Source organism: Mytilus californianus, unplaced genomic scaffold (assembly GCF_021869535.1).
Source record: "Mytilus californianus isolate M0D057914Y unplaced genomic scaffold, xbMytCali1.0.p SCAF_6, whole genome shotgun sequence".
Lineage (NCBI taxonomy): Eukaryota > Metazoa > Mollusca > Bivalvia > Mytilida > Mytilidae > Mytilus > Mytilus californianus.
In genome coordinates this window covers 40,218,683-40,290,771 of record NW_026262712.1, presented here as the reverse complement: position 1 = coordinate 40,290,771, position 72,089 = coordinate 40,218,683, and the positions used below count along the sequence as shown (strand labels likewise).

Below are 72,089 nucleotides of genomic sequence, written 5' to 3'. Positions count from 1 at the left end.
GCTAAGATAGCATGTTGTTATATCATTTGAATGTCACGATATGCTTACCATACAATATGCTCATTTAAAACTACACAACGTACAGTTGAAAGTATGTGATGTTGAGCTATGATAGCACGATGTTATATCATAATAATATCACGATAGGCTTGCCATACAATATGCTCATTCAAAACTACACGACGTACAGTTGAAAGTACGTGTTGTTGAGCTAAGATAGCACGATGTTATATCATTATGACGTCACGAGAGGCTTATCATACAATGTGTTGACTTGAAACTACACGATGTAAATAGTAAAAAGTAGTTTGGTCTTGACTTGAAACAGTAAAATGTTAAGTTATAAAAACAGAACGTAAAGTCAAAATAAAACAATGATAGGATGACATATACTTGTGCAGAATTGAAGATTTTTGGTGTTGACTTCGAATATAGTACAAATATTAGATCGTTTTATGTTAAATTGAAAGACCATTATGATGCGTAAAACATTACAGAATTATGTGAATTAAAACTGCAATTCTATGGAAAAGAATGAGGGACAAATTTCCAGGATTTTTTCTTCTTCATTTGCAAGTTCGGAGGCAAAATGATATACAAAGAAAGTTTTCCATAAATTCATAAAGCAAAAGAATTACCCATCGCTATATATTACTCTTGAATATAGTTTTGCCGTATATTTTACATGTTTTGTTCGGATTTTTTTTTATGATTAAAAACCAGACTATTTTTTATGAACAATATTTAAGAAAATATTTATCTATGTTGTGTGTTAACATATTCAACATAATATTGTGCTCATAAGACTTATGACTGTGAGGGTCAAATTTTACTCATATAAAATCACATCTATGTAAGAGTTAGCGGAGAATTTGTATTTACCACTCCCGTTTTCCACGAAATAAAACATAAGAATCTGGAGTCTTAATCTTAAAAAACAAAGATCAACTGATATGACAAATAATACGATTAGCGTAGGACTGAGAGGGTCAGAGCTATATCAGAATGTGAGCCCCCCCTCCCGGTCTTGTTAGAGGTATCTAAAAATTTTAATTTTCTTTTCCATGAAATAAAACAAAAGGATCTGGACTTAATCAAAAGCGATGCGATTACGATTTCCATAGAATGTCAGAGACAGTTTGTCGACTAGTTCGTTGAAAATTCGGCTAGGCAAGTAAAGTATGTCTTGTAACAAAGCAGGGTTTATTCATATTCATATCACACTTACATGTTCTCGTCCTGATATGCATGTAATATTTGCCACTGTACGTAAAACGCACCCCTTTTTCCCGAAATAAAACCAAAAAATCTGGACTTAATCAAAACCGATGCTATTTGGATTTCCATAGATTGTCAGAGTCGGTTTGTCAACTAGTTTGTTAAAAATTCGGCTAAGCAAGCAAAATATGTCTTGTACAGAGCCAAGGTTTATTCATATTCATATTACACTTACATATTCTCGTCCTTATATGCATGTAATATTTGCCACTGTACACTTAATACAAATTCATCAATTCTTTTTTTATGAAAAGGAGTCTATTTTAAGCACGTTCATCGATTTGACACCCTGTAGTTCCTGTTTTTTTAGGAGTTCCTCGAAAATTATAACACATTCCTTCTTTATTTGCAAAATCGCCAAGTGACGGGTGCCACATATGAAACAGGATCTGCTAACCCTTCTGGAGCAACTGAGATCACCCCTTTTTTGAGGGTTTCGTGTTGCTCAGTTTTTGGTTTTCTATATGTTGCGCTTAATATACTGTTGTTTGACTTTTGATTTTTTTTCTCTCGTTTATTTCGGCTCATGAGTTTTTGTCATGCCATTGTCAGTTTGGTTAAGATTTTTACTATCCCTTTTGTATCTTTCGGCTTCTTTTATCCATTTTTGTGTATTTTTTTTTTCGATTCTCCCCTCCCCATGAACAGTATAATAGATAGCTAAATGAAAACAGAAACCCTTTTCAACAATAGGAGATCTACAAGTAACTCGACGTGACCGAAATTGTAAATTTCTTCCTCATTAGACATATTGCCCTTAGGGTAGATCGGGTGTCTTTCGCCAACTTAGGGAGCTACCATTTGATTTTTATTGGGGGCTAGAATGAAATTTGAAAAAAAAGGCAGGACAGGAGTTATGAGTAAAAAAAAGGCAGGATGAGCAACTTGGCAAAAAAAAAGGCAGGATGACAATTTATGTAAAAAATACAGGACCGAATAGAGTGAAAAATAAAAAGGCAGGACAGAGATTACAACTAAAAAAAAAAAGGTAGGACAAAATTTTTCGTCCTAGCACCCCCCCCCCCCCCCTAAAAATCCCATGGTAGCTCCCTTAGATTCTCGTATAGCTCAACACAATCGGTCTAGATCTAAAAAAATATACACATTTTGAGAGAGGAATGTTATTCATATGTAGTACTTTTCATCTTGATGAAGAAAATTATGAGATTTATCTGATTAAAACGACTATTTGTTTTTGAAAACACATATAGATAGAGAGAAGCTGCAAAGAACCAAGAAAATCACTATATATATGGACAAGAAAATAAGTGACGGAAATCATTAATTGGCTTCTTATTATAAGTTATAGGGGTCATTGTCCATTAATGACTTTACCAATTTAAAAAAAAATAAAATATTCTCCGAGTTGATATATACATAAACCCGGGCACTATCTTACTTCGTGCTGAAAAAATGGTTGGCACTTCTGTAAATGATGTTTTTTTTTTTGAAAGTTGACGATTTAGACTGGAGGCTCTATGTCAAATTTCATTAGGTTTCATATAGACTTCATTTATGAGCGAAAAGTATACAACAGAATCTATCATACTTTATGTTTGGGTTGGCCCCATGCAGTAGGATTCTTCCACCTATCAATTCTTTTTGTTTTATTTCGTGGAAAAGAAAATTCAAATTTTCAGATACCTCTAACAAGACCGGGGGGTGGGGGCTCACATTCTGATATAGCTCTGACCATCTCAGTCCTACGCTAATCGTATTATTTGTCATATCAGTTGATCTTTGTTTTTTAAGATTAAGACTCCAGATTCTTATGTTTTATTTCGTGGAAAACGGGAGTGGTAAATACAAATTCTCCGCTAACTCTTACATAGATGTGATTTTATATGAGTAAAATTTGACCCTCACAGTCATAAGTCTTATGAGCACAATATTATGTTGAATATGTTAACACACAACATAGATAAATATTTTCTTAAATATTGTTCATAAAAAATAGTCTGGTTTTTAATCATAAAAAAAAATCCGAACAAAACATGTAAAATATACGGCAAAACTATATTCAAGAGTAATATATAGCGATGGGTAATTCTTTTGCTTTATGAATTTATGGAAAACTTTCTTTGTATATCTTTTTGCCTCCGAACTTGCAAATGAAGAAGAAAAAATCCTGGAAATTTGTCCCTCATTCTTTTCCATAGAATTGCAGTTTTAATTCACATAATTCTGTAATGTTTTACGCATCATAATGGTCTTTCAATTTAACATAAAACGATCTAATATTTGTACTATATTCGAAGTCAACACCAAAAATCTTCAATTCTGCACAAGTATATGTCATCCTATCATTGTTTTATTTTGACTTTACGTTCTGTTTTTATAACTTAACATTTAACTGTTTCAAGTCAAGACCAAACTACTTCAAATTTACATCGTGTAGTTTCAAGTCAACACATTGTATGATAAGCCTCTCGTGACGTCATAATGATATAACATCGTGCTATCTTAGCTCAACAACACGTACTTTCAACTGTACGTCGTGTAGTTTTAAATGAGCATATTGTATGGCAAGCCTATCGTGATATTATTATGATATAACATCGTGCTATCATAGCTCAACATCACATACTTTCAACTGTACGTTGTGTAGTTTTAAATGAGCATATTGTATGGTAAGCATATCGTGACATTCAAATGATATAACAACATGCTATCTTAGCTTAACATCACCTAGTTTCAACTGAAAATCATGTAGTTTTAAATGAGCATATCGTGTGGTAAGCCTATCGTGACATTCTAATGATATATCAACGTGCTATCTTAGAATAACACCACGTACTTTCAGCTGTACGTGGCGTAATTTTAGATGAGCAAATTGTATAATAAGCCTATCGTGACATTATAATGCTATAACATCGTGCTATCTTAGCTGAACAACACGTACTTTCAACTGTACGTCGTGTAGTTTTAAATGAGCATATTGTATGGCAAGCCTTTCGTGATATTATTATGATATCAGATATTGCTATCATAGCTCAACATCACGTACTTTCAACTGTACGTCGTGTAGTTTTAAACGAGCATATCGTGTGGTAAGCCTATCGTGACATTCTAATGCTATAACAACGTGTTATCTTAGCTTGACATCACCTAATTTCAACTGAAAATCATGTAGTTTTAAATGAGCATATCGTGTGGTAAGCCTAACATCACGTACTTTCAACTGTACGTTGTGTAGTTTCAAATGAGCAAATTGTATAATAAGCCTATTGTGACATTATAATGATATAACATCGTGCTATCGTAGCTTAACATTACACAATTTCAACTGAACGTCATGTAGTTTCAAGTGAGCATCTTAGCTTAACACGTTGCATCGTGTTGTTTTAAGTCAACAAATTGTATGGTAAACCTTTCGTTTCAATATAGTAGTGTAGCATCGTGTTATCTTAACTTAACATCATGTACTATCAACTGTGCATCATGGTGTTTTAAATCAACAGATTGCATGATAGACCAATCGTAATGTCACAATGATATAATATCGTACTATCTCAGCTCAACATTTGTTATTAACAAGTCAGCACCATACATTTTAGATATTCATTTTATTTGTTATCATAACTGTCGATGTGGATGACTGAGCAGTATCAATCTGCAAGCTAACATCATGCAGCGTCAACTTCACATCATGTACTTTAAACCCAACGTTACGTGTGTTTGGCATATCATCACAACATCGTGACTTATCATTATACTATCACGACTAAAGCACTTGTCATTGCAAGTCAACATTGCGCAAATTCAACTTATCATATTGTAATTTAGAGTTAGCATTTTGATGACTCAATTCAACATCACGCTGTCTTAACTTTACATTTTAAGCTTCAGCATAACGTTTTGTAAATCTCTAATATATGACAGCTGAGGCTTTCCATATAATTCTTTTAGTTTATGTTTGATACGAGAAATAGGTTTATTATGGTTATTGTTAAGAGTAAAATGTTCTTTAAAATGTTGAATACGTATTATGTTCATTACTGAATTAAAAAAAAGAGTCCAAATATTTTATCAACTTTTTCCCGTTTTATCCATTTCGAACAGTAAGTACGGAGTGAGTCGTGGATGATATTACGACACTCATTCCAATTGATAATTGACGGGGGGGGGGGGGGGGGGGGGGCGATATTTAGGTCCTTTACTGAGGAATGATTTTAACTCTCGGTCTTGAACGATGTTAAGATCTCCTGTTATAACATGGGAAATGGGTCCATAAATGTATTCGGAATTACTGTAATTACATAAAGTAGGTGTATTTTCACTGATATTAACATCTTTACACAATTGGCTATAATTAAACACAAATTTCATGGTAGATTTCTTTTAAATATAACTAAATAAGAGGGAGCTCAGTATTATCAAAATATCCAGGAATTTGTTCTTTAACAGAATGGTCGTTAAAAATACCTGGCAATATTTACAAAATCAAAACCTTTATTTACATAATTTATTTTAATGAAATGTTTTTTATGATCTTCAGGGCGATCAATTTTGGGAAACAGTTTAGAATAACAATATGCCATTATAATTTGAACGATTTCATACTTAGGACTGCTATATGAAATTGTGTTGCAATCCTCTAAAACTTTATTTAACTTATTAACCTGTAATGAACACAGCTTTGTTAACAGATAATGTCTGCCGTTGTTTTTTGAAATAGAAATTAGGTCCGAAATATTGGTATGATTGGTCCGAAATTTTCTTTGATTGCGATTTTTTCTACGACCATGAGAACGGTTTTTACGAACAGTTTTAGAAACTATATCCAAAATGTTAACAGAATCGGTTCTTGATTTATTACCAATTCCAATGATATTATCATTAAGGCCGAGAGGGTTGACTGTCTGTAATTTTTTAATCCAATTTAATTAAATTATTTTCCGTGATCGTACACACTTTGAATGAAATTCACCAGGCTGCTTATTTACTACTTCTAAGGTTGACCTGCTAAATATTTAATAGGATGATTTTGCTTCTTAAGGTGTTGATAAATGATACTTTTTGAATTTATTGGGTCTTTTAAAACGATACAGATGTTCTTGAGTGCGTTTTGATAAATATCGTCCAGTTTCACCTACGTACTGAATACCGCATCCCGGTTTGTTTCATGTGAGTAAATAAATAATACTGTTTGTTTTTCAAGTTATATCAGTTTCAATATTTAAAATACTTTTAAGAGAGGCTAGTTACAACCAAACTTTAATACTATGTATGTATGCAATACATGATGCATGACATGTATATGCAGTTGGGAATATAGAAGATTTATTTCTGCAGAGGATGATGATTAATTCTGATTAAATGGTACATAATCACTTGACTATACATGTATTATTTATAATAAATAAATAATTTAAAAATTGTATGTTTTCGAATATCATAAATATAGTTGAATATCAAATGGTCGTCCCCTAACAGGTCGAACAACCTATGTTCTTAAACCCTGATGACTACCATTGACGATTGCCAAATAAATGGATTACAAGATGTAACAAAGACATAAGTGGATCCTTATATACTAGTAATTAATTTAATACAAAATGGAAAACAATAAACTAGCGACAAAGATGGTAAATCACAAACATGAGGGGCTAAAATTTGTACACCATATCCGGATTTCGACAACTTTTCACAATATAAATACCCGCTTAACTCGTTGATAGATCTTTTAGCAGGAGTACAACTATATTTATTGTATGGAATGATTGTAACCTATAATCAAAGCAATGAAGTACTGAACATCGGATGACCGCAAGTTCTTGTGTATGGTCTGACAAGCACTTGTCTCAGAAAAAAATATCACATCTCTATACCAGAATGTGAGGTTAATGTACAGATATAATTATTTTCTCAGACAAGTATACGTGTGTATGATAAATTAATGACAGGGAATTCAACCTCACCATAATAACTATTATATTGTAGTGATACAAATCAGTATACTCAGGTTTTATGATTTCTGCGTATTTATCATGTTTATAGATCGGTTAAAAACTCAACACGAAAGTTACGTAATGGAAATCTAGGCGACAGCAATACACTGGAATGCCCTCGCGGTCATCCGCTGTAAAAATCACTGACTGAGACATTAATTGATCTCTTATCAATACAGAAGAGTTGTCAAATTGTCAATCATACCACGTCTTCTTTTTTGTAAATGGAATGATTGTAAGCTGCATGTATATATGTCTTTCTGGCAGCCAGCATATGATCTTGGCTTCATGTACAATGTTCAAATGTCAGTGTCAAGTTTCCGTAGTTCAGTCATTTTCCAAGATACTATAAGCAACATGTCAACTTTACTATGTATACATATCTGTCCGGGAGGGTTAATCTCATTTTCAAGGTTGATTGGTCAATGTCGAGTATTCCTGGTTAAGTTTGTTTCTCAGATATTGTAAGCAATATGTTAACTACTTTCGATAGATTGAATGACTGTAAGATGTACATTTATGTCAAGCAGATATTTTTTTACCCCGATCCCATCTTCATGCATGGTTCTTGGGCCGAAGTTTAGTATGCATGGTCTGGTTAGTTTTCCCCCAATACTATAAGCAATAAGAAAACTAAATTTAGTCTATAGAACGACTGTAAAGTCTGTCCGGGAGGTATCCATTTCGTGGTTCATTGGTCAATCGGTTAAGTTTTCGTGGATAGGTCCACAACTATATTTATTGTATGGAATGATTGTAACCTATAAAATCACTGACAAACACATTATATTTTTGGGTGTACATAAACTAATCATAGACGTGTACGTCTGAGATATCATTTGACCTTGGCCTCATTTACATGGGTCATTTCACATGTTTAGCGCATATGATTATTGTAGTAAAATCTTTCAACTTGTAACATAAAAACAACCACGACCAGTTAAGCAGGTAGAAGTTGTCAGCCTGTGCGCACTTGCATGTAGATTTAAAATGTCCATTCATATATATTGTTTACATTCAATCTTTAAAAACAGCTTTATTTACAATTCATTTGTCATAATAAACATTCAAGTGTGTGAATTTTTTTTAACTGTAAGCTATATGTTAACTACATATCTGTCTGGGAGGGTTAATCTGATCATGACCTTATTTTCAAAATTTATTGGTCAATGTCGAGTATTGTCAGTATTCCTGGTTAAGTCTGTTTCTCAGATATTGAAAGCAATATGTTAACTACTTTTGATATATGGAATGACTGTAAGATGTACATTTATGTCTAGCAGGTATTTTGTGACCTCGATCTAATGTTCATGCATTGTTCTTTGGCCAAAGTTAAGTTTCAATGGTTGGGCTAGTGATTTCCTCATACGGTTATCAATAGGTCAACTACTTTTGATATATGGAATGACTGTAAGATGTACATTTATGTCAAGCAGGTATTTTCTGACCTCGGTCTAATGTTCATGCAAGGTTCTTTGGCCAAAGTTATGTTTAAATGGTTGGGCTAGTGATTTCACATTACTATTATCAATAGGTCAACTATTTTTGGTATATGGAATGACTGTAAAATGTACATTTATGTCAAACAGGTATTTTATGACCTCGATCAAATGTTCATGCAAGGTTCTTTGGCCAAAGTTAAGTTTAAATGGTTGGACTAGTGGTTTTTAAATTAAATTATCTATAGGTCAACTACTTTTGATATATGGAATGACTGTAAGATGTACATTTATGTCAAACAGGTATTTTATGACTTCGATCAAATGTTCATGCAAGGTTCTTTGGCCAAAGTTAAGTCTAAATGGTTGGACTAGTGGTTTCTAAATTAAATTATCTATAGGTCAACTATTTTTGATATATGGAATGACTGTAAGATGTACATTATGTCTAGCAGGTATTTTCCGACCACGATCTAATGTTTATGCATAGTTCTTTGGCCAAAGTTAAGTTTGAATGGTTGGGGTAATGATTTCCAAATACTATTATCAATAAATCAACTACTTTTGATATATGGAATGACTGTAAGATGTTCATTTATGACCAGAAAGTATTTGCTGACTTCGATCTAAGGTTCATGCATGGTACCTTGGCCAAAGATAAGTTTTAATGGTTGGGCTTGTGGTTTCTCAATACTATAAGCAATTGGTCAACTATATAGTTAGGTAGCTATCATTTGATTTTGTACATTTATGTCTAGCAGGTATTTTCTGACCTCGATCTAATGTTCATGCATGGTTCTTTTGCCAAAGTTAAGTGTCAATGGTTGGGCTAGTGATTTCCCAATACTATTATCAATAGGTCAACTACTTTTGATATATGGAATGACTGTAAGATGTACATTTATGTCAAGCAGGTATTTTATGACCTCGATCAAATGTTTATGTCAAGCAGGTATTTTATGACCTCGATCAAATGTTCATGCAAGGTTCTTTGGCCAAATTTAAGTTTAAATGGTTGGACTAGCGGTTTCCAAATTAAATTATCTATAGGTCAACTATTTTTGATATATGGAATGACTATACGATGTACATTTATGTCAAGCAGGTATTTTATGACCTCGATCAAATGTTCATGCATGGTTCTTTGGCCAAAGTTAAGTTTGAATGGTTGGGGTAATGATTTCCAAATACTATTATCAATAAATCAACTGCTTTTGATATATGGAATGACTGTACATTTATGTCAAGCAGGTATTTTCTGACTTCGAACTCATGTTCATGCATGGTTCTTTAACCAAAGTATAGTTTGAAAATTGGGCTAGTGATTTCCCAATACTATTATCAATAGGTCAACTACTTGTGATATATGGAATGACTATAAGATGTACAGTTATGTCAAGCGGGTATTGTCTGACCTCGATCTAATGTTCATGCATTGTACCTTGGTTAAAGATAAGTTAGAATGGTTGGGCTAGTGGTTTCCCAATACTATAAGCAGTTGGTCAACTTTATAGTTAGAGAGCTACCATTTGATTTGTAGAGGGCTAGCTAGGAGGACAAATTTTGTCCTGCTTTATTTTTAGTTGTTATCTCTGTTCTGCCTTTTTATTTTTTACTGTATTCGGTCCTGCCATTTTTTACTTGTTTATCCTGACTTTTTTTACACAAATTGTCATCGTGACTTTTTTTAACAAGTTGCCCATCCTGCTTTTTTTTTATTACTCAAACTCCTGTTCTGCATATTTTTTTCCAAAATTCATTCTTCAATTTTATTGTATGGAATGATTTTCGGATGGATATGTCCGTCTGTAACATTGCTTTTGACCTTGACCTCATTTACATTGGGTCAATGTTAATGTTTAGTGTATGTGATTATTTTAGGTAAACATTTATCTTTCAACTTCCAACATAAAAACAACCATGGTCAGTTAACTAGGTAAAAATTGTCAGCCTGTGCGCTCTTGTTTTACACTTCATACATGCAGATTTAAAATTCCTGTCATATATATTGTTAACATTAAATCTTTCCATACAGCTTTATTTACAATTCATGTGTAACAATAAACATTCAAGTGTGTGAAAAGTTTTTTTTACTGTAGGCAATATTTTTACTACATATCTGTCTGGGAGGGTTAATATAACCTTGACCTCATTTTCAAGGTTTAATGCTCAATGTCGAGTATTTCTGGTTAAGTCTGTTTCGCAGTTATTGTAAGCAATATGTTGGCTACTTATGGTATATGGAATGACTGTAAGATGTACATTTATGTCAAGCAGGTATTTTCTGACCTCGATCTAAGATCATCTAATGTTCATGCATGGTTCTTAGCCAAAGTTAAGTTTGAATGGTTGGGCTAGTGAATTCCCGATACTATTATCAATAGGTCAACTACTTTTGATATATGGAATGACTATAAGATGTACATTTATGTCTAGCAGGTATTTTCTGACATCGTTCTAATGTCCATTCATGGTTCTTTGGCCAAAGTTAAGTTTAAATGGTTGGGCTAGTGGTTTCCAAATTACATTATCTATAGGTCAACTATTTTTGATATATGGAATGACTGTAAGAAGAACATTATGTCTAGCAGGTATTTTCTGACCACGATCTAATGCTTATGCATAGTTCTTTGGCCAAAGTTAAGTTTGAATGGTTGGGGTAATGATTTCCAAATACTATTATCAATAAATCAACTACTTTTGATATATGGAATGACTGTACATTTATGTCAAGCAGGTATTTTCTGACTTCGAACTCATGTTCATGCATGGTTCTTTAACCAAAGTATAGTTTGAAAATTGGGCTAGTGATTTCCCAATACTATTATCAAAAGGTCAACTACTTGTGATATATGGAATGACTATAAGATGTACAGTTATGTCAAGCGGGTATTGTCAGACCTCGATCTAATGTTCATGCATGGTACCTTGGCCAAAGATAAGTTTGAATGGTTGGGCTAGTGGTTTCCCAATTAAATTATATATATAGGTCAACCACTTTTCATATATGGAATGACTGTAAGGTGTACATTTATGTCAAGCAGGTATTTTCTAGCCTCGATCTAATGTTCATGCATGGTTCTTTGGCCAAAGTTAAGTTTGAATGTTTGGGCTAATGATTTCCCAATACTATTTTCAATAGGTAAACTGCTTTTGATATTTGGAACGACTGTAAGATGTACATTTATGTCAAGCAGGTATTTTCTGACCTCGATCAAATGTTCATGCAAGGTTCTTTGGCCAAAGTTAAGTTTAAATGGTTGGGCTAGTGGTTTCCCAATACTATTAAATATAGGTCGACCACTTTTCATCTATGGAATGACTGTAAGGTGTACATTTATGTCAAGCAGGTATTTTCTGACCTCGATCTAATGTCCATGCATGGTTCTTTGGCCAAAGTTAAGTTTAAATGGTTGGACTAGTGGTTTCTCAATTAAATTATCTATAGGTCAACTACTTTTGATATATGGAATTACTGTAAGATGTACATTTATGTCTAGCAGGTATTTTCTGACCTCGTTCCAATGTTCATGCATGTTTCTTTGGCCAAAGTTAAGTTTGAATGGTTGGGCTAGTAATTTTCCCAATACTATTATCAATAGGTCAACTACTTTTGATATTTGGAACGACTGTAAATAAAGGCAACAGTAGTAGTATACCGCTGTTCGAAATTCATAAATCGATAGAGAAAAAACAAATTCGGGCCACAAACCAAAACCGAGGGAAACGTATCAAATATAAGAAAACTACGACACAACAGAAACACAACATTAAAATGTAACACACACAGAAACGAACTATAATATAACAATGGCCATTTTCCTGACTTGGTACAGTGCATTTCAAGAAAAAAATGACGGGTTGAACCTGGTTTTGTGGCATGCCAAACCTCCCGCTTTAATGGCAATGTTAATTATAACATTAAAATGACAACATTACATGACAGGACTACAATACAAATAAATGGGAGAAAATATAGGACAGAGAAACAAACGAATAATAGCCAACAAAAGGTACCAGGTTAAAAATTCAATATGCCAGACACGCGCCACGTCCACACAAGAATTACCAGCGACGCTCAGATGAAAAAAGTTTGAAAGCCAAAACAAGTAGAAAGCTGAAGACCACCGAGGACCAAAAGTTCCAAAAAGTTGTGACCAATACGGCCAAGGTGTAATGTTCATAAATGGTCTCTTAATTGGCAAAATATAAGTTTGAATGGTTGGGCTAGTGCTTTACCAATACTATAAGCAATTGGTAAACTACATAGTTAGGGAGCTACCATTTGATTTTTAGGGGGGCTAGCTAGGATGACAAATTTGGTCCTGCTTTTTTAGTTGTTATCTCTGTTCTGCCTTTTTATTTTTTACTCTATTCGGTCCTGCCTTTTTTACTTGTTTATCCTTACTTTTTTTACACAAATTGTCATCTTGACTTTTTTTTTACCAAGTTGCTCATCCTGCTTTTTTTTAACTCAAACTCCTGTTCTGCCTTTTATTTTTCAAAATTCATCCTTCAATTTTATTGTATGGAATGATTGTCGGATGTACATGTCCGTTTGTAACATTGCTTTTGACCTTGACCTCATTTACATTGAGTCATTGCTAATGTTTAGTGTATATGATTATTATTATTATAGTAAAACCTTTATCTTTCAACTTGTAACATAAAATCAGCCATGGTCAGTTAAGCAGGTAAAAGTTGTCAGCCTGTGCGCTCATGTTTTACACTTCAAACATGTAGATTTAAAATTTCCTTTCATATATACATATTGTTAACATTAAATCTTTCCATACAGTTTTATTTACAATTCATGTGTAACAATAAACATTCAAGTGTCTGAAAAGTTTTTTTCTTCTTTTTTACTGTAAGTAATATTTTTACTACATATCTGTCTGGAAGGGTTAATCTAACCTTGACATCATTTTTAAGGTTTATTGGCCAATGTCGAGTATTTTGCATGGTTGGGCTAGTGCTTTACCAATACAATAAGCAATTGGTCAACTATATAGTTAGGTAGCTATCATTTGATTTTGTAGGGAGGTTAGCTAGGATGACATATTTTGTCCTGCTTTTTTTTAGTTGTAATCTCTGTTCTGCCTTTTTTTACTCTATTCGGTCCTGCCTTTTTTTAATTGTTTATCCTGACTTTTTTACCCAAATTGTCATCCTGACTTCAATCTTATTAGAATTAAATCTCTCACTCGCTCATTTTTTTATGCTTGGTCGCTGCGTGCCACGCAGCTACCAAGCATAAAAAAAATGAGCGAGTGAGAGATTTAAGAGGGTGGTAAAGGGGGGGGGTGCTTGCACGGAAAAAACGTGAAATAAGACATAATTTCACGTTGAACGTGAAATAATTTCTGTCATGAACGTTGCACGAAAAATAAAGACTTTGATGTGATCCTTTTGTGACTGAGTCACTGTCTTCTTGTATATATAAACTCTCTGTTTTACTTGATATTCCCGATTGAGTATACACATTTATAATATAAATGGTTTACGGCTTTTTAAAAAAGTATATAACGATCTTCTTAACTTTTAAAATGCAAATTTCCCGCAGACACGAAAGTGTATTCTTGATCTATTTCATTGTCTTTATTAACAAGAATAAACACGTTGTCATGTTACCCATGCCACCAGCTACCACGACTCGTGGTTAAAAGTATCAGAAATAGGAAGTTTGAACTGACAGATGATGGAAAGTGCAAACACGTTAAAGCTCATCACTGTTCAGATGTCGATCCTATTTAAAGTCATTCTTTTCATTTTACCAAAAAATTCAAAGAATCGGCAATGAGGAAGCATGTATCTAGGAGATCCGAAAAGTGTTCACAAGTTAAAAACATATCACTGAGATTTGAACTTAATATGAAGTCATTATGTAAAGTTGTTTCTTAGAAAAATGTAACGGAAATATTTGTTGGATTGACGAACAGAAGCACAAGTTGATTGTAATATATCCCTAATCCTACAGCTTTCCCTAGTAATTCATACCATGCAGGTCTCATTAGTCCTTTTATTTTTTTTTAATGTTTTCTAACATTACAATCATGAACTAGAGACATATATGGCAATACAGCAATCCATCAACATATTCATACCAGATTACTATAGTAGCATATGGTACAACGATTTTGAACTTATCGCAAACTGAATCAAATCGAAAGAATACGACAAAAATAAATATGTATGGCCCGTTACAAATTTGTTGAGACAATAAAATGTCAGTGTGATGTAGTTACTTAATACTTAATGAGCAATGTGTTAGGCCAAACCAGTACATATATCTTGGAAGCTCCAAAATCGATAAGGAACCACATCAAAGGCCATTCCGCTTTATCAAAAAACAAAATTGAATCCATTTTTTTCTTGACGATCCCTGCCAAGTGTTTGAATTTTATTTGAAAAATACCGAGCACGCAAAATAAGTATTTGAAAATCACGATGCACGTAAAATTAAATAAGCAGAACACGTTGAACGAGGCACCTGTCTTGCACGACTGAACGTCAAATAAAAAAGTTAAAACACGTTGAACGTGAAATAAAAAACGGCGATCACGTTGCACGAAAATACCCCTTTACCACCCTCATTTAATTTTAATTAGATTGATAGAACCTCGATAGAACCCCCTGATCTCCCTCCCCCAACTCAATCACTGGCTGCAGTTGTATATGATATTTTATAAATGATTTTACATGAGCGATATATATGTTTATATTTCTAAAGCGAAGTAAGTCATGAAGGATAACAAAGATCAACAAAGGTTAGATTTTTACATTTCCGGAAATTTTTACACATTGCTCGTTTCAGTTTTATTTTTAGAAAATTAACTTCCGGTAATAATAGTTTAGTGCACTATTGTTTTTCAGAATAGAAATTTTGCAAAACAATTAACTCAAGGAGACCTTTATATAAAACAAATAAGTATTATTCTTACGAATGAGTCGGGGATTGTATTCAAGTGCATGCATGGGAATCTTCTATAGCAGAAAAGGATTTCGGTAATTCATTTGAATGGTGAAGGAGGCAGAGTCTGCATGAAGCAATTTGCTGATTTTGGCTAGTACAAATAATTATGACGTCTGGCAAGGCTTGTCACTAGGAAGGCGTCCCAGAAAAAAATTAAAATAGCCTTGCCAGACGTCATAAATATCTGGACTAGATTTTGGCATACATTGATCTGATACTGCAGATCGAGTGCAGACACAAAATCCCCCAAAAGAACTTGGTATCAAAATTAAGAGTGTGAATAATTTCATCTTCTATCCAGATGATGTTGGTTTATAAAGTTGGTCTGTTTCTAGAAAGAAAAAAAAATTCTTGTCATCACAAAAGAGTCATTTTCTTATCCCAGTAATAGATTACCTAAGCCGTATTTGGCACAACTTTTTGGAATTTGGGTCCTCCATGCTCTTCAACTTTGTACTTGTTTGGCTTTATAACTATTTTGATCTGAGCGTCACTGATGAGTCTTACATGTATGTAGACGAAACGCGCGTCTGGCGTATTAAATTATAATCCTGGTACCTTTGATAAGGCCAAATAAAAATATATGTGTGGTTCCAGTTACCTGACCGTCCTTAGTCTAAACCCCCGACCCTAGAACCTTTTTTTTCATTTCTAAAAAATAAATTTTCAAAACGATCAAATTTTGAGGTTTGTGAATTTATATAATTAAATTAATAGATTTCTGTCATCCAGAATGCAACAAAATCAACTAAAACATGACATGACTGTTTATGTAAAAATGGCGAACTTCCAGTAGGGGCGTGTATAATACTACAATCAATTTCGGTAAACACACAATTTTTTTCCGAAATTTGAAAATCCAAAATAAAAATTAAAAAAAAAAAAAAAATTGCCGCCCTAAAAAAGTATGTAACTGGAACCACACATATATTTTCACTTGGCCTAACTATTGTAACATGATTTAAATTGTCTCATTTTATTGCCAGTCAATAATTAAAATGTCCCCTTGAGCCATCGGTATAAATGAACTAATATATTTTCCCCAAATCCAACATTTCACGAACTTTTATTCCCAATTGCATGGGCCCTGGCCGGGATATGGGCCCATTCCCCTAAATACTAGGAAAATCACTGATTTTTTTATAAAAACTGGATTCATTATCTTTCATTGGACAACAATTTCGTTGGTATATACTGCAGGTAAACCACGAAATCAACTGATCAATGAAGAAGAAATTTTAAATTGGCATTTATACAGACTTTGTCGAAACCATGAAAACAAATATCCACAAAAATGCAATTTTAGCTTAATTCACGAAAAAATTGATATTCACGAAAATAAATGAATCTACTGTAAATGATCAATGAAAGAAAATAAAATTGCTACCAATAAACAAACATACACACATGATTTTAATGGTTCCTATCTCCTGGCAGAAAAAAGAGGTAATGCAGATAAAATCGTTTTATTTTTTAACACTATATAACATGTACAATTCATGGAGAATTTTGGGACTTAATCATTGTAAATTGTGCTCAAACAATAGAATGTTCATAATATCTGTTAGGGTCAGCATAAAAATTAAGGGAAGGGATAGCGAGGCAGATAATATAACTATATTTTGTTCAGGCCTTATCAGGATTTTAACCAGAAATGCAAAATGTATATCTTCTATGACTTGTAATAACTCAAGACTAGATGAATCTGATTTATTTATTAAAGCTATTTTCTACATTTTTAATTGCAGATAGACACAAAAGATAGCTACAATGTAAATAATGGCTCAAAAGAACGGAATGGAGATGTTGATGTAAATGTTGACGAAGATACTGAAGATAGAGGACAATGGGGCTCCAAATGGGAGTTTATTCTGTCATGCATTAGACTTTCTGTAGGATTAGGAAATGTATGGCGTTTCCCTTACCTGGCCTATGAAAATGGAGGAGGTATTACTGTTATTCATGTTTATAGCTGTTAAAGCTTATGTTAATTAAATGATAAATAGAACTATACCATTGAATGACACATTAATGCGTGATTTAAATTAACATAGTTAAGTGAAATATATCGGAGCGCTTATTTTACAATACTAGTTGATAATCAATGATCTAGATAGTAAGATATTGCATGGCCACTAGGCTGACTAGCCCAATGTTCATTTTTACGAACAAGTTACCTTAGTTGACTGAAGGTCAATCAGGGTAAATTGTCATTGTCAATTTGAAGAATCTACTCTTACCTAATAATTACAATCATTTTAACAGCTGAAATGTATGGGAAAAATTAATGAATGCAATAATAGTTTATCACTGCATGTATCTCATATACATGTAAGGACAAATTAAAGGAGTTAATATTTTAAAGAATAAATGTACTGACAATAACTGGTATAAAAGGTTTTGTTTGACTAAATCATTTAAGTTGATTGGTTTTTATGGCGTTGTTTTTTTAAAAGACAATCATGTTTTACCCAAATATTTAAAATCTGATTGATCTTTACGGCTTCTTAACTGGGTGTATATTTGTACATTGTATAGTTATGACTCACTGAAAGAAATCTTTGGAAATGATTTGTAAATTGAAATGTAGACAACTTAATGACATGTCTTTCAAGTACATGTGTTACCAATGTGAAAACTGATTGAATTTAAACATGTATTAAAATTATTTCATATGTTATAATGTAAAGATTAATTTTAGTCTGAAATTTAGCATAATATTAAATGATTTGACAAGAAAACAGTAAGAACATGTAGACTAGATACATGTATGTAAATTATGGTTAACACCTTCACACTGCAGGATTTTCATTAAATTTCTAGCTTGTAATAGATACATAGACAGAATCAAGTTATTCTAACCAAAAGTCTGACTTAAAAGTTTTTATTGTTCTGAATTAGTAAATTGCAAATTTACATTGTCTGACATATCTCTTTTTAACCCTTTCACAAAGCCAAAATTTATAGAAGAAAAGATTTACTGTTAGTCTGCAGAGATGGGTCCGATTGTTTTCAATGTAATTGATTAAATTACAATTACTTTGTCATTTGTACGATTAAATTAAATTAATGATTACATCATTTCTGAAAGTGTCTGATTAAGTTAATGATTACATTGGCAAAGTAATCATGATTACATCTGATTACAATGAATTTAAAAAAAAAAATTGAATATGTAAAATGTTAATAGAATTGTTAAATCAAATTGTAAACATAAACAAGTACTAAAATACATACAAAAATTTGCTTATTTTGAACAAAATATTTGTCCAACTTTTAATTTAGTTTGTGCTAATTAGATAAATTTCCACCATGTCCACATGTCTGATTAATCTCTTATCATATATATTGTCCTATAGCTAAACTCAATTGGTAATTGCAATAAAAACAAACCTTAAATGGTTTCCTACCTGTCAATTCAAAGTTGACAAAAATCCTAATATTAACAAAAGATTATAATTCAGGGTTAAAGAAAAGTATACTTAAATATAACAGTTATTATCAAATATATATATGTACATCTTTAAATTGTGAATATATGTACAATATCTTTTACTAAGGCCAGAGACATGTAATTGTATTATATGTCCAATACTGTAACAGTTTATTTTTTACTGAAGTATAATAATCAATTAACATGATTTGTAAAGTAAACCAAACTATTTAAATGTATTAAATATTTATTTAAAAATAAGAATAACTAAAAGGTTCATTTATTGACCATAAACACAGTTTAAAGATTTTTTTCATTGTAATCAGAATGTAATCAAAAAGTAATCAGGATTACAGGGTATTTTGAAAAGTAATTGATTAAATTAAATTACATGTAATCAGATTTTTTACAATGATTACTTGAAAAATTGTAATCAATTACAGCTGATTAACGATTACAATTACAATTACCCCAAGTCTGTTAGTCTGTAAGGAAACTAAACATGTTAAATGATTAAAGTGTCATTAGCTGCCAGATTCATGCTAAAAAAAATAGAGATTTATACTCTAAAATTTTTATTTATTGAGTATTTTTTAAGTTTTTTCTATAGGCAACAATGCATAATGCATGGAATCATTATAAAGTATCAGCATCTCCTGTTTATCATGGTATTGTATGCCATTCACATATTAAATGTCTAATTAACCATCATCACAAGTGGCATCACACCTAAATATTTCTAATGAGAATGTGACACAAATATAAATAGAGACAAGTTCTAGTTTTGGATTTCATATCATAGATAAAACTATATTGTAAATTGTTTTATTGTTTTATAAGTAAAAAGATTTTGGTGGAAGAACTCAATCAGTCAATGAAAAAATCTTCCAACTGCTTTAACTGTTGCAGATGACAATCTTTTCAATATTTGATCTGTGTACAAAGGGTCCACAACATTGGCAGCAGGGTCCACAACTGTGGAAGCAGGGTCCACAACTGTGGCAGCAGGGTCCACAACTGTGGCAGCAAGATGGGTTACTTGCATACAAATTTTCAGTCCAATAAACCAACAAACAATCATATTTCTTAATATTTGAGAATTTTATTCACATTTTTTTTCTTAATTTCTGCTGCCTTCCTGATTGCTTATTTAGTCCTACAGTTCCTGATAGGAAAGCCCATGTACTTCATGGAGTTAGTAATGGGTCAATTCTCTAGTTTAGGACCAACAGGGGTTTGGAAAATGAACCCAAGTGCTAAAGGTAATAGTGTTTTTGTAGTAGTATTTGTTAATTCATATTTCATGGTTTGAAGAAAAAAAATCTTTGGTTTATTATTTGTTTAATTTATAATTAGTGTTTCAATCTTTGAAGTTTGAGATGATGATGGAGAGACATTTTTAAGATATGTGATGTTTGAAAGAAATAAAAATAGGGTTTTAATTCACCTACAAAAAACGTTTCATTGTGGAATTTGGCAATCTAGAATTATTTTTTTTTATTTTGATCTTATTTTGCCTAATGGTATTAAACACTTATATTGTTTTTCCACATCTGATGAGAAAAGTATGCTGGTACATGTAATATTGAAGTATATCTGAAATACATTTACAATTTTCATTTGTAAATGTGAGAAAACTATAGGTGTAGAATTTTATACAAAATAATTTTATGCAGGTTTAAGGTATTGTAAATGATGAATTTTGTACAAAGATTTATTACATAATACAAAATATTTTCAATTTCTTCATGTTATAAAATAATTTATTTCGTATTAAATATAAATAACACAAATGTATTAACTTTGCAGGTATTGGTATATCTATGGCTCTAATATCGTTAGTAGTCACAATCTACTATAACGTGATCATGGCCTACATGTATACACTGAATATAAATCTTATACAAATGTATTAACTTTGCAGGTATTGGTATATCTATGGCTCTAATATCCTTAGTAGTTGCAATCTACTATAATGTGATCATGGCCTATACACTGATCTACTTCTTCTCCTCCATGCAGAAAACTCTACCCTGGACTGTTTGTGAAGATGCAAGTATGTTCTAGACTAGGGATTTGGAACAGTTTCAAGGTGGACATTATAAAAATGAGGAAACAGTTATTATTCAAAATTTTGCTCAATTTTCCATATACTGTGGATTCATTATTATTTGTTGGATACCAATTTTCGTCGGTTTTGTGGGTATAGGTGAACCACGAATATAAATGTACAACGAATTACACATTTTCTAATGGCTTTGTAAGCAGAGGTTTGCAAAATCACGAAATCAAATATCAACAAAAATGCAAGTTTTCCTCAATCCACCCTAATTGATATCCAAGAAAATAAATGAATTCACAGATTGAAATGAATTGTGGTATGATGATTGCCAATGAGACATAAAAGCTTTTTTCTCATTATGGGAATTTTCGAGAAGTAACTTAACTTGACTAAAATTCAGTTAGTTTCAAGTATATGCACTCGAGTCTCATAAAACATAATGGCCCTTTTCTGAACATTTGACTAAAATGAATGCCTGAAGCTGACCTAAAGCTGCCATTTTGAGCATTTATACAAAACACTGCTTACTAGGGACATACTAATCAATTCATTTTGATTATTGATGGTATGAAAAATATTACAACATGTGAATTTGCAATATTGTGTAACTGTATATAGCAGGCATGTTTTGCGCTAAAATGTCAAAACCTTATTTAGTTATTTTTTCTAAGATATATTTAAAAAAACTGTTCAGATCCCATTGCCAGAACCATATATGTTCTAAACTGCCATGATAAGTCCACCATAAATTTTGACAGGGATTGTTAAACCACTTGGCTCAAAGAGTTTCAGCCAAGTACTCATATAAAAATAAGTAGATGAAGTATGATTGCCAATGAGACAACTATCCACCATATAAATAAGTATAATGTGGATATATGCAATTAAAGGTCACCCGACAGTCTAAAAAATGAGAAAAAAATACTTTATAGTCGACTATGAAATCACCATGAAACATTTTATAAAACAATTAAATGAGAACTAAAACCGGGTTTATAGATATCAATTCATATACATTGGTGTCTTCTTCTAAATAAAAGTTATTCATGTAATATTTGCCACTGGATGTTTAATTATTATCACAATTGTCTTTTAATATATAGCCATTCTTGTAACAAGACCTAGATGTAGTTAACCTTCCAATGTTTGTATTGTAGGAATGGTTACCGTTAGGATGTGTGGAGCAGTCGACACAGAGATTAGACTATTGCTCTATGAACATTACACAATTATTGACTGATAACAAAGCGTGTAGATGTTTTTTGAACGGTACAGATTCTATATTGTCTGACCAGGGATTTAACGGTACTAATGTCACATACCAAGGAGATGTCCCAGTACCTGTAGCACAGCTGTATTTTGAGTAGGTAATAGTATTCAAGGTCATAAATTTTATGGAAGGATGTTTGTTAAGTTTATAAATTTTACAGTAGTATATATAAAATCTGCTTTTTAAAAATGAAATCAGGTTAAAAAATTGACACGTCTTTTGGCCTGAAACTTTATTTTTGTAAAGAAAGATATAATTATATACTTTGGATTCTTTAATTTTCGTGGGTACCAATGGCTATAGTCCATTTGCCAATTACCGATTTGATTCTGTTATTACACACTTTTCAAACAAATTACTTCCCTTTGTCAATTGTCGACTGGTTCCATACCGAACAAAATTGGCATTTACCAATGCAAAGCATGATGAATTGAAAGTGATGTATCCTCAGTTTAACTAATTTTTCATTAAAAAAAATTTCTGATGTCAAAAGTATTTAGCTGAACAACAAATTAATGTAATCATAAGATTTAAAAATCTTAAAGATTACTCACATTACGCACAGGTAAATTTGCTCTTTCTGCTGGCTCTCCATTGTAAATAAAAATTAATGTCCCTCATAAGGGAGACAACTAAAAAAGGGATCTTTAATTACAGGGTCAATTACGGGAATTGGCAAGTAGCCTATTTACGTGGGTATTTTATTTCATGATTTTACCAATGTCTGTGTTCAAGGCAATAGAACATTTGTACATGTAATCGTTAAGCATTTAATTTCCTGGTTCACCTATTCCAACAAAAATTAATATCTAACAAATAAAAAGGAATCTACAGTAACAGTTGTCTTTTGTACAACTACAACAATCCAAATAGTTTAAATATGAAATGCATGTTATCTGTAAGATTAATACCACCCCTATTCTAAGAACAATTTCTTTTTCAGTAAAACTGTAATGAACAAGGCTGATGATTTCTACCCAGACACAGGAAATCCACAATGGAAGTTAGCACTCTGTCTGCTGTTGTCGTGGATTGTTGTTGTTCTCTGTTTAGTAAGGGGAATTAATTCATCTGGAAAAGTAAGTTTTATGATATATATGTATGCAAGTCAATGTCTAATAATATAGAGCACATTCATTTATATTTTGTGTGTTTAAGACAATATAATTTGATAGAGCACCTTTGAAATGGAAGTGTGTGTGATCTTATTTATATTTGTTTGATTAACCATAGTTTGCCTTTTGCAAATTTATACATCATATGTTTTGAAACGAATATATTTTTAATCGACAGTGATTATATATATACTTAATTTGCTCATTCCTAAGCTAACAAGTTTGTGCAGGATGCCATTAAGTCCATTTTACAAATATTCAATTTGGATGCATTCCGTAATGGGTGATTGTTTTCGATGAACTTAGGTGGCTTTTGATATAACTTAGCATTTTAATATATGAATTTATTTGTAGGTTTTCAACCCATAAATCTTTTTTTTTTTTTTGCTGGACTGGAACTTTTACTTTTTATCTTTTCAGGTTGTATATTTCACAGCCACATTCCCATATGTTATCTTGTTGATTTTGTTGATCCGAGGAGCTACACTAGATGGTGCTATTGATGGAGTAAAATATTTTTTGATACCTGAATGGTCCAAACTAGCAGATCTAAAGGTATATATATGAGTCATGATTGTAAGATATACTTACAGAAATAGTGGTCATTGTCATCATAGACAATTGTACTGAATTTTGTTTTAAATTCAATTCCCTGTGTTTGTCAATTAATTATATTGTTTTTTTTTATACCATGGGTACCTAAAGTTTGAGAAGTCTTTGATTTGTAACTCTTTCAAGTTGGTACCTAACACTACAGGGAGATAACTCTAAAAATCAGCTGAGTGTTTTAATAATGTTGTATTATGTTAAGGAAATATTAGGTTCTCAATGATGAGAATTAGTGTTTGTCTAACTGCTATATATCCAATGAAATTTTTAAATCAAGGTGTTTGGTACCACCTTAAGATTAATTTGTAAATATTTTTAAATTAAAATTCACTTCTATATGCTGGGGGCAATTTGTATTTCAGCTTGTGAGTTTCAATGATACCTTATGAGGGGAAACTAAGGAGGTTGATATTCCTGACTGCAGACTATTTACTATGAGATATATTGTTAAAAGTTCCTTTACCCATGTCTGTCTAGTACCACAATATATTTTAGGACCTTCCATTGCTTTTATAGCCCTGAAAAAATTATAAAGGAAAAAGTTTTACTTTAATTTGAAGGACATATTTATTTTATCTTTAAAATTATGTATTACAACATATATATGTAAGGGTAAATTCAGTAAAAAATCTCCCATTGACTGTAATGCTAATCTATGTCTTGAATTAAATTTATACCTGATTTACCTTTAGAAATTAGAAAATTTCATATATCATTCATGAAAGTACAAATGTAGCCCTATCATTTGCAACAATAAAAACATAGGGTCATGCGGCATTTTTGGGCATTCACATGGCCTTGTTTACAAACACTGTAGATTCACACTTAATTCCTTCACTGACCCCCATTACTTTTCAACCCTGCAGTAAAAAAATTTAGTACATTCAGCATTCATTTTTTATTTTTTTTCAACTCTAGTTTTTATCCATCTATCAAAAAATATTTATTACAAACATTATCTACCAATCAGAAGAGCACATGACTTCAGTTTTATACAGAAAGCTCTCCCCCAAATGGGCGGTCCCTGATGACGTATATTTATTTACTGAATTTACCCCTGTAAGACTCAGATCGACGTCCATTCCTCAAATCGATGTCCAAAGCTGACGTCACAATAAAATAAGATTCCAAATCAGCGGCAAATTATATCCCCCTCTAACCGAGGCCCAATGTTTGGCTCCTCTAATAGACGTCCAAATTTAAGCTTCTCTAATTGCTGTCCGTTTTAATGGACCTATGGAAAGATGCAAACGCCGAGACATTTTTGGCCAACATGCCATATTATACGGAAATATATCTAAAACAAATGAACAAAACTGCAGAAATGGGGACAAGCAAAGTTTATAACAGAACTGAAACGTGGATTGTCCGAGAAGAATAAATATAAAAAAAGTAGTAAAGACAGTTCTAGGTCAATATTTTTACAACCAAAACATAGGTTATGTGACAAATAAAATATATTTAAAAATCTTTTTTTTTAAATGTATTACCAATGTTTACAGGTTGTGATATCAATTTTTATGTAATTTAAGAGCTTATTAAAAACAATGAGATGTGGTGAGATTGCTAATTGGACAACTATACACCAGAGTTCAAATGAAGTGAATGTAAGCAATTATATAGCCCTTTACCTTTATAGCTTGCTGTTCGGTGTGAGCCAAGGCTCCGTGTTTAAGACTGTATTTTGACCTATAATGTTTTTCTTTTATAAACTGGGACTTGGATGGAGAGTTGTCTTTTTGGCACTCATACCACATCTTCTTATATCTATACCGTACGTCCTTCAACAATGAATCATGGAATGATAAAGTCGGCAATTAAAGGTCTCGACATGAAACATATAAAACAATTATTATAGAACTAAAAACTAACCTATAACAAAAAAAATTCTGAACAACAAATATGCAAGACATAAACCAAGGACAACCACTAGACTACAGGCACATAAAATACTTGGCAGGGTTTAACATGTTTGTGAGCGCTTAAGCCTCCCCTAACCTGAAACAGTGGTGTAACAGCACAACATAAAAACATAATGCCAATTTATTTTGTATATTTTTCACTCCAGGTGTAAAACAAATGAATTTGTTGAAAAAATTCTTACAGAGTCCAAATTATAATACTCTAACAGTTGGCATTTACTTCTTTATTTTGTCCATTGTTGAAGACTGAGTGTTGCCCTATATATATGTCGTTTTGTTTTCTTTGTCGTTGGGTTCTTATTTAAGTATACGCATATGCCATTTATTAATATGCATGTACATGTATAAGTGTAAGTGCAGCAATTTCTTTTTTTATTATTCATTGATATTGAACATCGATAAGAGAAGACTACAATAAATCGGACATCGTTTTGGCAATACATGACGGCATATTGGACGTCGATTAGAGGATCAAACAATTGGACGTCAATTTGAGAATGTGACGTCCGAATTGGACGTCGATTTGAGGAAAGGACTTCGATTAGAGACCGGACGTCGATCTGAGTCTAACATATATATAATTTATTTATTATAGGTATGGGTTGCTGCAGCAGGACAGATGTTTTTCTCTCTCAGTGTATCGTTTGGTGGAATTATAATGTTTGGAAGTTACAACAAATTCAGCAACAATGTATATGGGTAAGATTAATTTTCCTTGACAGAAAATTTAAGTCTTTATTTATATTTATATGATCAAATATGATGGGATGTAATGTAATTAACATGGTCAGTTATTTTTTGGTAATTATTTTTATTATAGTTAACTATTACCTTCTGTCTGTCCAATTTTGTTTCTGCACTCTTAACTCTAAAGCTTGCCTCATCCAATTTAAATGAAACTCATACACAGTGCTACAAACTAATGAAATTCATACGCAATGCTTACAGATAGTTTGAATTTGGGTAGTGATTCATTTACCGTTCTAGAAATAGATCCCTTTTAAGGCGAAGTGTACGTAATTAACTATTCCACAGAATTTTTTTAAATTTTACATGTGTATTCTGCTTGTAAAAATACATCAGAAAATGAAATAAAAAAAGGGGGTAACCGTTTTTGTTTTTGAGATAAGAGCTGTTGAAGTTAACGGCATGATGCGCCTAAAATACAAAGGTTATATAGGGGAAAACTGTGAAATTCGGCAGGAATTGTTACATTTTCAAGATTTTCTATTTTATTAGTCCACAGAATTTTTTTAAAAGTTAATATACTGAATAATAATATTAATAAAATGAATGACGAATCGATTGGTGCAAAGAAAGTCCTTAGCAACCGTGCTACTTTTCAAGTTATATCCTGTTAAAGTTGAATCTTCAGTGTAAAAAATGAAAAAGTTACGACGACGTTATTGACGTCGCCGCAACGATTTCAACGCTATACATTGTTCAACCGTACTAGATTTCAATTGATAGGAAATATATACCGTTTTGGTTGGGTTCGTGTTGCTCGGTCTTTAGTTCATGTTGTGTTTTCTGTACTGTTGTTTGTTTTGTTTGTTTTTTTTTTTCTTTTTGGCCATGGCGATGTCAATTAAATACTCAGTTTATTTTTGGCCCCTTTTGTATCTTCAATCTCTCTTACACCAATTATAATTTTAAAAGACATTTGTTTTGCTCCACAAAAAATAGAAATAGGTAGAATATATGTGCTGTGAGTGAAAGGCAGAAATCATTGGCTTTCATTAGTTCTCTCCATCCATGTGTTTGTGATTTCTCAATAGTTGATTTAATGATCCTTTCAGAAGGGATATAGATTGTAAGTACTTTAAGTTTGTGAAAATAAAACAATAGTTGTCTACACCTTTTGTGTCATTTTTAATTTAAAGTGACAGGCAGAAATATTTCATCCGAGTAAACACAGAGTTGCTAGAATAATGAACCTAACAAAATAAATCGGTGCCGAGGTGGATAATAATGTCGCAAATCATTTATTTATTGTTTTCTACATGTTTGTTTTATTTAGTCATGAAAGTAAGCCTAATCTTCTGCATCTCTTCATCTTTACAATATTCGGGTCTATAAATGCGAGATATTTAGCGCAATAAGGTTTTCCGACAAATACATTTTTTATTTGTAATCACATTCACGCGTTACAACAGGGTCTAGATGGGGGTCCTCCTTTTTCTTTTTCTTTAAATGTAAGACTATTTTCTCTATTCTGATTTCGCTCATTTTTCTCTATCTTTTTTAATTAGCACCCCATAATTCTCTATTCTATATCCCCCCTTTATTTCTATTCTTTATTTTTTTATGATGCACTTTTTGAACACTACCCAGACCTACATACAAAATTACCAAATTTCCAGCATAGAAAAGTTAGCCTTGTTCCTTGATAAAAGCACGAAAACTGTTCTTTTTTTTACGGTTCAACAGAGTTGAAGAACCATTTTCTTCAATCATTATTTGTTCAGTATATGCAAGAACAGCTGGCTAAGAATAAGAAAATTGCATAACATCTTGTGAGTGTTCATGGTTGCAATAAACCAGGTCAATGTAAGAACCCGTGTATAAAATGCAAATAATTTGAGAATTAATTGATAAACTCAATATCGGAAAATGAAATTGACAACATATACCTTACATACATATTTTTATTGGTCTATAATCTAATACTATAGTATAACATGATTGCTACCAAATTGTTATAACATTTATGTTTTTAAAAGATCACACACACACACACTCACATATTTTAAAGATCACACCCACACTCACATATTTTAAAGATCACACACACACATTGCATTATTACAGTGGAGATATTTAGTAAATATTGAAAATAACAATCATTTGACTTACCTGGCGAGTGTGGGACGGAACAGACTAGAAAGAGTGTTGAAAGTCCACCCTTGACGGATACTAAGGAGGGAAAATCAGCTATTATGATGTTAAAGAGTTTCAAGGGTAAATTTTCCTTTGAAGAAAAACGTTATATATATATATATATATAAAAGAATGAAATGTATATGTATGGTTTTCCAAGGACACAAATATCAAACGAATACCAAAGGACGTTGTTGTAAGTCACTGTATATAGGGTGCGCCGTTTGCAATTGGCCTTCAACAATAAGGAAAAAATGTATAGAAATCCATAAAAGTGTGACCAGGGAAAATGCAGCTTCAGTTTAATATTTTGGACTTTAATATAAAATTCTCAATTTTGATAATTTAGACTTTATTTTTATGTGTTTTAAAATTCATTTAATTTTATATTTTCGTTTCTATTTAAAATTAATATCAAGGACTTAAAATCAACATGCTTTGATATGCAATTTAATTCTCAGTTTGGACATTGAGTGAAATGTTTTATTCTATTAACTAATTAATGACATTATACATTTTTCATTATTATATATTTTTAAATATCATAATCAGATTAGTAAATTAACTTTATTCTTCAAGATCTAAAAATAGTTTAATCCTTGTCAGTGAACAATATTACTCAAATTAATTGTTATTTGTTGTGTCTATACTTGTCAATTCAATTGTGTATAAAAACTTGTTTATAATTTTTATAAGCAAGATTTGGACACAGGACTTTACACTGAACACAGTCCATCTGTAATAAAAGAGTATCCATGCTGAATTATTGATTTATTCATCGCTAGTTCCAGAGTCTCAAGAGTCAGTTTTCACCAGAATTTCAGTCTCAGAAGTGTCATTGCTATTCAGAGCAATCGTTCATTCTGTGATCAGGTGCATCACACAGTTTCAGTAACAAGAGGCCATTCAGTCAGGCTTTTGTTACACAACCTCACAAGTCACCCAGTTTCCCCGGTGACAAAAGTCCCAGACTTGACAAAATGTAAAACAGTACACCTATTTATTGTTTTATGGTTAAATTCCTGGACAAAGATGTATATTAGAACCCGAGATTCTAAAACAAAATGGTTTATTAATGCACTCCGATTCATTATACAAATGCAAGTCTGTATATGAAAAACATCAGCAATTAAAAATTGACCAGTGTCATACTCATATTTTGAGAATCTGCGCTCACAAAAAGTATTTTCAAACTTTTTTACCTAATACAATGTACTAAGTTTTATTTATGAATCAAAATATAAAATTTCAACAAAAGTTTCTATATGGACATCAGCATATTTAGTTAATTTGTTACACAACAGTTTATCAAATCCCTACTCATCCTTTTGAAGTGGTTTGTGTTTAATAAATTATTGAACAGACAGACAGATGGACGAACCAAATAAAATGTATATATTTAATTCATACGACAGTCTCCTGATTTTCTATTTTGTCTTTTTGTTCTTTGTTACTCTGACCTTCCCGTTAATTTCTTCTGACATGACATTATATACACCATCTACTCCTCCTCGTCTAAAAGCCAGTTTTAAATGCTGAATGTTAAGTCCGGATCTAGCCATTTTTTTAGTCATACCCTCTGAAATCGGCAGCACTTTCAGCGTTTCATAGTTCTTATTGGACACTTAAACATTTATCAAAGCCTGATAAGCAAAATCAATAGAAAAACTATGGGGTTGTACACGAACAAGAGAAAATCCTGGCTTTCTGAATAGTTCCTGTAAAGCCAAGACATCTCTCAATGCGTTATGTGCATCGTAAGTGAAGTTTTCGCCGAGGAAATCCTTTACCAGTTCTTCCTGCTTGAAGCTTTTTCTCTCTGACTTTCTTTCGGGGTATGCAGCTCGAAACACATGTAATGTATCTACGAATCCGTTGCACTTGGCTTTGAAATCATTAATCAAGTTTTCATTCATCAGAGCTTTAATAATGATAATTTTTGAATCAAAAGATTTAACGTTATGTCCAAACAACACAACATTTTCTGGTAACCAAGTGATTAACTCTATCAAACATTCTTTTCTGTTTTGGTGTGGTACTGGTATACCATTCCTGTAAAGTACATTCCCTATTCTTGTTAAACCTGTTACCTTTGACGCTCCTGTGGTAATAGGCTGTAGCGGCATAACGTATTGGCTAAATTTTTGCGTCCCAAATACAGCAGCGATCTGTGTAATGTCACAAGATATGCCTGTAATAATAAAGGTTTATAGATATAGGAAGATGTGGTATGAGTGCAAATGAGACAACTCTCCATCCAAGTGACAATTTATAAAAGTAAACCATTATAGGTCAAGGTACGGCCTTCAACACGGATGCACATTTATTTTTTTATACTAACTATTTCGTTTATCTACATATAAACATACTAGTAATTTGAATCAGTCGGATATACACTTTTTACTGTTATCTATTAGTCTCGAACTTGGATTTTTACCTGACTTGTCTTTTGTTTATTTGTTTTTATGCAATGAATCAATCAGATTTGTTACAGTTTGTTCTTGTGTTTTGTGTTTAAAATATGATGTAACGTTAAGGGGAGGGTTGAGTTCTCACAATAATTGACTCCCCTTTTCACTCCAGTTTTCAGGTGCCTGTCCCAAGCAGAAAACTTGTTATATAGTAACCATATTTGTTCATATCTGTAGTTAAAACAAGGCCGTTGGTTTTCTCATATTACCGTACGAAGTAACTTGAAACTATTTACATCCATGGTCTGTCCCCACATAAGTTTGTAGACACTGGTCTCATTGGCAATTTTACTAAATTTCATTATTTCATTAATAAAGACAACTTGCGGCAGTGAATTAAATTTAAAATAGTATTTTTTTTGGTGTATTAATCTGAAATCTATGATATAGGGTCGGAGTGTTGGTGCATTATGTGCATAAAAGGCATTAGAATAAAACTGACCAAGACCAGTGGTTTCCAAATCAAAGAAAACAGTCGCCATATTGCCTAAGTGTAGATTAATGTCATCATTTTCGGCAGCTGGTGAAGGGATCTCTTCAATATCTGGACTCTCTTCCTCTATGCTTGAAATAGCCGACCTATAACTCTCGCCTTCTCTGATTTCCTTCGACCTAACGGATCTTACTCTGCTTCCTTTTTTGTCCCTCCGCTTTCTCTTAAATGCTGGGGTAGCAGCTTTTGCCTTTTCTCTCTTTCTCTTTCTATTCAAACGTTCCCGTTGTTGAGCTGTAAATTTACCAGGAGATAGGCTGTGAGTTTTGTTGACCTGTTGTAAGATAAGAATATACTAGATAATAGATAATTTATGAATGAAGCCGAGTTATCAAGTCACAGAAAACAAGAATCAGGGACTAAGGCAAGATTTTGAGTGGCGTAATTCTAGAAAATCTAAGTTGTTGGAATATTTTTTCAAAAAAATGATATGAATCGCGAGAAACATGAAATTAAAAATATATATTATATATTTATTCTTTACTTGAACTACATTGTAATCTGTTATTAACAAAAAATTCAGATTTCAGTGTATTGTATTTTATACCGAGACTGCTAGACAATTTTGAGTAATATTCAACATTATGCATTTATAATTTTTGTTATTTCATACTGAACATAATGCATACCTCAACGACATAGTTACGGCCCTCATTCTTTTGAGATATAGCTGAAGCCACTCGATATCCCAGCGATTGACTTCCACAGAAATGCTTCGACTTTGGGGCTTTTGTTGAAATGATATAGTTCAGTGATTTGTTGCTTTGGGAACTACCAAGATTGGCCAATTTGTTAGTATTATCACTGTATTTTGAAAATACAGTTTGAATATCTTGTTGCAATTCTTCTCCTTTTAAATCCTTGCCATGTGGCAAACTTTTATGCCTGTATCCGATCGGATCTTTGATGTAACCACACCAACTGGAACACAGACTGTGGTCTCCAAATGCGTATGGTACAATGGCATCAATGGTAGACTTTAAATTTTCAACATCCCCTTTATTTTGTTTAATTGCGTACAGCATGTCCTTTACAAAATAATCTATTACAGATGTAGATATGTTTCTTTTGTGTTTTTGGTGCAACTGTAGGAGATCTCATGTAAAGTTTTTATGAAAATGGTTGGAATCACTGCGTTTAATGACATCATGGTTAACTTCTTGGCGCAGCCTTGCCATTGTAGTGGTGTCATCGTCCATTGTCAATGAATTTACCATGTATCCCATTTCCTCTATGACCTTAACCTGCAGAAGAGAATGTTGAATAATAAAACTAAAAACATCAGAACATCAGTTCCTACTAATACCTGAATTTTTAAAAAATTTTCATGACCAAACAAAAAATTCTAGTAGTATACATTAGGTTTATAGAATTTGTTTCTATCGTATCTTTCACCTTGGCGATATGAGGACAACAGATACTTTTTAACGATTAACTACAATTAGTGCCTAAACAATCATGTTTGTTGTTTTTTTTTTTGCTGGAATGACAACAAATAAGGACTAACTGTCATACCTCCGACAATTTGATAATGGGATCGTTGATTTTAACTTTATTTCAAAGTGATATATACCCTGCGACGAAGACGACGATATCGATGATGTTACGACGATGAGTAAAAAGTATAAAATATTTAAAAAGTTCCTACCATTTCAACAGCTAATGCTGGTTCCATTGCCTTCGAGCTTCCAAAATAATTTCGGCGGCAGTCATGTTCTTCCCAACCCAGGATAAAGGGGGGGAGGGTGTTCCAACTATATGTCCCCATTCAAATGCATTAATTGTAAAAAAAAAAAGGGGGGTTCCAACCCCTGTAACCCCCCCCCCCCCCCCCCCCCTCTGGATCCGCCACTGGAAGAAATGCGTTTTGATTAATATATTTCTGATCGCATTACTAACCTTCATAGGTTTGGGTGTCGGAAAATAAGTTGCTTACAATCATAATATTTGTTTTACAAATGCAACTGCACGGAAGAATAGTTTCAATAAAGGAGAAGGGTCATTAAGGGCCATTTTTGGCCCAATCTGAAAATTTTATTTTGTAGTGGTTTTCAGGTGGCAAGATGAGCACTTTGTCACAAAATGTAATTTTTTAATCATTTTTTTCAAGTTTTCATCATTTTCGGGTGAAAATAATAAAATACAGAGAATTTTTTAGAATTTCTGAATTTTTTTAATTACATATTTAATAAACATAATTAAAATGACAACAATGGTGCATATATTGTTAAAAACTACAGTTAAAGCTATCATGAAAAAACAATAATTTAAAAATGCCTTTAAAGGTAAATTTTAGGGCAAAAACCATAAAAAATCAACTGAAATAGAGGATTTCTGGGAATTTTGAATTTTGATTAAAACAAACATAACATAAATGATAGCAATAGTGCATATCTCGTATAAGGATGTAATTAGCAATACTTTCGTTATCCAATAACAAAAAATTGCATTATAAGTCATTTTTGAGACAAAAATCATTAAAAATAACCAAAAAATAAGGATTTCTGGGAATTTTAAATAACATATTCAGTAAAAATAATATAAGTGATATTAGTAATGCGTATATTGTATAGGGACATTGTTGACAATACCAATTGTATAATGTTACATAAAAATACATTAACAGCTCATTTTAAGGCAAAAGTTATTAAAAATTAACTAAAATTGAGGATTTCTTGGAATTTTGAATAACACATAAAAGACACATTACTTCAATGAAAGTAAAATTACTTATTTTGTATAACAGTACAATTAACAATACAAAAGTTGTCCAATAAAATAAAAATGCATTATTATTCATTTTTGAGACTAAAATCATTAAAAATAACCAAAAAATGAGGATTTATGGGAATTTTAAATTACGTATTCAGCAAAAATAATATAAGTGATATTAGTAATGCAAATATTGTATAAGGACATTGTTGACAATACCAATTAGGCAAATGTATAAAGTAACACATAAATACATTAACAGCTCATTTTAAGGCTAAAGTTCATCAACAAAAAAATGAGGATTTCTGGGTTTTTAGATAACGAAAAAAACAAACAAAACATAAATGAAAGCAAAAGTACATATTTTTTAACAGTGCAATTAAAAATAATTTAATTTTGGATGTAACGCGTCTTCTGATTGGCTGACAGTGTTTTGTCTATCAGCTCATAGACATAATATTGTCATGTGACGTTGATGTCGTCAATGTTTTTCATGATTTACTAAGGCTTAAAATGGAATTTAGAATTGAATTATGAGGAATGACTGTAATATTTTTTCTGTCTATTCGTAGTAACATCAAAAATGTGGTTCACACTTTAAAATAACACGCTTCGCGGTTTATTCAGTATGCACCACATTTTTGATGTTATTTCTTCATAGACAGAAAAAATATTACAGTCATTCCTTAAATATAAAACTTATTTTATAACAGAAAAAGACATTAGAATTCACTTTTTTTTAACAAAAAAAACATACAAGTGAACAAAAACGAGGATAATATTATAATAGACTGAAATATCAAAAATTTAAATCCCTACATATTGAAATATCAAATTATTATCACAACAAACTGCAATACTACATACTGAAACTTCATACTGTTCTTCACACTGACTTAAAGAGCACTTGACTGAAATATCAAACAAACACAAATCTCACATTTTATTCATCAATTAAAGACTGAAATATCACAATGACTGAAATACCACATAGATTGAAATACCACATAATCTGAAATATCAACAAACAGAAATATCATATTTGAATCATCAAAGAATAAAATATCACATTCAATTCATCAATACCACACAGACTGAAATATCACAATTGAATTATAACAGAATGGAATATCACATTCAATTCATCAAGATCTGAAATATCACAAAGACTGAAACATCACACCAACTAATATATCACAAAGACTGAAATATCACAGACTGAAATATCACATGGACTGATATATCACAAAGACTGAAATATCACAGACTGAAATATCACACAGACTGAAACAACACACAAACTGAAATTGTTATCACATACTTGAAAATCACAGAATACTTATGTCACAGACTGAAATATCACATTTTTAATCATCACAGAATGAAATATCACACAACCTTATATATCACACAGACTGAAATATCACAATTAAATAATCACATAATTGAATAACACATACAATTCACCAAAATCTGAAATATCACAAAGACTGAAACATCATAGGACTATTATATCACAGACTGAAATACCAAACAGACTGAAACATCACATAAACTGAACTATTATCACATACTCAAAAATCACAGCATAATTATCATAGACTGAAAAATCACATGTTTAATCATCAGACTGAAATATCACATGTTTAATTATCACAGACTGAAATATCACACAGACTTAAACAACACACAAACTGAATTATTATCACATACTCGAAAATCACAGCATAATTATCATAGACTGAAATATCACATGTTTAATCATCACAGACTGAAATATCACATGTTTAATTATCACAGACTGAAATATCACACAGACTGAAACAACACACAAACTGAAATTGTTATCACATAATTGAAAATCACAGAATACTTATGTCACAGACTGAAATATCACATATTTAATTATCACAGACTGAAACAACACACAAACTGAAATTGTTATCACATACTTGAAAATCACAGAATAGTTATGTCACAGACTGAAATATCACATTTTTAATAATCACTGAATGAAATAACACACAACCTTAAATATCACACAGACTGAAATATCACAATTGAATAATCACATAATTGAATAACACATACAATTCACCAAAATCTGAAATATCACAAAGACTGAAACATCATACAGACTGATATATCACAGACTGAAATATCAAACAGACTGAAACATCACATAAACTGAATTATTATCACAGACTGAAATAACACATGTTAAATCATCACCCACTGAAATAACACATGTTTAATCATCACAGACTGAACTATCACATTTTTAATCATCACAGAATGAAATATCACACAACCTTAAATATCACACAGACTGAAATAACACAATTGAATAATCACATAATTGAATAACACATACAATTCACCAAAATCTGAAATATCACAAAGACTGAAACATCATACAGACTGATATATCACAGACTGAAATATCAAACAGACTGAAACATCACATAAACTGAATTATTATCACAGACTGAAATAACACATGTTTACTCATTAAAGACAGAAATAACACATGTTAAATCATCACCCACTGAAATACCACATGTTTACTCACCACAGACTGAAAACACACATGTTTAATCATCACAGACTGAACTATCACATTTTTAAACATCACAGACTGAAAAATCACATGTTTAATCATCACAGACTGAAATAACACATGTTTACTTATCACAGACTGAAATAACACATGTTTAATCATCACCCACTAAAATAACACATGTTTACTCATCACAGACTGAAATAACACATGTTGAATCACCACAGACTGAAATATCACATTTTTAAACATCACAGACTGAAAAATCACATGTTTAATCATCACAGACTGAAATATCACATTTTTGTCGAGCCTTCGACTTTAGTCGAAAAAGCGAGACATAGCGATCCTACATTCCGTCGGCGTCGTCGTCGTCGTCGTCGTCGTTGTCGTCGGCGGCGTCCACAAATATTCACTCTGTGGTTAAAGTTTTTGAAATTTTAATAACTTTCTTAAACTATCCTGGATTTCTACCAAACTTGGACAGAAGCTTGTTTATGATCATAAGATAGTATCCAGAAGTAAATATTGTAAAAATAAAATTCCATTTTTTCCGTATTTTACTTATAAATGGACTTAGTTTTTCTGCTGGGAAATATTACATTCACTCTGTGGTTAAAGTTTTTAAAATTTTAATAACTTTCTTAAACTATCCTGGGTTTGTACCAAACTTGGACAGAAGCTTGTTTATGATCATAAGATATTATTCAGAAGTAAATTTTGTAAAAAAATAAATCCATTTTTTCCTTATTTTACTTTTAAATGGACTTAGATTTTCTGCCAGGAAACAACACATTCACTCTGTGGTTAAAGTTTTTAAAATTTAAATAACTTTCTTATACTATTTTGGATTTGTACCAAACTTGGACAGAAGCTTGTTTATGATCAAAAGCTAGTATCTAGAAGGAAATTTTGTAAAAAAATAAATCTATTTTTTCCGTATTTTACTTTTAAATGGACTTGGATTTTCTGCCAGGAAACAACACATTCACTCTGTAGTTAAAGTTTTTAAAATTTTGATAACTTTCTTATACTATTTTGGATTTGTATCAAACTTGGACAAAAGCTTGTTTATGATCAAATGCTAGTATCTAGAAGGATATTTTGTTTTCTTCCAGATAAAATTACATTCAGTCTGCAGTTAAAGTTTTTAAACATTTATTAGATTCATAAACTATCCTGGATTTTTACCAAACTTGGACTGAAGCTTCTTACAATCAAAAGATAGTATCAAGTGGAATATTTTTATTGATTTACTTCCTCATTTTTGTAGAGCCTGCGATTAACAGAAAAAGTAGGCGAGACACTGGGTTCCGCGGAACCCTTACGAATTTTTAACTATCACGGACTTAAATATCTTATTTAAATCATGACATACCTTACATGACGTTTTTGATGCATCTTCACAACTAAAGCTGTACATGAGAAAAAATTAATAACCAATACATAAGCATTAACATATTACATTTCTAGATATTGTCATAAACTGAAATATCACAGTTAAATTATCACAGATTAAAATATCACATTTAAATCATCAAATACTAAAATATCACATATAAATTATCACAGACTGAAAAATAACATTTAAATCATCATCAGACTGAAACATTACATTTGAATCATCATAAGGCTGAAATATCACAGTTTCAAAAAAATTATATTCATTCAAAGCTTTAAAAGTTTTAATTGGTGAGTCTGACACTGATTGGGAAGTAAAAAAATAAGAGACTTTCTAAATGCATAACTATTGATGACAATGTCTTTATTATTTTGGTCACTGGGTTGCTGCTTCTTTTATGTTTACTTCACATCTATTTTGAAGTTTGCAGAGAATTTTAAAAAAGTGTCCTAGCTATCTTAAAAAGAGAACAGCTGCCATCTACTACCTCTGTACACCCCACTTCCAATGTTGCCCTAGCCAAGGATTATTTTTTGTAACCTAATTATTTCATCACTTGGAAAAAATCTTCTTGTCACCCAAAAATACCATAAACCCAACCAAAATAACTGTAAATAAAGTAACAATATGTTAATCTACTAGACTAATAAGACTATATCCTTACATTCCCTTACGGCTTACACACTAACTAGACCACTGCTTAAATGCATTTCTTTTAATAAATCACAGTATGTCACTCTTCAGGAAATTCCTCTTCAGTGTCAGATTCATCAATTAAAACAGGAATCTTTGCTGCATCTTCAACAAACTCTGACCAGTCCTTAATTCCGTTATGTTTGTCCATGTGGCGTGCAAAACCTAAATACCACAAGACAGCTGCAACATGGGCACATGTGCCTACAACTCTAGAACCAGTTTTACATTGGCAATACCAGGCCTTGACCTCAATCTCATCATATCCAATCCATATCAAGTATTTTCTAGCTGAAGTATGTCTGCTCTGAATTTGTACCCTTAATATACTTTCAAGATCTGAATTTATCATTATTATAAATTCACTCTCATCATTGAGGTGTTCCTGTGTGTAAGATTTAGCTAGTTTTAATTGGTAAACACCAACAGTTATGTTTCTCAAATCTTCTTCTGACAGCATAGGAAAACAAGGCATGGAATCATCTGCATCAATCTTTTTCCAAGAACATATTCTTCTATGTAACCCTTCTCTCTCTACCCTCTCCTGCAAATCATTTTTTTTCCTGGACAGTACCTGAAATATTTAGTTAAAAACATGTATTTATGTATGCATTTGTGTACAATTAACATATGCATTTTTGTGAAATGAGACACTTTTTTATCAATTCACATTTATGTGTAAATTGGCAACCTCAGTCACAAAGGAATATATGTCCAGTGGACTTTCTTGTTAAGTTTGGGAGACAATTTTTCCAGGATTCATATCAACAAAACAGATAAAAATATGCTTACTTTTTTAAAATTATTTTAATTAATATTGTCTTTCAACAAGTCACACTATTATAAATAAGGGTGAAACATGTTTCTTATGAGTAAATGCATATGTGAAATCAAGCTCCATTGTTGTAAGTTTTGGTTGTGAAAGTAGTCGGATAAACAAAGTCTAATCTTTTTAGGTAGTTTTGTAATTGGAATTAATACCACTGTTATCAAAGAGTATAATTTTGTAAATTTTTTACCCTCATTTTTGCAGCCAAGATTTGATCATTGTCCTTTTCACCGGTAGATAATGGCGGCTTGTATTTGTTGCATATAGCTCCAATTAGTTTGACATTGTCACCAATATAGGGTATTTGTATGTTTGGCACTACATTTTGAAGGTATTTCCATTGCTTTAATCGGCCATTTACTGATTCAACTACCCATCTTAATTTTGTAACTAAGCGAGAAGCATTGGCTTCTTCGGTTGTGAATTGTTTTTGGCCTTTGGGTAAAAACTTTGGCATCTCAGCTTGAATGCCGAAGTCATCTAACATTTCTGATGCATCCCTAAATCCCCTGTCTACAATTAGAACATCTCCAGGCTGAATCCATTCATTCATGTTTTCCATATTGGTTTTCAAATTATGTTTTAAAATACCGGCATCATTATTTTTATGGTCTGCCAAATAAGGGCCAAGAATAGAAAGTATGTAGCCAGTGCTTGATACAATTATCATTGGTTTTACCAGTGGTCTATTTTTATGCATGCTGTAAGATCTTCGCTGGAAATGGAAGTTATTTGATTTTTTAATGTATATGTATGTACCATCTAGGATTAGAATAGCTTGCTGTTCATGAGGAGTGCCAAAAAGTTCTTGTGCAAGTGGTCTGGTGTGATTATTTATTATGTTCTCTCGTGAAATGTGATTGAAGCCTAGGTATTTTGGTGTGAAATGGATGGAGAGTTCCTTCCTGGCAGATGCTAGTGCTCTTCGTACACTAGATTTTCCCATGTTGAATAATGTTGACAATAATCTGTTTGACATTCCGGATCTTAATTTTACAAGAAGTAATGCAACACAGGTTCTACTTGTTCTATTTTTATTGTTCCTAATGTTCAAAACATGAGAACAAACATCATTAAAGTCTGCGGCTGTAATTCCTGTGAGACTTAGATAGTCAGAGTCATCTAAACAATCATTATCAAAATCTATTCTTGAACGTATATTTTTTAATGCAATTGTCCTAATATTTGAAATAAGCTGCATCAATTGGCTTCGGTTGAAATCTGTAAAATTTCCGGCAAAAGAATTAATGTCTTTTAAAGATTTTTCATCAAAATAGTTGTTCACTAAATGATGTGAACAACATCTTGAACCAGCCAAAAGTAGACACTCCTTTTCTATAAAAAGTCTATACCTAGCATCTGGAGAAAGAACTGTCATCTTTGCACCCCTTTTCTTGCACAAACAACAAGATGAGTGACCTTTTCCTGTACAAAATATAGGTAGTTGAATGTTTTTAGGACTAATTGTGTTGGAGTCATTCTTAGTTTTTTTATTCTCTGGAACATAGTCAGGATCATTATTTATATCATCAGTCTCATCTAATTGTATTTCTTCGCAATCTGAAGATTGATCTTTGTCAATTGTATTATTAATTTGAATTTCTCTACACTCCTTTTGTTTGGTAGACTGTATGCGGTAAAAAATTTGAAGGCATTTAGTGCAGCATACACTGTCATTTTCTATAGTAATACCTAGATCTTCTGTTAGATATTTGATAAAATTAACTTTGTTTTTTATCGGTCTTCTATTTTCATGTTTGGTTCTTATCTTGCACTTTATACAGGGATACGATTTTAGTCCTGTACCAAGCATTTTTCATCCTGAAACATATGTAGATCAAAATGATTGATTTTTATTTTTTTTTATAATACATGTACATGTATTTTATAAATAAATTGGACATTTATCATTACGAATTGAATGTGTCTTTTTATCATTTTATTGGGTAGTAAAACCATTGACGGAATTACATTCTGTATCAAGCACAGAATTGCTTCATTCTAAAAATGTGCACACAATCATTGCTTTTACAACCCTTAAAAAAATATAAAAAGAAGCATTCATTTCTTATAATCATGATAATTACATTTATATGCTTAAACCATGAAATTAAATAGATATATCAGCTTTTCGTTTGTTATCTTATTATTATAGGAATAAAAGCCTTTTTAAAGGATTTTATTGGTGTATAAACTCGACCAATTCACTCACAAACAAATAAAAGTCTGAATTACTTTTATGATATATTTGTTACTGACTTGGTCCAGTTTATTCACCAATAAATTCCTTTAAAAAGGCGTTTAATCCTTATATTTCTTTAAAATTGAAGATAAGGAATTTATTTTTCACCCTCGTTACCTTTATCACATGTAAATTGTATGTTTGTGACATTTTGTTTACATTGGTTACAAAAACAAGTTCAGTCAACATCAAATATCGAAAAATAAACAACGTCAAAAACAACTACCGGAATTCATCGCGACCAATCATATCAACGTATTCTCTAATATGCAAATCATATAAGAATTATATATATATATATACATGTATAAACAAAAGAAGTTTCTTTTCTTATGTGTATATATCTTAATTCAATTTATGGATATAAGAGGTTATGCAAATACGTTGCAGTTTTGTGTTTGATTTTGTTGTGCTAAAAACTGCCTAGACTCCCAAGGCCAGGCTGAATAATACTGATTCAATTAAAATGCAGTTGATCAAATCTTTTGATAAAGGAAATTTATGAAAAATAATAATATGAAAGATTCATAATATGAGTGATAAATATGTGGATTGATACAGGAACTGCAGTGAATAATTTCAGCATCAATTGGCCTTGTGAGTTTCGTCCCCTTTACACATTTAAATGTGATCATATGCAATGGGACTCATCAGTAGGCTGTGCATATGAATTTCCAAAAAAGTTATAGTGATGTAATAGAAAAGAACATTTGGCAATTTTTCTAATAATGAGGTTTAAAGTAATCTTGTAAACATATATATAAATAGAAGTAACCATTTGGTCGAGGCCTCGCAAACATTTTTAACCCTGTCATATTCTAAATGAATCAGATGCATGTTATTAAGCATTTGTTGTTATTTGAAGCCTGTCATATTTTTTTTTTCCATTATTATTCAGTCTTAGCTCTTATTTTATTGTTTCACATTTTGTCATGTCAAGGCCTTTTAAAGCTGATTTTTGCTCAAAGCTGAAGGCTGTACAGTGACTTATAGTTGCTGAAATGTGCTTCAAATGGACTCTGTTTGATAGTTTCATTGGTAATCCTACAACATATCTTCTTATTGAAGATTTTTCATGAATTCATATAACACTGGCAATGAAGATAGCTCTGAGTGAAAACATATGGCAGTGACTCATATGGTTCTTCACATGTTTTCTTTCCATTTGGTATTATATTGTCTAGTACTAACATAATGCCTAGACTCCCAATGCCAAGCTGAATATTTATGTATTTACTTAAAGTAAAAATGATCAAATATTTTGAAAAGTCAAATTTAAGGAAGACATGAAATATCAGTGAAAATAGATTGTATTCATACTATAACTGTAATAAATTCAGCTTCTGTTTGGCCTTGTGAGTTTCGTCCCTTATAAAATGTTAAAAATTAAATCATATGCAATGGGACTCATCAGTAGGCTTTGCATATGAATTGAACCTATATTACCTCTGAAAGCTGAGTGACAAGTTATGCACTGGAACAGGAAAGATGTGCATCCCAGTTGCAGGCACAGCCAAACTGTCATAAAAAACAAGCAAGATGAATCTACATCTTTAAGACCTACAAAATGATAAAATTATATAAAAAAAAAAAGTATGTTAGCATTGCCATTGCCAGAACCACTGACCAAAATGCATTTCAGATATCCTGATCTTAAATATTTCGTTAAATTGATTTTATTTATAAATGGCATTTGTGGATATCATTTCTATATAATAATTTATAAAATCCTCTTCAACTTTGTATTAGATAGTTGATCGGTTCATCACCCTGATTAATAATCAATGATCACGCCATTGTGGACATTTTGACAGATCATATATTTTTTTGTAAGTGTTTAAATTTGATTCAATATAAATTGCATTGTTAACAGATGTTCTTTAAAAAGTAACACTGGATTAAGCAGATCATAGTGTTAAATTACACATTATGGTATGGTATATATGTATGAATAATGTAATATTAATGGGAAACATAGTTAAACCATTAAAATTTTTAAAAATAGAACAAAATTACTTATCATTTGATGAGCATATTACCTCTATAGACTGTAGTTGAAAAATGGTGTACACTCAAGCTTGTTAGATCTGTAATCTAAACCAAAAAGTTGTCTCTACATCTTTTGTACCTAAAACAGCAATATAACATAAAACTGTAAGTTACTATTTTGTTTACTGCAAATTCAGTAATTATTAAAATTGAGAATGGAAATGGGGAATATGTCAAAGAGACAACAACCCAACCAAAGAGCAGACAACAGCCGAAGGCCACCAATGGGTCTTCAATGCAGTGAGAAAATCCCGCACCCGCAGGTGGTCCTCAGCTGGCCCCTAACTAAAATTGTGTGTTTGTTTGCATTTATATTTGCGACCTTTCAACAATTAAAAATAAAAATAGAGTTTAATTATTGCGATTTTAGGAAAAGCTACAAACAGATATATAATTTGATATCAGAATGCGAGTTCCTATCATGTTGTTCATAGAACTTAGGCTGAACATATTTGATACATTTGGATGCATTATTGAAAGGCTGTGAGTGGCATACAAAAACAAGTTACTGTGACCTTGACTTTTGACCTAATAAGGTAATTCAGTGTGAGCCAAGGCTCTATGTTGAAGGCAGTACTTTGACCTACATGTATAAGGCCAAATAAAAAATGATGTGTGTTTCCTATTACCCTACCCTCCCTATTTTTTAAGCTAAAAAATAGCCTACCCTGAAGTTTTTTTGTCATATTTCAATAAGTACTGTTAAAGTCAGAATGTCTCTCCCATAGACTCAATGTAAAAAAAATGGTAAAATAAAAAATAAATTGCTTCGCCGAGCGCAGCTGGATACGACTGCACAAGTGCAACCCTGAACAGTTGGGGCAAAAATGGACACAATATTCACGCTTGATACAGGTCTGAATTTGGATTGTAATTAAATATTTGACACATAATAGGTTTCTGACACAGAATAACTGTAGTCAAAGAACTTAGAATTGGTTATATGATTTGAATTTATATTCAATTTTTTGCTTTTGTGCAATACACTATGCTGTTGTGAATTATACCCCTCCCCCCAAAAATAAAATCAAAAAAAATTTACCCCCCCCTTTTGTTTTTTGCTTTTGTGCAATACACTATGGTGTTGCGAATTGACCCCCCCCCCCCCCCCCCTTTTTCCCCCAAAAAAAATTCTTTCCCTCAAGATATTGTTATTATCTCAATTCAAATTTCCAATGGAGTTTGCAACCATAATTACCCATTTAAATACATCATAAAAGTCTTAAAATAGAAAATGACATACATAATCATGTCTAAAATTAATATTCCTTAATCAGCATTTTTAATAGTAACTTCTAATAAAATGCTCCACTGGGTGCAGCTTGATACGACCACAGAGGTCTAACCCTGAACAGTTGGGGCAAGTATGGACACAACATTCAAGCTTGATACAGCTCTGAAATTGGATTGTGATCAAATATTTGACACAGCATAGGTTTCTGACACAGAATGAATGTGGTCTAAGAACTTGAAAATTTTTAATTGGTCCAATATCCAAAATCTAAATACATACACGGTTAGATTCAGCATATCAAAGAACCCCAAGGATTCAATTTTTGTTAAAATCAAACTAAGTTTAATTTTGGACCCTTTGGACCTTAATGTAGACCAATTTGAAAACGGGACCAAAAATTAAGAATCTAAATACACGGATAGATTCAGCATATCAAAGAACCCCAATATTTCAATTTTTTATGAAATCAAACCATATCATTATTGTTTGCTTTTATATATAAATCAAAAATAACCAACTTAAAATGGAAAGTTTTAAAGAAAAAAAAAAGGAAAAAAAATCCTAACCCCCCCCCCCCCCCCCCCAATTTTTTGAACCCCCTTATGATTCATCACCCCAAACTCAATCCCAGCCTTCCCTTTGTGGTATGGTACCTTGCAGTACAATTTCAGAGAGATCTATTCACTTGAACACAAGTTATTGTCTGGAAACTGTAAAAATGCTTGTTTTTTGGCCCCTTATTCCTAAACGTTTAGGGCAATTACCCCCAAACTCAAACCCAGCTTTCCCTTTGTGATATGGAACCTTGTAGTAAAATTTCATAAAGATCTATACACTTACACACAAGTTATTGTCCTGAAACTAGAAAAATGCTTGTTTTTTTCCCCTTTTTGGCCCCTAATTCCTAAAATTTTAAGGCAATTACCCCCAAAATCAATCCCAGCATTCCCTTTTTGATAAGGAACCTTGTGGTACAATGTCAGAGAGATCCATACACTAACACACAAGTTATTGTTTGGAAGTTACAAAAATGCTTATTTTTCGGCCCCTAATTCCTTAACTGTTGGTACCATAACCCCCAAATCAATCCCCACTTTCCTTTTGTGGTATTGAACCTTATGGTAAAATTTCATAGAGATCCATTCACTTAAACTAAAGTTATTGTGCGAAAACCAATGTGTCTTCGGACGACGATGACGCCAACGTCATACCAATATACGACCGCAAAAATTTTTTGCAGTCGTATAAAAATAAATTGACAGCTAATCACCTCAAGACAATACAACATTTCTATATACATAATTTAAAAACAGTGTAAGGGAGGTAATCCAAACACAAAACATTGTACTTAAAAGTAATTGTCCATTAACCCTTATTTTTCCCCCTTTTTTGCTCCTAATTCCTAAACGATTACCCCCCAAAGCAAATCCTAACTATCCCTTTTGTGGTATGGAAACTTGTGGTATAATTTCAGAGAGATCCATACACCGTTCCACAAGTTATTGTCTGGAAACTTGAAAAATGCTTATTTGGGCCCCTTTTTGGCCCCTAATTCCTAAACTGTTAGGACTATTACCCCCACATTCAATCCCAACCTTCCTTTTGTAATTATAAACCTTGTGTTTAAGTTTCATAGATTTCTATTTACCTATACTAAAGTTATTGTCCGGAAACCAAATGTCTTCGGACGATGCTGACGACGACGTGATACCAATATATGACCGCAAAATTTTTTGCGGTCGTATAAAAATCCCTACCTTCCTACCTTATTTTTTTTAAAGATGTAATAGGAAACACACTCATTATTTTTTGTCTAATGGTTTACTTTAACAAATCGTGACTTGGATGGAGAGTTGTCTCATTGGCACTCATACCACATCTTCTTATAACTAAATATCGAATTACATGATAAAAACTATATTTGAAGAGCCCCGTAATTTCCCTCCGTTTATAAGCTTGTACAAATATAATTTAAATATTTTCCTACAATGACTGAATGTACAAATAGTGTATGTGTGTGTGAGTTTGCCTTTAGTATCAGTTAATATTGTGCTTTACAAGCCAAAAATTGTGCAAATAACATATATCATTTATCTGATGGTGAAATGAAAATGCATGTTGATTTTTATAATTATAAAAAAATAACACAAGTCAACAGAAGTATTAAAGGTATAACAGATATATTACCTGTAAAATTGATATGCAGAAATGTTGAGATTGTAGAACTGGAAAGTATACGTCCCAATCAATCAAAAACATCTTTAAGACAAAAGAACTGAAAAAAAACAACATAAAAATTATGCAGGAATCATGAATTAATAATGCATAAATAATTTTTTTTTAATAAATTGTTCTGATAAACATATATGTTGCTTGTATGTAATTTTAATTCAAATGTTCCTATCAATCTGAAAAACATATACCAATCCAAACCTTTCAAAAGCCATCTACTGGAGTTCAGGGCCAAATAATTACTGTTGAAATGAATATTATAATAACAGCATAACTATGCAGTATGTGTTTTGCTCATTGTTGAAGGTCGTACAGTGACCTCTAGTTTTAAAATATGTCATTTAATTTCAGTGGAGAGTTGTCTCATTGGCAATCATACCAAATTTTTTCATCTTCATATACCAAATATCATTGTAATATTATTGGTTACATTTTAAAAACTGATCTTATCAAAACATCTTACATATAGAAATGAAATTGGCTGATGCTGAAATAAATTCAGTCCAAATGTGATTGCCTTATCATTTTTCTAAATGTGAATTGTTCTCTAAAGAACCGATATTTCACAACCTTATAATTGAAAATCATGAAGATCTTGAGAACAAAATATATGTGTCACTTGAAAAAGTTGAATCATGGCTTACTCAGATTATACATACATGTACATATATATACAGTTATAAGATCTCAACAGCTTTTTTAACTGTATAATTTTATATATCTAACAATTTACGATAGAATGGAAAGGGCACAAAAACTTGTTGTAAACTGAAAAAGCGATGACTTTATAAAGAATCTATTTTGCTTAGAGATGGGATTATGAACAGTTTCAAGATAATAAGAACAAAATGGCTGTATAGTAGTGAAATGAAGTAAATAAAGTTTCACATAATCAAAGAAAATGTATCATGGTAATATTAACCAAGCCAGAAGTATATGTACACCTACAATCATTCCATACACCAACAAAAATTTAAGTAGTGCTTAAAGTATACAAGAAACAGACCAGATCCATGAAACTTTTATACTGCTCAATGAACCATGAAAAGAGGTCAAGGTCAGAAGAAACCTGCCAGACAGAAATGTACACCTTAGTTACAATCATTCCATGCATTAAATATAGTTGACCTATTGCATATTGTATCTAAAAAAAACTTTACCAGAAAACTTAACATTGACCAATGTACCATGAAAGTGAGGCCAAGATCAGATTAGTCATCCTGTTACTCATAATAAGAGATAAATTAACATTACAGAAAAAAATGTTAACTTTTTTTTCCAAGAAGTGAATAAACCATGAAAAATGAGATCAAGGACAATGAACATACATGTATGACAGATGGAAACTTAATAACATAAGGCATCTACAAGTATGAAGCATCAAGGTCTGAAATAATAAGCTTTTAAGTTGTTAGTTAACGCCTCCTTTGCCACATATACCTCACTACAGAACTCTCAAATTTTATTATCTCATTATGTATTTTGAACTTGCAATATGCCTTAATAACTGACATGGACAATTTGTTGAAAGAGAAACATTATAATCAGTTAAGATGCTTGATTATCTTCTTTTTTCTACATCCACCCTATCATGCCTATTGGCAGGATCACCACATTAAAATTTAAATGCATTTATTGTGATCTTTTCACTCCTATGCTTCAGTGTGTGATTAAGTAATGGAAATGGCTTAATTTTAAAGTTTTTTTTTATATATGAATAAACCTAGTGTAATGCTATAAGAAATAACTTGGTGTAATACTATAAGAAATAACTTGGTGTAATGGTAATTTTTTGGTATTAGAAATAACTTGGCGATGCATTGTACTAGACATAAACACGGAGTTTGGATTTTTACAACACAAGTTCACAAGGCAAACATTAACTAGAAGACATGTCACCTTACCCAGACTCCTATCCAACCAATCTTTGCTCCTTTATTATACTCCTTTTAATCAGCAGGGGTTTAAACCCATGACTTACTGCACTTGAGGTGAACATGCTACCACAAGAAAACCGAGACAAAACAGTGTGTAAATTGTAATGCATCAAGTGTGTGACACCGGATTCCTTCAATGCTTATAGCTATATATATAGCTAAACAGGTCAATAGTCAATACATGTTCTTCCTTCTATCTAGTACTTTTTCATTGAAAGTTTTGTCGCTCATGTAGAAAATTACTCTTTCAAATTCTATTATTCAAGTTCTAATGCATGTGACTTGTACTACATTGTACACTGAACCGATGGGTGGCCTAATTAAAAATGTAAACAAGTGTCTCGGTCAAATGATATATGTCAAATGTTCGCAGTGTTTACCCTGTCATATTTCTATCACTAACGATTTCCTACAATTCGGACTCACTTTGCAATGCATATATCTTGAAAATAAGTTCGTTTAAAGGATTTGGAGTGGAAATAAATATTGAATCGCTTATCAAATTTGGTTGTGTGTCTTCTGCTGAAACCGGAAATGTAAATAAACAAATTACTGCGTAACACAAACCCGGACAATAACGGAAAATTTCAACCAAATACGATAGAAAAGTTTAAATTTAAGTGTGGCCGCAATCGTGTTCATTTAAAATATTTTGCATGGATACAGATTTGTAAGAAATTCATTTATACATGAAATATTATGAATGAACACGCATGCGGCCAAACTTAATTTTCTTGTTTACCAACACAAAATTGCCGTTTTTCACCATTTTGTACAAAATCATGAAACGTGAATGATAAATTACAGACCAACAACAGCGTTTTACGACTATTCCTTGTACATATACTTTAATAAACTATTCATTAGGGTAATGAAACCAATTAATTTGTTTAATTTTAAAGTTCCCATATACATAAAAAATTGGGCCGTTTTATCGTTGTTACCGGACCTACTCCTTTGTATGAATGCGATAGTTGTAGTGTTTTATTAAAAAAATACTATTATCAGCACTCTGATCATTATTTACTTGTGTTAGACAGTTGTGTTAGCATGGTTAGTGTCAAAGCGTGCAAGACAGTGGTTAGAGCTGGGACTATTATAGTAATAATAGTATAATAGTCCTAGGTTAGAGAGAGAGACCATGTACGAGAAACAACAGACAAATTTCATCCTTTAAAACATATAGATTACCAGTTGTGCTGTTATAGCTTCTTCCACTGCCTCTCTTTTGCCAACCTCCATCAAAAGAAACATCCAGGGATTTGTTCAATTGGGTATCTTCTTCATTCGTTCTGTCATTTCTGAAAAAAAAATCAACAGAGGGTGTGATTTTTCGTGTCATTTGCAAAATAAACGTCAAATATAACATCGTCATGAATATGCATGAAATATTTGCCACTGGACATTAAGCAACCAACAATCAATCAAATGTTAAATACATGCACCATACGACCTTTTGGTCACCAGTCTTACTTTAGAATTAGAATAATCTAGGTTTCTACCAAATATTAACTGTAAGATGTATTTATGTAACACACATTATTTCTGGTAGAGCTGTGATAAATATGGGGGTTCGACTCGTTGGTCTTGCGATAATAATCTTGCTTAGAATAACGCATGTTGTAATTTCAATCCCCGGCTTGTTCAAATCAATATAAAAAAGATGTGGTATGATTCCCAATAAAACAACTCTTCACAAGAGACCAAATGACACAGAAATTAACATCTATAGGACTGGTCACAGAACGGCCTTCGAGAATGAGCAAATACACTTACCGTGTTTGAAGGCCTGATAAAAAGATAAAAATTTCCGGTGCGTGTTTGTATCTGTTTTGGCGTTTATTGCATACTGTAAATTCAGAAATTATTGCGTGCATTTATTATTGCGATTTTGTCATTTTAGATTAAAATGCGATTTAAATTTTTGCGATATTTAGAAATATCCTGTTCATTTCATATAAAAAAATTCAAAATGCGAGTTTAAATTATTGCGATAGTAACCTTGTCGCATTTTTCGCAAAAATAAAAACATCGCAATAATTTCTGAATTTACAGTAGCTATATCACTGGGGTGTTTTTTTCTTAACTTGAGAACAATAGTGTAGGGCTAATTAGAACAACAGGCTATATTATAGTTACCTGTTCATTAGATATTCCTCCTCTAGAGCCTTCTTGCAAGATGTACGTGCATATTCTTCTATTGTTTTCCCAATCTCTCTCTCCCTTGATTTGAGATTATTTGGACTGATGCATGGTACTTTTAAAGCTGTTACAAAATTAACAGTTTGAATGGGTCCCATACCTGCATCGAGATAAGCTAAAAAGAAAAGAAAAATTAAAAATCGTGATTTCTCTGAATCGTTTGTGTGTTATATGCAACTAAAAGAAGCAAGACAAAACACAAGATATCATTTAAACCGTCATTTTTTATGTCAAAATATGCCGTATCCGTCTGTGTGTGAATTGACTTCACTATGCACTAGGTTTGATCATAGTTAACCATATGGGGTGGGAGCGAAACTCGAATCCCCATAAGAAAATAACTGACCCCCTGTATATCGTATTAGGTCAAGCACACTATGTAACGAATTTATCTTACCGACTATCTTAACATGTGGTATTTAGACTAGTGGCCAGTAGAACACCTCTTGAGTACCGTTAGTATTAAGAACCAGTTCAACCTACTTCCATTGGTCTATACAAAAACAAATGCCAACAATAACAACTTGTTAGATTTAAATGTGTTTTATTACAGATCAAATTTATTCTATCGTTGTGTGTTAATTTGTGTTACTACGTTTTTTCATTGAGTTAAGCCTTCCAATTGATATTTTATAGTGTGTCTTTCTATGTTGTGATGTTATACTATTGTTTCAGAAAAGGGAGAAGGTTTGGTACCATTAAAACGTTTAATCCCGCTGCAATTGTTTGCACCTGTCCTAAGTCAGGAATATGATGTTCAGTGGTTGTCGTCTGTTTATGTGGTTCATTAGTGTTTCTCGTTTCTCGTTTTTATATAGATTAGACCGTTGGTTTTTCCGTTTGAATGGTTTTACACTAGTAATTTTTGGGGCCCTTTATAGCTTGCTGTTCGGTGTGAACCAAGGCTCCGTGTTGAAGGCCGTACCTTGACATATAATGGTTTACTTTTATAAATTGTTACTTGGATGGAGATCGAGTTGTCTCATTGGCACTCTTACCACATCTTGCTATAATATCTATTTATTAATTTATTTCAATCGTTCACCATCATGATTGCATTGTCTGTTGAAACCTTTAAAGATTTTTCCTCAACACCGTGTTGTTTTTATAAAGGGTAGTAACACCACTACTAACCATGTATTGAAATTAGCCCCGCCTCCCTACTAACCTAATATGGAATATACACGGTCTCCACGTGGTTGCTTTTGACCAAACATATTCTTAGAAATGTATAGGAGGTAAGATCAAAGTTTATATTTGTCTCACATATTTTATGCATACAGTATTCCAGACTATATATGATGAAGGCATAATCTTTCAATAAGTTTATAATTCAGGTCTGGAGCTGGCATGTCAGTATTTACTGCTAGAAGTCCTTTGTTAATTTCTGTATCATTGTCATTTTGTTTAGTTTCTTTTGTTACCTATTCTGACATCGGACTCGGACTTCTTTTGAACTGAGTTTTTCTGTGCGTATTGTTGTGTGCTTGTTTTTTTCTAAATTGGCTAGAGGTATGAGGGGGGGATTGTTCTCAAAACACATGTTTAACCCCACCGCATTTAAGTGCCTGTCTCAAGTCAGGTGCCCCTTGCCTTTGTAAGTCTTGTATTATTTTTAATTTTAGTTTCTTGTGTATATTTCAGAGTTTAGTATGACGTCCATTATCACTGAACTAGTACTAGTATACATTTTTGTTTAGGGGCCACCTGAAGCACACCTCCGGGTGCGGGAGTTGATCACTGCATTGAAGACCCATTGGTGGCCTTCGGCGGTTGTCTGCTCTTTGGTCGGGTTGTTGTCTCTTTGACACACTCCCCATTTTCATTCTCAATTTTATAATTTCGACATAGCTAGTTATTACTGTGTTAAGTACTACAAGGTTATTCCTGATGTTATGCTTTAAAATTGGTGTAAAGTGTAAAGCTACGAATGTGTAAAGTGTAATGCTATATATAAACCTAAGGGTAATCAGGGACTTTCTATTCTAACTAGTATCAAAAGTCCCTGGTGTAATGCTATAAGAATTTACTTAGTGTGATGCTATACAAATCGAAATTAATCGATGTTCTCCATGTGAATTTGATGCTCTTCATGCGAAAATGCACTGCGTGTGATGTTATAAAAGTTCACTCAGTGTGATGCCACACGAAAGTTCCAAGTGATGGGATATACTATGAACTCAGTGTGATTCTATAAAATATGACCAGCTTAGTGTTATATGGATGTACCAAGTGAGGTGCTACACTATGTACACGAATCCAATGTGAGGCTTAAACCTTTACGAATGTACCTAGTGTAGTGCTATAAGAATGTACCTAGTGTAGTGCTATAAGAATGTACCTAGTGTAGTGCTATAAGAATGTATACCTAGTGTAGTGCTATAAGAATGTATACCTAGTGTAGTGCTATAAGAATGTACCTAGTGTAGTGCTATAAGAATGTACCTAGTGTAGTGCTATAAGAATGTACCTAGTGTAGTGCTATAAGAATGTATACCTAGTGTAGTGCTATAAGAATGTATACCTAGTGTAATGAATACTGTTCATACTGTAATGCTATACGCATTTGCCTAGTGTTGTGCCATAAGAAGTGAACATGCATATAAATTATAATGCAAATGAATCACTCTGAATACTGAATTCAGAGTGAATATTTAGTGTAATGCGATAACATTACTTATCATTTGTGTACGTTAAAAATTACCATAGGTATATAATTTGGTAGTAGCTAGTCTTGCAGAATTTATAAAAATAAGATTTTTTTTTAGATTTTTTGTTTAGGTCTTTAAAAGGTACGAAAATGTAAGAATCTTATTAGCTCACCTGGCCCGAAGGGCCAAGTGAGCTTTTCTCATCACTTTGCGTCGGTCGTCCGTCGTCGTCGTCCGGCGTCGTCTGTTAACTTTTACAAAAATCTTCTCCTCTGAATCTACTGGGTCAAATTTAACCAAACTTGGTCACAATCATCATTGGGGTATCTAGTTTAAAAAATGTGTCCGGTGATCCAGCCAACCAACCAAGATGGCCGCCTTGGCTAAAAATAGAACATAGGGGTAAAATGTAGATTTTGGCTTACATCTCTGAAACCAAAGCATTTAGAGCAAATCTGACATGGGGTAAAATTGTTTATCAGGTCAAGATCTATCTGCCCTGAAATTTTCAGATGAATCTGACAACCCGTTGTTGGGTTGCTGCCCCTGAATTGGTAATTTTAAGGAAATTTTGCCATTTTTGGTTATTATCTTGAATATTATTATAGATAGAGATAAACTGTAAACAGCAATAATGTTCAGCAAAGTAAGATCTACAATTAAGTCAAATTGACCAAAATGGTCAGTTGACCCCTTAAGGAGTTATTGCCCTTTATAATCAATTTTTAACAATTTTTCGTAAATTTTTGTAATCTTTTACAAAAATCTTCTCCTCTGAAACTAATAAAACAAATTTAACCAAACTTGTCCAAAATCATCATTAGGGTATATAGTTAAAAAAATGTGTCCGATGACCCCGCCCGCGAACCAAGATGGCCGACATGGCTAAAAAATAGTACATAGGGTAAAATGCAGTTTTTGGCTCATATCTCTGAAACCAAAGCATTTAGAGCAAATCTGACATGGGGTAAAATTGTTTATCAGGTCAAGATCTATCTGCCCTGAAATTTTCAGACCAATCAGGCAAATCGTTGTTTGGTTGCTGCCCCTGAATTGGTAATTTTAATGAAATTTTGTCGTTTTTGGTTATTATCTTGAATATTATTATAGATAGAGATAAACTGTAAACAGCAATAATGTTCAGCAAAGTAAGATCTACAATTAAGTCAACTTGACCAAAATGGTCAGTTGACCTCTTAAGGAGTTATTGCCCTTTATAGTCAACTTTTAACCATTTTTTCGTAAATTTTTGTAATCTTTTACAAAAATCTTCTCCTCTGAAACTACTAAGACAAATTTAACCAAACTTGTCCACAATCATCATTAGGGTATATAGTTTAAAAAATGTGTGCGATGACCCCGCCCGCGAACCAAGATGGCCGACATGGCTAAAAATAGAACATAGGGGTAAAATGTAGATTTTGGCTTATATCTCTGAAACCAAAGCATTTAGAGTAAATCTGACAAGGGTAAAACTGATAATCAGGTCAAGATCTATCTGCCCTGAAATTTTCAGACCAATCAGGCAACACGTTGTTGGGTTGCTGCCCCTGAATTGGTAATTTTAAGAAAATTTTGCAGCTTTTGGTTATTATCTTGAATATTATTATAGATAGAGATAAACTGTTAACTGCAATAATGTACAGCAAAGTAAGATCTACAAATAAGTCAACATGACCAAAATTGTCAATTGACCCCTTAAGGAGTTATTGCCCTTTATAGTCAATTTTTTACAATTTTTTCATAAATTTTGTAAATTTTTGTAAATTTTTACCAAATTTTTTCCACTGTAACTACTGGGCCAAGTTCATTATAGATAGAGATAATTTTAAGCAGCAAGAATGTTCAGTAAAGTAAGATCTACAAACACATCACCATCACCAAAACACAATTTTGTCATGAATCCATCTTTGTCCTTTGTTTAATATGCACATATACCATCACCAAAACACAATTTTGTCATGAATCCATCTTTGTCCTTTGTTTAATATGCACATATACCAAGGTGAGCGACACAGGCTCTTTAGAGCCTCTAGTTTTATTTGTCACTGCTTTACTTCTCACTATTTCGAATGGCCAACTCTCCATAACCCGGAAAGGGTAAACATTGCGGTAGACATGTCAGATTACTTTTTTTTCTTCTAAGTAATCATCTTTAATTATACACAATGCAAAACAAAAGAAAACTCTTTTGCTACCGCTTCGAAATTTGAATTTAAAAAATAATCATCAAACAAGAAATGTTATATTCTATTTTTATCAAACAGGTGTAGTTTCAGTTTTATCCAGGAATCTAAATTTAGATTTGACTTTCCCAAGAAATTGCGGACGGAATAGAAGACACCTAGTTTCTGCATAAACAAATACACATCGTTCGCTGTTGAGTCAACTTTAAATGTAGATTTTACTAATCTACTATACACACGATACATATAAGAGTGGGCTTTTTCTTTTGTGTTTAATCTTTAGTTAATGTGTAGTATTTTGTATACTTTTTTTGTCGTCTTTATTATTTTCTGAGTGGCGTCGTATATCGTCTTCTTGGCTTGGCATTTTACAATTTAACAGTAATATGAAACGTGTTTAAATTCATAATAATTGCATACATATAATTTTACATTTTTTTTATATATACCTAAACTCAGCTTTGTGTTGATATCAAACACTAACATGCCAACATTTTTCCCTGTCTGTCGATGTTGTTTCCCTGTTGTAACTGTGTTAACGTATGGGCAATTCACACACTGGATGTAAAGGAAACTTCCCAACCCACATCTTTTTTCACCACAGATCATGTGTAATAGCAGTGGGGAAAGACAATGTTTACAAGATTTCATTTGCTCTGCCAAATGTGAAAGTTCAACAACCCTTCTTCCAGCTGTCCAGTCATCGGGATAAGGGATCTCCAGTATGTCCGATGCGGTGTCATTTCGAACGGGGTCAGGTCCACTGTCAGAAGCAATCTCAGAGTTCTGGTCTAAGTCAATACGATTTTTTCTTTTGATTTTTGAAACTGCACATGTATACCTGTTTCTAATAAATTGCCCACAGTTATTTCTCGGTTGTGCGTCCATCTTTCATTTCGTGGAGTAAGGGGAATAACTCGCGTAGCTAGGATGCACGTTTTATTTCCCGAATTCCGCTAGAGGCGTGCAATTACGTATACTTCGCCTTAACTCGAAAATTGCAAAGCTTGAGCATGGCATTTGTGTGACAAATTCTTTTATTTCTAGCTTCATCTGTAGGGCCTTTATAGTATGTTTTAATAGTCATGTTTTATTATTTAAACACTGGTTTATATTTATAGTGATGCCTTGTTAATCGCTGTAATGGATCTGGTTACCAGTATAATAGCAGGTTTTGTCATCTTTACAACATTTGGAGGATTAGCTAAGAAAACAGGACTTCAAGTCTCAGAAGTTGCCAGGGGAGGTAAGCAAGGATGTTTTCCATTTTTAATCAAACGTTACTTTTCAATACATTGTAGAGATTATGGAATAGATTTAGATGAAGAAATAGTTTGCCATAAATTACTTTGTAATTTTCTTGTAGCATGCCTTAGGTCTTTATTTGTAAAGCTATTTTAAAATTTAAATTCTAATATGACAACCTGTTATCGTCAACCAGCATAATCATAGTATATCTACTTTTAGCGCAAGCACATAACTACATAAAACTAGCTGTTCTGTGTTACGCCCAACTTAATTATACTACTAGGTATTCTCAAATTTTGACATTAAAACCCACAGAATATAGTCCAAGATTCAGATACCATTTAGTTATATCTATTCTAAAGCAAAATAAACATATCAGTCCATTTCAATTTATTTTTTTCGTGCTGAAATTTCATCAAAGGAAAATTTCATGAAATATTATCGTCTTTGCATGGCAATGAAACAAGGTGACATCATATGTATGTTTTCGTAATCAAAAAATCAAATGTAAACACTCAGTGTTTTAAAGCTTCTATACATCTCAGAATGCAATAAAATTACATTAGAAGAACATATGTAGGTGAAAAATACGATTTAAATTTTTTTGTTTTATTAAATTATATAATATTATCATATGGGGGTAAAATGGAACAGCCAAAACAGTATCTTGCGTATAGGGCTATCACAGTTAACAAAATTACTGAATTTGTCCCATAAGAAAACAAATAATTCATGGCAGCCACAAATCTACAGCTGCCATGAATTATTTCTTAATTCATATTTTCCTTTAAGATTTTAATCAAAGATGATATTTGATATTGAATTTGATACCACTGAGACTATCACAACAATTCAGAAATGATCCTCTGTTCAGAATCTGTTAAAACAAACAAAAAAATCTCTAGTAGAAAATACAATTCATTAATTATATTTTTTTCTGTTACAGGTTATGGATTAGCCTTTGTAGCCTACCCTGAGGCATTGTCTAACCTACCTCTACCTCAATTATGGTCTGTTTTGTTTTTCCTCATGTTGTTTACACTTGGACTTGACAGTGAGGTAAGACAGATAGTTGTAAATTTTATTTAAAGGAAAAGGATTATCTCCCCTTTGCACCTATAAATCGTGTTTAATGGTAATATAAACCAGGCAGAAACCCAGTTGAAATAGAACAAAAGAATCGAAGCTCTTTGTTTGAGAAGGCGATAAATGCTTACTGTAATGTTTACTATAGTAACAATATTTATAAAAGTTAATAGAAACAAATAAAATGACAGTTTTCGGCTAAATTACGAAGTATTTTATCATAAAAACACCATTTGCATAAGTTTTCAATTTATCTATTACATAATTAAGCAGAACAATTAGATATCAAGTCGACGACATAGGTTTCTATACAGTTGGATCTAAAAAAATGCATAACCTCCGATTTAAAAAAAAATAATACCACGGACGAAGAACATATCAATCTATTTGTTCCTTAATTTTCGTTTCTGCCCTTCCATTATGTGAATCAAGAAATAATTCTAAAAAATGGGTAACAATTGCATCGAATAGAGAAAATCGAGTGCACCTTTTTATGTTAGGGCGTGTTTGAGTTGAATATTTTGTCTTGAAAACGTAAAAAGCAAAAATATTTGATACATCATCTCGCTTCAGATTCTATCATTTATATATATCAAGGCTACAGGTTGACTTTATAACATCGCAAATTCACAGTACTAAAAAAATGAAATATATGGGTCAAGTAAAATACCTTTCTAATGAATCACAAAAACAGAGTAGGTGTGTTCGAATACCAAATTTTTACTAAAAGTGCTTGACGACAGACTTTTAAGTTGGATCTTAAAAATGCATATCTTCGAAAAAACTTCATTTTTTGTGTGTGATATCTAGGGTTTATAGTCTTCAACCACTGAAAATTTTTAGTCTGCCCTTCCACGAAATATTTAATTAGAATTTTTTTAAATGTTTGTGAATTTTCGAAAATTCTACCTGACAACCGATCAGACAATAATTTTAAATTGACTGAATGCAGACAAGTACATTAACTGATGCTCATAAGCTAGTAGATACATTTGTTTTTTAAAATACAACTGGCATATAAGGATCGTAATGGTGATATGTGGATAAATTTATCGGTTTTCAAGAGCTAAATTGGCAGCGCGTCATCCCTACAATGGCTTCCATTTTTATGATTATAAAAATGAACTGGCGTAATGGGGAGATAATTTTGACGAAGTAGAATCCTGACTGTAAACTACAGGAGTTCTTTTCTAATAAATTTTGTAAAAGACCAGGACTTTTTTCTAATTTTTGACTGGAAATAACCCATCTATTACATTAGTATGATAATTTCATCTTATACTCTTAACAAAACTTGAATATTATTCCCCACATTTTTTTTTTAACTTTTGCAATGATAAAAATACTGTGGATTCTTTTATTTTTTATGGATTTAGGAATAATTATATTGTTGTGGACTATTTCTATGCAAACCTATAGGCAAGTTTTATTTTATAAAGCATTGGTTCCCTATGAAATACCAACAAGTCCAGTTTGTAAGATAGTCATAGATTAGTATGAAACAGAATCAACTGTTACAGCCGATTCCATTGAGTGAGTAGGCAAAAGTAATATCTTTGGTTAGCTTGCTTGCTAGTTGAACCATGAAGTCATTATAAGGTAAGGTATACTACCCTCCTTTCAAAGTAGCTTAGTCCTACAAACAGATAATCTATCAGACTAGTCTACTCTTAAAAGGAGGATAGTTTACCTAACCTAGTCTTCACGGTTCAGCTAGCAAGCAAGCTAACCAATACTATTACCTTTGCTTACACACTCATTGAAATCGGCTGTAATTCTTTGAGTTTTGTGATATGTAATGCCTATTTTTATTTTGCAGTTTGCTTTATTGGAGACAGTTTTGACATGTATACAGGATGAGTTCCCAAAACTTAGAAAATATAAGAGTCACATGTGTATTGGATTGGGAGTGATATGTTTCTTTATGGCTTTACCATGTATAACACCAGTAAGTATAAAAGTCATATGTGTATTGTTGAATTGTGTGTTTCTTGGCTTTGGGGTGTGTTATGCAAGTGAGTATTATATTCGTGCTCATATGTATGTTTTGGTGCACATGGTGGGTTTCTTCTTGGCCTTGACATGTTACACCAGTAGCTTTAAAGTCTCATGTGTATTTTATTCTTCTTGAACAGTAATTATTTTATTTTCTGCTCTTTAACAAAATGTCTATTTTATCTAAATTGATATTAAATGTATCATTGAAAATTCTAAAAAAAAATAGTAACAATATAAGGGAAATAACTCTGGTACTTTTTTATTTATACTATACAAAACAGACTCTACTTTTATAAGCAATTGTGAATAAAATAATGTAAAGAAGATTTAAACAAATTGTAAGGAAATTGATATGGTTTTGAAGGACAATGCAAGATGTTTTTTACTGTGGCAAAGGGTAGAGGAGTACAAAATGTTTCTTGATAAAATTTAAAAAGATACAGAGAACACCAAAATGACAATCACTATTTTAGTTTAATAAGAATACTAAAATGACTAAAAGTGCATAGTATGAGGAAAAATAACAAAGAATTTGACAAAGTATAAAGTCTTTATAATATTTTTATATAGTTGTTAAAATATATTGAAGTATTTGTGCAGAGTTTTAGATATTAAGATATTGTTTAGTTCCAAAATTGGAGACTGATGTAAATTGACTTGAGATTATCTCTAAAGAAATTACCGTAGTCTAATTAGATGAAGTGGTTTGCATGCATTGAACTCCGTCTTGTGTGTAAATGATGTTTTATTATTTTTACAGACAGGAGATTATATAGTAGGATTGATGGACAGTTATGGCGCTGATTTCTCTGTATTGTGTGTAGCCACATGTGAATGTGTATCCGTACTATGGGTTTATGGTGAGTGATTTCTCTGTATTGTGTGTAGCCACTTGTGAAAGTGTATCCGTACTATGGGTTTATGGTGAGTCATTTCTCTGTATTGTGTGTAGCCACTTGTGAATATGTATCCGTACTATGGGTTAATGGTGAGTGATTTCTCTGTATTGTGTGTAGCCACATGTGAAAGTGTATCCGTACTATGGGTTTATGGTGAGTGATTTCTCTGTATTGTGTGTAGCCACTTGTGAAAGTGTATCCGTACTATGGGTTTATGGTGAGTGATTTCTCTGTATTGTGTGTAGCCACATGTGAATGTGTATCCGTACTATGGGTTTATGGTGAGTGATTTCTCTGTATTGTGTGTAGCCACTTGTGAAAGTGTATCTGTACTATGGGTTTATGTTGAGTGATTTCTCTGTATTGTGTGTAGCCACTTGTGAATGTGTATCCGTACTATGGGTTTATGGTGAGTGATTTCTCTGTATTGTGTGTAGCCACATGTGAATGTGTATCCGTACTATGGGTTTATGGTGAGTGATTTCTCTGTATTGTGTGTAGCCACATGTGAATGTGTATCCGTACTATGGGTTTATGGTGAGTGATTTCTCTGTATTGTGTGTAGCCACATGTGAATGTGTATCCGTACTATGGGTTTATGGTAAGTCAGTCATATTTTCTTTGAACAAGGAAGTTAAAAGGGTTTTAAATGAAGATGAACATCATGTTTCTTTATGAACATATGAATGAACCATCAACTTTAAATCAACAAAAATATTCATGGCCAAATGAATTTAAGATGATTTTTTTTTTAACAATTTTCATGATTTATCATAAATCAAGCAGCTAAACATGAAGATCAAGAAATAAGATTTGGTATGAGTGCCAATGAGACAACTCTCCATCCAAGTCACAATTTGTAAACCATTATAGGCCAAAGTACAGCCTTCAGCACAGAGTCTTGGCTCACACCGAACAGCAAGCTATAAATGAGCAGTGCAAAACCATTCAGACATGATTGTCTAGTCGAAGTAGGAATGTTCAGTCCATGGCACAATTTAGAGAATGCCATGCTGTTACACGACAACACACTTGATGTATACAAAGCTATCCGGTTCTAACTCAAAAATTCTTCCCTAACGTATATTATTTGTTTTAAAATTTCAGTTTGAGTTATCTGCCCTTTATTCTTATCAATCAACTTTTTCATCAGATACTTTAAATTAATTATTATTCATACCAAAAAAAATTGTTCTTTTTACTTTTTTTCACAGGAGTGACAAGATTTATAAAAGATATTGAATTTATGTTGGGTAAAACCCCAGCACCAACAACATATTGGTTGTTTTGTTGGGTGTTAGCTTCACCACTTCTTATTGGGGTAAGTAATATACTGTTCAGAAATTATTGCGAGGACTGGATGCGATTGCAATAATTCCATGCGTTATGACACCTGATGCATATATATATTTATGCAGATTAGACTTAATAACAATAAATTTCAAATTTTTATCCACTTTTAAAAAATCGCAATAATAAATGCATGCAAAAATTTATGAATATACAGAATTTCAGGTTTAATCATCTTTACTCTATGTATAAAACTTTTAGATATTTTTAAAATAATCTATATCAGGAAATATAAAAAAGATGTGGTATGATTGACAATGAGACAACTCTTCACAAGTGACAAAAATGACACAGAAATTAACAACTATAAGTCACTGTACGACCTTCAACAATGAGCAAAGCCCATAACGCATAGTCAGCTATAAAAAGCCCCGAAAATAACAATGTAAAACAATTCAAAAATGTTTTTATGAGTATTTGGAATCTTTTCAAATATACTCTTCTTAACATTTTTATACTTCCTATTTAATTGTATTGTGCATAGCTATAGGTAGTGCACAACAGAGATCAAAATGCTCAATTGTCTAAGGGCCTATATTGTGATAAAAATCAGCACAAAATTCCACAACAACCAACAACATCCTACTTCTCTGGAAAAACAGAAAGGTTCAAGCAAAAGTAAACAAAAACGTATAGTTAACTATTACTAAATTAAACACCATGCATCTAGGAATAAAAGAAAAGAGGAGGTCTTATATAGTGTAAAATAATATTTTAAGACTGTTCTATATTTCATTCATTACTTGTTTTCACTGCTCATACTGAATAAATTTTACAGATTTTTGACAATTTATGTTGTTGGGAAAAGCTACATGGTCTGTTTGTATACTATGAGATTGACTATGTACCTAAATTAAAGTAATATTTTAACCATTGCTTATGTATCATGTTGACTTTACATTACAGGGTCTGTTTGCATACCGTCTAATTGAGTATGTACCACCTAAAGTAAAAGATGGGGTATTTTCCCCAGAATTCGCCCAGATTATTGGATGGTGTGTGACTGCCGTAGTATTATGTTCTATACCTTTGTACTTTGTTTATAAATTCATCATCACTCCTAGGAAAGTCACTGAAGTGAGTATACACTGAAATATTCAATTATTTAATTAATTGTTTTTTGGCAGTGTTGCTTCATAAATAGCACAATGTTGGAATTAAAAATTAAGAATTTTATTCAATGAAACATTGGGTACATGTGCTAAAGATTGCAAGGTAACTAAGTTGTATTTTGAAACAGGACAGAGACAGAGACCAAAAAGGTCTTCTTTGTGAGAGTTGCTCACTGTGAAATGCATTATTGTTTTCAAAGAATTTTTGGTTCAACTATCCATACAAAACTCATGAAAATTAGTACTCCATGCAGTGTTCTCCCCAGGATTTTTGGATAGAACCAGGGTAACGCATGTGGACTTCTTGGTGAAATATTTCATGCAATCAGTTGTGTTGCGTCGCGTCACGTCGCTTAGCTCTAGTTACTGTAGTTTTTATGTCTCTTGTTTTGTTTTAACACTGTGGTACTGTGTTATGTAGACATTGATTCAGAAAATTATTGGTAAAACGAAGTAAATAAAAAAACAGTTTGTATACTTTAATATTTTTTAAAAATAAATAGATTATGATTCATAATAAAATATTCATCTGAATTTAAAGTAATTAAATCTTTTATAAAATCCAAAATCAATAAAAATAAAATATCATTCAAAAGAGAACAAAAATGTTCAATTTAAAAAACTTTCTAGTTTCTAGAAAAAAAGTTGTTGTATGTGAAAGGATTCCTGTCATAAGAATATATAAAATTAACAAGAACAATTGCAAATATTGTTTTATTATTTGAACCAGTTTCTATCTTAGATTTTAATATAAAAAAGAAATTTTTCATAAATTTTAGAACATTTTGCCATAGATTTCATGTAAATATTAACCTTCCTTGTCTTTGGTGATATTCAAACATAGATACAGACTTAATACTGCCCTAAAATCTAAATCTTTATTTGTCATGAACCATTTAAAAAGAATTCCTAAATCTATAAATTTATCTTTGGTCTATAGATCTATAAGTAACCATATTCAATGTCAACAACTAAGTCTCCCTATTTTCCCGCCTAAATGACAGGAAGTAGATATAAATAGATTTAACATGTGCTTATGGATAAAATTTGCAAGATTACTTATTCATTAATTATGGATATAGATATCCAGTTTGAAGGTACAGTCATGCATTTTATTTATAAAATATAATAGATTGCAATTAATTGTAAATAAACTTGAATATTCTACGTGAACTAACTGGGTCATGTGATATATACAGACAATTTGAAACCCGACTTTCATGCAATAACAATGTCATAATTAAAGATAATATTGGCCATGGTTTAATCAGAGACATATAATACTATAATATAAGAATTGGGAAATGTATAGTTGTCCATTATACGTAATGAGCCACCATTATGATGTACAAAAAATGTTCCTATCGGGTCAAGACACTGTTTGTGTACAAAGTATTTGCCGACTTGTCACAGGTCAGTGCTTGGGTGGAGAGTGAAGCCATAAAATAGTTATCTGTGATCATAAAGTTATGAACTCTTAATTAAAACACAAAAGAATCATGTTACAAGTGTTAATTACATCGATTAAATCCAATCAACAAGGTTAACCTCATAAGGTAAATCGATCACGTGGTGTAAGCAATCTGTGTTGAACTGGTTTGAACTGGTCATATTTCACCTGGAATTTTATACAGCACGGAAAAGATTTAACAAGTCATCGTTTAAAACTTTACCGATTTACGATTTTTTAACTGAAAATTTTAGCACCACGGAGAAAAATTATACATTGCGGTAAGAACGATACCACCACGGTAAAAAATTAAACATTGCGGGCCCGCGGTCCATTAAGGGCCTGGGGAGAACACTGCTCCATGAATTATAATTGATTCACAGTAATCTACATTTTTGATAACCACTGTAGATAACATTGCACCAAACGTCAAATTAACCACATATTATTGCACCAAACATCAACTTGACCACATATTATTGCACCAAACATCAACTTGACCACATATTATTGCACCAAACATCAACTTAATCACTTATTATTGCACCCCAAACGTCAACTTGACCACATATTGCACCAAACATCAACTTGACCACATATTATTGCACCAAAGTCAATTGGACCACATATTATTGCAGCAAACATCAACTTAACCACATATTATTGCACCCCAAACATCAACTTAAACATATTATTGCACTAAACATCAACTTAACCACATAATGTTGCACCATATGTCAACTTGACCACATATTATTGCACCAAACGTCATCTGGACCACATATTATTGCACCAAACGGCAACTTAATCACATATTATTGCACCAAACAAACGTCAACTTAACCACATATTGCACCAAGTGTCAACTTAACCACATATTATTGCACTAAACGTCAACTTAACCACATATTGCACCAAACGTCAACGTAACTACATATTATTGCACCAAACGTCAACTTAACCACATATTATTGCACCAAACGTCAACTTAACCACATATTATTGCATCAAACATCATCTTAACCACATATTATTTATATTTACAGAGACTTAAAATAGTAACAACGCCAACAGCTGACTGGGGACCTAATACCAAGGAAAAATTATACAATGCTGACTCACAGTTAACAGACATTGGAAAAGCAGCTTACGCTTATGACAATGCAGCTTCACAATTATAAACTATAGCAATATTAGAATCATAAAGATTGTTTCTCTTTGAAGTATATTTCAAAATGAATTTATCACACATAGTTTCAGGGTACTTGTATAACAAAGAAATGCAGAGCTATTTTTAATTTTTACTCAATAGTGGAGAATTTTGTGAATATGACAGAAAACCATCACAAATATATTGTAAATAGGTTTTCTCCCTGACTTTTTTCAGTATTTTAATCAATTCCAACATAATTTTAGTGCTGAATTTTGAAATGTACATAGTTTTACATCTTTTTACTATATAAATGCAAGATTTATAAAATGTTTTTAAAGTGAATTTATGGATTCAGTTTGAAAAATTACATTTCTTTAATTCTATATGACATTATTTTTAACTTAAAACTCCTTAATTTTTAATAAGTGATTTTTTTAAAAGGGATGAATTGAGAAATTTTATGATTTTAAATTTTGTTTTGGTTAAAGACTGCTTTTTTTTAAAGATGAATATTAAAGATAGAATTGTTATAAAACTAAATACAAAAATCTGCCTTTCTGAAAGTAGAATGAAGTTATAAAGTAAAATAATGATTTTGCTAATATTTCAAATGTTGCATACATTAGATACCTCATTTGTGTTATTTATTTTTAGGAACCAATTCATTGAAATGTTGTAATTAAAGAGTTGTCTTCTCTTGATTGTACTGCATTTTCAATACAGAATAAACTGTGTGTTCAATGCAGGTTAACTTTGCATCTCAAACTTTAGTTACACAAATTATTAATCATCCAGATTTACCTTAATTGAGAAATTTTAAATTTTGGAAGCATCGAAACAATATTTTCTTTTTTAGTTTGAATCATCAAAAAGATTTTTTTTACAAAATCAATGAGATTTATACCAGAAACAAGGGAGTATTTAATAATCATGTCTGCATTAGTTTGATATAAAGATGTTCACACTTTCATGACATTCCTTTAAATTATGACCTTTTTATATGTATATAATTTCCCTTCTACAATTTTAAAGTTGTTAAACATATCAAACAAGATTTTTTTACAAATTATATATATCTACATTTGTACATATCATGTATATCATTTCATAACGAGGAATGGACGTTAAGCAACCAACAATCAATCAATCATAACGAGGAAAGATCCATGTTTTGCTGATTAATACATATTAGGTCTGAATTTGTCTAGTTTTATTATATAGATTGGGCAACGGATTCGTGTGGTAATTTTCTTGTATCCGTGTTTCCAAATATTACATTAACTATTAAAAGTAGATTGAAACTACAATTCCTATTAGTCTATATATTTAACTTTGTTTGGTATGACATGTTACAAAATCATTCTTTTACTGATAACTGTCCATAGTAATTACACTAAACAAGTAACTTAAAAAAGATGTAACAAAGCAGAATTTAATTGATAAAGTATTTTATTTTTTACTTGAGACAGAAATTGTTGTATTTTTTAAACAGAAATATTTTTAAGATAGTTTCCGTATTTTTATTATCATTGACATGTGATTTGTTGGTGATATTTTATTGTTATTGATATTGTTGAAATCCATGAATCCATTGTTTGTACAGTTATCTCATTAAAAATAAAAAGATACAAACATTTGTACATTTTTTGTTTGAGTTTGCTGTTTCATAGATATATACACCCATTATCTCTATTCAATTGTATACAAACTAGACGTAATTATTGTCCTTTAAGTATCGCCTGCATCTGATTTGGTAGAATGTCGGACGTAAGGTGCTTAAAGGTTTGAAATTTCCATGTGGCATAGATAGTTTTACATCATTATCATAAAACAATACCTGCATAAAAATGACATTTTTTTTAATTTTGTAATTTTTCAAATTATTAGAACATATTAACTTTATTTGGAGTATGGAATCATTGCAATGTATAAATTGGACATGATTTTAACATTGCCTGGCCAAAAGGCCTTGTGAGCCTTCAATGCCACCACTTTGCCTCCATTGTCTGACCAACAGGTTATTAAGTCTTCGTTGGGAAGACTTATTGTTTTTGCTCAGTTATTATTATTCTTCTTCTTCTTCCGCCGCTTTTAAATTTGAACTTGTCCGCACCTGTTCTCCAAAACTGCTTGTCAGATTAACTTAGGGTTTAACAATATGTTAGACTAACATGTCTAGTGGTGCAATCAGGGTTTTGTTTGTGCAATGGGGTTTATAAAGGGGTACTTTGAGGGGCAAAAAGAAAAGAGGGTTTTACTATAGAACCCTATGGGATTTTATATTTTCAAATTTTCAAATGATTAGAAATTGAAAACCGTTTGTGATAGACACAATCTTTTTAATTGAAAATGTTCTAAATGATAAAGCACATTAAATGAAATACAGGGTTAGTCCCCAGGGGTCACCCCCACCCCATGCCATTTAAGAAAGTTCTAATATCTTGTAAGTGGTCAAGATCCCCACCCCTAAACCATATATATTCTGGTTTGTCATGCTAAGATGGTTTGAATGATATACAGGGTTAGTCCCCAGGGGTCATCCCGACCCCCTGCCATTTGAGAAAGTTCTAATATCTTGTAAATGGTCGAGATCCCCACCCCTAAACCATATATATTCTGGTTTGTCATGATAAACCACATTAAATGAAATACAGGGTTAGTCCCCAGGGGTCACCCCCACCCCCTGCCATTTAAGAAAGTTCTAATATCTTGTAAGTGGTCAAGATCCCCACCCCTAAACCATATATATTCTGGTTTGTCATGCCAAGATGGTTTGAATGATATACAGGGTTAGTCCCAGGGGTCATCCCGACCCCCTGCCATTTGAGAAAATTCTAATATCTTGTACATGGTCAAGATCCCCACCCCTAAACCATATATATTCTGGTTTGTCATGCCAAGATGATTTGAAGTATATACAGGGTTAGTCCCCAGGCATCACTAATGCATATAACTTTGCTGGACCAAACCAATTTTCACTGGACTTTGCCCAATGTCAGGCGACCCTGGGAATTACGAATTATGGGAGCTTCGTTTGGGAGACTTCGTAACAGCATCCTGTTACAATCATTTCTTGTTGTTTGTTGTCTTTGAAATTTTGTTTAAAACCTAATGCCTGACACTAGTATGTGGATTGAAATAAAGTTTTCTGCTTCATTTATAGGATGTCTTTGAAGTTTTTAGACTCATCAACAAACATGGCCAATATGGCTTAAAATAGAATATAATGGTGAAAATGAAATATAGATAACTAGAGCAAGGAGAGAAAAAATTAACAAGGTAAAACTGTTCATTACACAAACTGTTCAAACCTGGATATATTAGAAAAACATGTTGATTTGTTTGGAATTATTGCCCCTGAAATTAACTTTGGGGGGGGGGGGGGGGGGGGGGAACAAGACAAGTGCATGTTGTACCAGAATTGTCGGGAGCAGTGGCATCAACAATGTTATTTTTGTGATTAGCTTAATTGATGAAGAACCTGCGTTATAGGTATGAACTATGGCACATCTCATTTCCATGGAGGTTCTTTGGCCACATTCCCTTCAGTGAGTCTTTAGGTTTGCACTCCGTCTGTCTGTCCATCTGTCAGTCCACAAATCAATTTCCCACACTTTTTTTTCTTTGTGTTTGAAGATATTGGTCAAGTCCATATATCAGATACTATAAGCAGTAGGTTTACTATATTTGGTATATGGAATGATTGTAAGGTGTACACGACTAACTGGTAAGGGTCATCCGACCTTGAACTCATTTTCATGGTTCAGTGGTCAAAGTTCAGTTTTTGAGTTTGGTCAACTATATTTGTTGTAAAGAAATATTTTATGATGTACATGTCAGTCTCAAATGTTTTATTTAACCTTGACCTCATTTTCAAGGTTCATTTCTCAGTGTTGAGTTTTTTGTGTTTTGGTCTGTTTTTTCTTTAACTATAAGCAATAGATCACCTATATTTGTTAGATGGAAGGATTTTAACGTGTATGTGTCTGTCTGGCATTTATCATCTGACCTTGACCTCATTTTCATGGTTCATTAGTCAATTTTTAGTTTTCCTGGTTAAGTTTGTTTCTAAAAAACTTTAAGCAATAAGTTAGCTATATTTAGTGTATTGAATGATTGTAAGTTGTAAATGTATTTCATGCTTGGTATATATGACCTTGACCTCATTTTCTTGGATCATATTAAAGGGGTACTAGCTGTCAAATTCCAGGTTCACCGATTTTAATCAAATTATAATATTTGATTTATAACAATGTAAAACATTTATCCAAACTATTAAAAGTCTAAAATAAACGATTAACAGGGCACGGGTATGAAAATACGTAGCTTCGTTTCGTGTGTTTTAGTCTAGACCGCCATCTTATTAATTATCGAGTTGACCTCTAAAGTCATCCGATGACCATATAAGCGATGTAAACATAAATATAGATATAAATAGATTAAGCAAACTCGTGCTCTTGGATTATTCTAGGTCTATTTAATTTCATATTATAGATGAAAAATAAGTGTTTATCATCGTTTTTACCTGTGTACATTTAAGAATGATTTTCTGTGGATTGAATCAGTCAATCAAATCTTAATGATTTACCTTTGTTTAACTTTCAATGTTGACATTCTTTTCCTTTAAATAACTTTACACATACAATTCACGTGTTATCCATCTCAAGCTAAGGGGTTAAATTGAAGTTCACATGAATACGGATTCAATGAGGTCGAATAATTCACTTGCAAGTGAATAATTCAAATCAATGTATTTTAGCTTATTTTGACAAAATTGAACCATACTGGCTGCTAAAAGTAAAAGCGAAATATTATTTCACAATTTGCATTTCATTAATGATTGAGCAAACACAATAATATATTAGATTTTTAATATATCTCGTAGCTAGTGCCCCTTTAAGTCTATGTAATAGCTGTAGTAAAGCTTTCTATTTAGGACTATCAACATAATATCAATGGTAAGTAAAG

At 32.1% G+C, this 72,089-nt stretch overlaps 1 protein-coding gene across 1 annotated transcript; it reads left to right on the top strand.

The window, feature by feature from the left end:
- The first annotated feature begins 22,312 nt into the window (after positions 1–22,312).
- Positions 22,313–67,149, top strand: LOC127705641 (sodium- and chloride-dependent neutral and basic amino acid transporter B(0+)-like). The gene is made up of 11 exons (XM_052209968.1): positions 22,313–22,499; positions 23,350–23,485; positions 23,942–24,076; positions 26,648–26,751; positions 57,947–58,071; positions 59,020–59,132; positions 60,979–61,107; positions 61,918–62,017; positions 63,271–63,377; positions 64,313–64,483; positions 67,015–67,149. Exons 1-11 carry the CDS (start codon positions 22,351–22,353, stop codon positions 67,147–67,149), a joined length of 1,404 nt encoding a protein of 467 aa, XP_052065928.1. The 5' UTR covers positions 22,313–22,350.
- The last annotated feature ends 4,940 nt before the right edge of the window (positions 67,150–72,089 follow it).

Coding starts and splice junctions, on each gene's coding strand:
- LOC127705641 (XM_052209968.1), top strand. CDS start 22,351: ATGAACATTACACAATTATTGACTGATAACAAAGCGTGTAGATGTTTT. Junction 62,018..63,270: donor ATCCGTACTATGGGTTTATG/GTGAGTGATTTC, acceptor TTTTTTTCACAG/GAGTGACAAGATTTATAAAA. Junction 63,378..64,312: donor CTTCACCACTTCTTATTGGG/GTAAGTAATATA, acceptor TTTACATTACAG/GGTCTGTTTGCATACCGTCT.